Source organism: Sminthopsis crassicaudata, chromosome 2, assembly GCF_048593235.1.
Source record: "Sminthopsis crassicaudata isolate SCR6 chromosome 2, ASM4859323v1, whole genome shotgun sequence".
Classification (NCBI taxonomy): Eukaryota; Metazoa; Chordata; class Mammalia; order Dasyuromorphia; family Dasyuridae; genus Sminthopsis; species Sminthopsis crassicaudata.
In genome coordinates this window covers 567482088-567545438 of record NC_133618.1, presented here as the reverse complement: position 1 = coordinate 567545438, position 63351 = coordinate 567482088, and the positions used below count along the sequence as shown (strand labels likewise).

At 34.1% G+C, this 63351-nt stretch overlaps 1 protein-coding gene across 4 annotated transcripts; it reads left to right on the top strand.

Annotated features, from left to right (window-relative positions):
* The first annotated feature begins 3558 nt into the window (after nucleotides 1-3558).
* Nucleotides 3559-62190, top strand: BLM (BLM RecQ like helicase). 4 transcript variants are annotated; one of them, XM_074295208.1, is made up of 22 exons: nucleotides 3559-3629; nucleotides 14392-14493; nucleotides 16786-17486; nucleotides 21678-21831; nucleotides 23056-23180; nucleotides 25493-25625; nucleotides 27163-27932; nucleotides 32983-33174; nucleotides 39889-40007; nucleotides 41200-41313; nucleotides 41955-42053; nucleotides 42329-42477; nucleotides 45247-45353; nucleotides 46074-46234; nucleotides 48763-48958; nucleotides 50407-50597; nucleotides 51640-51784; nucleotides 52721-52920; nucleotides 53235-53427; nucleotides 54465-54587; nucleotides 57853-58039; nucleotides 61728-62015. In XM_074295208.1, the coding sequence occupies exons 2-22, from the start codon at nucleotides 14396-14398 to the stop codon at nucleotides 61903-61905; spliced, it is 4335 nt and encodes a 1444-aa protein (XP_074151309.1). In that variant the 5' UTR covers nucleotides 3559-3629; nucleotides 14392-14395; the 3' UTR covers nucleotides 61906-62015. The 4 variants fall into 4 exon arrangements, with proteins under 4 accessions (XP_074151309.1, XP_074151307.1, XP_074151308.1 ...); XM_074295206.1 differs by lacking the exon at nucleotides 3559-3629 and adding an exon at nucleotides 3969-4072 and having other exon boundaries at nucleotides 61728-62190; XM_074295207.1 differs by lacking the exon at nucleotides 3559-3629 and adding an exon at nucleotides 6813-6865.
* The last annotated feature ends 1161 nt before the right edge of the window (nucleotides 62191-63351 follow it).

Below are 63351 nucleotides of genomic sequence, written 5' to 3'. Positions count from 1 at the left end.
AAAGCTTTAATAATAATAAAAAAAACAACAAATAAGCACTTGGAAACTAAAGGGGTTTATTCCTATTGAAAAATGGCTAAACAAAATGTGGCATGGAATTGCAATGGAATATTATTTTTCTATAAGAAATGATAAAATAGACAACTTTATAAGAAACAGTGAAGATCCATATGAAGAGATGCATAGCAAAATGAATAAGAAAGAACAATTTATCTAATGACATTTTAGAGAAAAATAACTTTTAAAAACTTTAGAACTCTGTCAATGTAATGATAAAGCATAAGTATAGCAGACTGAAAAACAAACATACTATAACTCTATTTTTTTAGTTCTGGCTTAAAGGAATAGGGTGTGGGAAAAATAGATTATATGTATATGATAAAATATACTTTTTTTTTAAAGTTCATAATCAAACAAAATAAATTTCTTCATTGTCCATGTCTTAAAAAGCATGTCTCTTTCATTATCAGGAGCCCATCATCTATCTTTCTAACAGGAGGTGAGGAACATGCTTCATTATCAACCCACTGGAATTGTGGTTGATCTTTGCATTGTTAAGCCTTAAATCTTTCAAATTTGGGTTTATGATGTTCTTGTTATTGTATCATTTGTTCTCTAGGCAACATTTCTTTTTGCACAAACCCCTTTGGAGCTTCCCATTTTCTCTTTGAACAAGTTTAGCAAAAGAGAGAAAAGAAAATTTATTTGTGATAAAGAGAGCCATCTACATGGAGAGAGAGGGCTGTGGGACATGCTGTGGACCATAACATAGAATTTTCTTTTATTATTATAATAGCTTTTTACTGACAAAACATATGCATGGGTAATTTTTCAACACTGACACTTTTTAACATGTTAAAATATATGTTAAATATATGTATACATATTTATAGTTATCTTGTTGCACAAGAAAAATTGAATTTACAAAGGTAAAAATAACCTAGGAAGAAAAACAAAAATGCAAGCAACAACAAAAAGAATGCAAATGACAACATAGCATTTTCACTCTTTGTGCTATTGTTTGCTTGCATTTTGTTTTGTTTCTCAGGTTTTTTTTTCCTTCTTGATCCGATTTTTCTTGTGCAGCAAGATAACTATATAACTATGTATACATATATTGGATTTAACATATATTTTAACATATTTAACATGTATTGGACTACCAATAGGAGAGGGGGTGGAGGGAAGGAGGAGAAAATTTGGAACAGAAGGTTTAGTAAGAGTCAATGCTGAAAATTCCCCTTGCATATGTTTTGTAAATAAAAAGCTTTAATAAAAAAAAAGAAGGAAGGAAGGGAGGAAAGGAGGAAGGGAGGGAAGGAGAAAGGAAAGAAGGAAGGAAGGAAGGAAGGAAGGGAGGGAAGGAGGAAGGAAGGAAGGAAGGAAGGAAGGAAGGAAGGAAGGAAGGAAGGAAGGAAGGAAGGAAGGAAGGAAGGAAGGAAGGAAGGAAGGAAGGAAGGAAGGAAGGAAGGAAGGAAGGAAGGAAGGAAGGAAGGGAGGGAGGGAGGGAGGGAGGGAGGGAGGGAGGGAGGGAGGGAGGGAGGGAGGGAGGGAGGGAGGGAGGGAGGGCTAAATGATCATTATCTGCCTGGGGTCACATAGCCATTATGGTGGAACCTGAATTCAGGTCTTCTTAACTCTAAGGTCAGTCCAATATACACTATGCCATGCTTCATCTCATTTCCTTAAAAAGAATACTAGTGTAAATGCTAAGAAGGAGATTAATTTGGAAGGGAAAAAATAAAAGCAAAATAACATGACTCTAGCAAGAAATAAAAGAAGTCTTAAAAAAAACTTATTTAATATCATTAAGATCATTGATTTAGAGCTGAAAGGGATCTTAAAGATGTGCAACTGATGAATTGGGACAACTAAATGAAATTAGGGTTTAATTGAGATCTAGTGGCAGATTTGGGGGCACAAGGAGTCAAATGGAGCTCCCCTGCAACCCCTTTGGATTCGGCATTACAGATACAGAGTAAATGAGGTCTAGCAGTGGTGCAAGAGTCCCATGTAAAGGAATTTACAGCCCTGAAAACCTAGATTGATAAAAGAGGTTTATTTTGGGGTTAGAATAAAGTTAAAGTCTAGTTAGTAAAGTTGAAGGTAGAAATAAAAGAGCACCAGAACCAGGGTTCCAGTGGGCAAAGACCCTTGGCATTCCAGGCGTAACAGTGCCATGTTTCCACCCTCTGCAAAGAGAGAGCTCCAGCTTGGCTCTTTTATAATGAGACATTTAGCTAAAGGGGCCCCTGGGTGGAATCCCAAATTAGCTCAGAACCTATGGGGGCTGGGAGAGCCAGGATCTTCTATTGGAATTTGACCAGGATTTGTGAATAGGATTTGTCCTAGCTTCTTGAATGTTAATGCATCTGCTAGGAGGGGCTGGGAATCAGAAAGGAATAAATCCATCGATTTCTTAAAGGGACCACAACCCACGTCATAACTTCATTCTACCTATGAGAAGATTAAGTATCAGAGTTATTAAGTATAACTTCGCCAAGTAAAAGCAGTAGTAAAAAACAACTGGAGATTTGAACCTATTCTAGTATATTTCTACTGTCTGATTATGTATTTATCTACATACATGTTTTATATCTCCCAATAGAGGTCAGCATCTTAAAAGGTAGGCTTTCTTATTTATCTTTGTATCTAAACAATTTGCTTTCCACGTGGCAGACATTTAATGTTTGTCTAATGTGCATTAAACTAAACAGTCATACTCATTGTAATTGGAGTTCAGAGAAGGGATAGTTGGCAAAATCTTTTAAAGATTGAACACGAAGAAAAAAAATTAAAAATAAATTTTAAAAAAATTTTAATTAAAAAAATTAAAAAATTAAAAAATATTTTTAAAAAAAGATTGTAAACGAAGATATGATCTGAAATTCTTTATTTCACTTTTTTTTCTGCAAAGAATATTCTGGAAATAGATGTCAACATTTTTGTAAGAAGAAAGTAAAAGTGGGAAGAAATTCCTGAAATTCTGGCTGAGCCCCTTATAATCAAGTCTCATGAAACTTTAACCCTGAGTTCATGTAAATCAGTTAAAGGTGCAGTAAAAGTCAGGCCTATATACATTCAAATACAGCTCTCAAAACCTTCTCGAATCTGGGCAAATCACCACTGTCTGCCTCAACTTTTCCAACGTTGTTTTAGGCTCAAAAGATAAAATTTGTAACGGGTTTTGCAAATCTTAAAAAGTTCCAGATAAATGTTATCTTTGCAGTTCAAGAATGACCTCGAAGGTTTGCGTTTTCTAGAACGTAGAACCTACAAACATATTTTCTTGGAAGGAAAACAATCCCTAACTTGCAAACTTCATAACGGCGCGATTTTGCCCAATTTCTGAATTGCGGTTCCAGTCAACTCACTAACAAACTAGGAAAAGCGCCGCAGCAGGAGTCCGGAGGGTCCAGATGTTAAATCCATAATATCCCAGTGACGTCATTTCCGTTTTCTAAATCTCGATTTCCTCTTTTATAAAATGGGGATTATACTACCTTCTTCACATGGTTTGCGGACATAAAAGGAGATCAGTCCTTTGCAAACTACAAAGGGCAATACTGAGATTACCTCATTTGGGAGGCCAAAAGCCAGAATCCAGAGGTGATAAAATAGAGATTAAAGTAAGACAACTTTTTTCTTAATCCTAAAGTTTGTTTTTAGGTGTTTCAGGAAAATCTGGGACCTCGAAAATAAGGAACAACCCCCAAATTAGACAGGATAAGAAAAGGGGAGGAACTTAAAACCGTAGCTCTCGCTATGCTCCCGGACGCGATGATACGCAATTTCCGGCGTCCACAGGTCGTCCCCCATCCACCCGTTCGTCAATTCTGAGTCACATGATGCACAGACCTCCTCTTCGCTCTTCCTAGTGGCCTCCCAATGGCTTCCGCCCCGGAGAAGGCGTGGCCAAACCCCACGGAGTAATACTATTGGTCGGTTTCCGTGCGAGGGTAAACCAATTGGGATACGACCTCTCGACGCGCGAAACTGCGCGCATTTGTCCGGGGAGCCCTTCTGGATGTTAATTTCGTCGTGAGCCTCTGGGTTGGGGGGATCCCCCTAGGTGAGTACGGAGATACAATGTGGGGGAAGGGGAGTTAGTTTACACCGCTCAGGCCCGCACCTCCGCTAGGGCCTTTTGCAGCGGGCTCGAGGCAGTTGTCTGGGGCTTGGAGCGAGGTCGGGGGGGGTGGAGCCGGAGGGGGCCCCGGTGTCATCCAAGTCGGGCTAGGATACTTGGAGGCCGACCTCTTATTTTGAAAGTTCAGCCTTTGACTCCTAAGGCTGGTGCGACTCTGCTGTATTCCTCCGCCTTTGCAGCCCTCAGGGAAAGAAGAGAGGGGAAAAAAAGGCTTGTCCCAGGCCCTTCTTGTAGTGTTCCTGAGACATCTTCCAGGTTCATTAACACCGCTGTTACGAAGAACCACCAGTAGGTTAGGGAGCGTTATTACAAGTCTGGTGGGAGAAAAATTATGGTCTTTTACTTGACTTTGAAGGACTCACCATTAAGCTGGGAGTAGTGTCCCCGTTCCAGTGTTGCATCATGTAGGGAGGGGACTGGACTCCTGGTTTCCACTGGCGGGGAGGACTTCCTCCATCACCTTCTCTACTCCGTCACTGCCAGAGTCGGGGGCGGTGAAGTAACTTACCTGTGATCACAGCCGGCGTATCGGACCGCACTGGGAGCCAGCGCGGCCTGGCACCGAGGCGGACTCGGGAATGCAGCCTGATATACTCGGAGAAAATGGGTTGTTCACCAGGAATCTATTCCCATTGTCGGGAGATGTGGGGTTTGAGTCATTTTCAGCTCCTTCCAAGCCCCTTTTTGGGATTTTCTTGGCAAAGATGCTGGAGTGGCTTGTCCTTTTTTTTTGCCTGTTTTATTTTATAAATGAGGAAACTGAGGCTGGGGTTAAGTGACTTGCCCAGGGTCACACAGCTAGGAGGTGTTAAGTGTCAGGCCAGATTTGAACTCGGGTCCTCCTGACTTCAGGGCCACTATTCTATTCACTGTGCCATCTAGCGGAGCCCATAATCTAATTGGAAAGAAAACATACAAACAGTTACGGATGTTTACACAGGATAAGTAGGAACCCACAGAGGAAAGGGATTCAAATTGAGGCATTGGGAAAGGCTTCACTGGAGAGGGTGGGATTTTAATTCACAACTTGAAGAAAACCAGGGAAGTGAGAAGGTAGAAATAGGTGAGAGAGCATTCCAATCATGAGGGACAGCCAGGAAAAGTGCCCAAAACTCAAAAATGTAATGTCTTGTTTGAGGAACATAAAGAGGCCATTGTCACTGGGTCTAGGAGTGGATGGGAAAGGCATGCGATGAGGTGTAAAAGCCTGGGAGTGGAGGGGGAAGGGGTCAAGGTTGGGAAGGGCTTTGAATCTGATTGTGGACATCCCAAGATGCCCCTGGAGTTAAGAAGCATGCAGGCGGCGGGATACAACCTGCTTTTTAGGTAAATCATTTTGGCGGCTTAATGGAAGATGGACTAGAATGGGGAAAGGCTTGTTTTAGGCAGGTAGCATAAGTGACTTTGGCAATCTTTGCTTTTCCAGTTTAGATCAAAAGGAGACTCCTGGAATTCCTTCTACTACTTCCTTCATGTTTAAACAGTTTTTAATCTCATGCACCCTTTTTATATAAAGTCATAATTTCCTTCCCATTCTTCTTTTTCTTCCCAGTTTATTCCCCTAACTCTTACATTTTCTTCCCGGAAAGATTACTAACGCAGAGAAGCAACACCCCAGGCCCTCTGCCTTTTCTAACTTTCTTTGTGATTCTTAAAGAATTAGGTTTCCAAGAAGATACTTTTTGTACCCCTGATTAAAATATAAACAGTTCATCATACAGTCAGTCATCTCTATCAAGCTATTATGTTTGCTTTTCTGTTTCTCTTGATTTCCAAGTTTACATTCAATTTCATAGACTCTGCTCACTTTTGGCAGGGAAATGTCATTAGGAATGCTTGTAAGCACTATATTTTATTAAAAGTCTTTAAAAAAAAAACAACTCTTTAGAAGTATGTTAAGTTTTGTCTTGCAGATTTTTTTGGCTTTTAAGAAAGCAAATCCAATTCCAATCTCTCTTCTTCATCATAGGAACAATTGCTAACTTTGTACAGTCTTGATTGTGACTTCTTAGAAATTGAACTCTTTTTAGTTCCTTGCAATATTTTTTGTTTTGGAAGCTCTGAATTTTGTTCATGATATTCCTGGGAGTTTTCATTTTAGAGGTTCATTTTGGAAGTGATCAATACCTTTTTTTTTCAATATCCATTAGTGCTAATAGATCTAAAAGATGTTTTTATAAGGTGGTTTTTATAATTTAAAAAAAAAAATTAGATGATTCTGATATCTCCCCTTGACCTGTTTTCTGGATTATTCTTATTATTATTATTAAAGCTTTTTATTTGCAAAACATATGCATGGGTAATTTTTCAACATTGATCCTTGCAAAACTTTCTGTTCCAAATTTTTCCCTTCTCCCTACCTCCTTCCCTACATGGCAGGTAGTCCAATATTTATTAAATATGTTAAAATATCTTAAATCCAATATAGGTATACATATTTATACGGTTATCCTGCTGCACAAGAAAAATTGGATCTGGAAAGAAGGAAAACAAAATGCAAGCAAATATCAACAGAAAGCGTGAAAATGCTGTTGTGGTCCACACCCAGTTCCCACAGGCCTTTCTCTGGGTGATATGACTTCAACACTGAACAATTGGAACTGGTTTGAGTCATCTCATTGTTAAAGAGAGCAATGTCCATCAGAATTGATCTTCTTATTGCTACTGTGTACAAAGATGTCTTGGTTTTGCTCATTTCACTTAGCATCAGTGCATGTAAGTCTCTCCAAGCCTCTCCGAAATGATCCTGCTGGTCGTTTCTTACAGAGCAATAATATTCCATAACATTCATATACCATAATTTACCCAACCATTCTCCAATTGATGAACATTCATTCAGTTTCCAGTTTCTAGCTACTGCAAAAAGGGCTGCCACAAACATTTTTGTACAGATGGGTTCCTTTCCCTCATTTAAGATCTCTTTGAGAAATAAGCCCAGTAGAAACACTGCTGGATCAAAGGATATGCACAGTTTGATATCGTTTTGAGCATAGTTCCAAATTGCAGAATGGTTGGATCCGTTCACAGTTCCATCAGCAATGTATTAGTGTCCCAGTTTTCCCACATCCCCTCCAATATTTGTCATTATCTTTTCCTGTCATTGTAGCCAATCTGACAGGTGTGGTATCTCAGAGTTATCTTAATTTGAATTTCTCTAATCAATTGTGATTTGGAGCACTTTTTCATATAACTAAAAATAGTTTTAATTTCTTCATCTGAAAATTGTTCATATGCTTTGACCATTTATCAACTTGAATTCTTATAAATTTGAGTTAATTTTCTATATATTTTAGAAATGAGGCCTTTAATATCAGAACCTTTGAATGTAAAAATGTTTTCCCAGTTTATTGCTTCCCTTCTAATCTTGTCTACATTAGATTTGTTTATACAAAAGACTTTTTAACTTAATATAATCAAAATTATCTATTTTGTGATCAATAAAGATCTCTAGTTCTACTTTGGTCACAAATTCCTTCCTCCACAGATCTGAGAGGTAAATGATCCTATGTTCATCTAATTTGTTTATATCATTCTTTATGTCTAGATCATAAACCCATTTCAAACTTATCTTGGTATACAGTGTTAGGTGTGGGTCAATGCCTAGTTTCTGGCATACTAGTTTCTATTTTTCCCAACAGTTTTTGTCAAATAGTGAGTTCTTATCTATAATTTTTGGGCTAGCTCCCTGGAGGGCCTCAGGATCAGTCAGGATAAATCAAAGTCTTTGGTCTTTAGGAGTAGTAAAGAAGGCAGGCAAGCTGCCATGCACCTTGCCAAAAACGTATCCTGGCTTCTGAAGTCCAGAGTCTCCAGCCTCTGTCCTCCTAGTCCTGCCACCAAGTGACTCTGACTTCTCTCCCCCAGCCCTCCAATCCTAGCCTAAGATTATCTTACTACTAAATATTTAGCAAGTACCAATGGTGAGGAGAATCATCACATTACCATCACATCTAAATATATGTATGTAGAGCCATTATCTCACATCAAATAGGTAATTAACCTTAAGTGTTCTGCTGATTCAAGCATACTTTTTTAGAGTTTCAGCCCTCTACACTTATCCCAAAAGCTGGGGTCTTTAGATTTGTCTAACACTAGATTACTATAATCATTGACTGTTTTGTCCTGTGAACCTAACCTATTTCACTGATCAACTACTCTGTTTTTTAGCCAGTACCAAATGGTTTTGGTGACAGCTGCTTTATAATACAGTTTTAGATCTGGTTTAGCTAGGGATTTTTTTTTTTTTTTTCATTAGTTCCCTTGACCTTCTGTTCTTCCAGATGAATTTTGTTGTCAGTAAAATAGTTTCTTGGGAATCTGATTGCTATAGCACTAAATAAATAGATTAGTTTAGGTAGTATTGTCATCTTTATTATATTTGCTCGACCTATCCAAAAGCACTTGATATTTTTCAAGTTGTTTATATCTGACTTTATTTGTGTGGAAACTATTTTGTAATTTTGCTCATATAAATTCCTAACTTTCCCTTTGGAGATAGATTCCCAATATTTTATACTATCGACAGTTATTTTAAATAGAATTTCTCTTTGTATCTCTTACTTCTGTCCCAGTTTCATTATCAATATCCTCAAGCATTTTGTTAAATTCCTTTTTTGTTCCAGATACTGTGTTAGACAGTAGAAATATAAATTCACCTTATAAAATAATACTTTCAAGGAGCTACAGAAGTCTGATTTAATATGTGAGAGATGGCCAATGGTATTTCCTCAGGTTTAGGTTTCATTTTTACCAGAAGGAAGATCTCTGTGTTAAGATTTCCATTTCCCTGATAAGTTTCTATCTCTCCAACTCCACAACAGCCTAAAAAGACACGCATACTTTAGACTCCTCACTGGATATTTCTAAATATGGTATGAGAATATGCAAAATGAAGGATTAAGAATTTTCCACCTCATTATTGGGTGGGGGCATTATAAATAATTATGATAATGAAGGATTGGGATTGTTTTGCTCCAGTTAGCTTCTCATAGAAGATAATGAATAGATCTGGTCAACAAATGATAAGATGGACAGGGGATTGGGGACTGAGTTAGGAAATAGAATAAAAAGAAGCCTGGCAGCTTCTGCACTTCATACTCCCTGGCTGCCACTGCTTGAGCAAGGGGCAATACCCTTTCTCATGAGAAAGAATAAAAGAGCTTTTCTGTTCTCTGATTTAAATTCTGGGTTTTCTGCTCTGGTGATCATATCACATAAATATGGGGACTCATCCAGGATTTTTTAAAGAGGAGGGGGTCTCCCTAGCTCCAACTGACTGGCAGGACGTTCACCTGAAGCCTTGTCAGACGTCCTCTGCCAAGAATGGGAGTGATTCCTATGACAAGAAAAGGCTGGAAGGGAGGCTGAAGCTGAGAAAAGAAAGTGACCGTGGGAACAATTGGGAACAAAATCTGAGAATAAGTCTGTGCACAGACCCAGCCTTAGTGACTGAATGGACAAGTCCTGTTGAGTCTGGCAGATTGAGGAGTTCAGGAAACCTAGCATATAGGCTTAGAAAATTCTGTTGAAAATGAGATAAGAATTTTCAAGTATTTAGCATAGTACCTGACATAAAATAAGCACTATATTAATGTTAGTTGTTTAATATTATTATTATTATATTGTTTGTTTTCACCATGGGCTCCTTGAGCTTTTCTGTTGATTTGTACGTTGTTAAATTTCTCAATGATCTTTCAGTCTGGTTAAAAGTTTTGCTGGAGTAGGTTATGTGGGAGCAAGACTGCCTGTTCAAGCAGTGGCAGCAAGTCTTCTAAACCTTTCTAAACTTGCTTTGCTCATCTCTAGAAAAAGGATAATGTCTATCCTAAGGGAAAAAAAAAAAAAAAGAAAACTCTAATGAAAGTGTTCCTAACAGGGGTTTCTATCCATCTTGAGTCTTGGCACCAAAATATCTGGGACAAGATACAAGGAAATTGGCATAAACTTTGTTGAGTTGGTACATAAAGGATTTGGGCTAATGAGACTGAATTCCATACCAGCAAGAAACAAAGAAGAAATAAATTAACTCTTCACCTATGAGCAGGATTAGGAGAAACCTGGGAAAATCTCAGCCTTAAATCGAGTGGCAGGAGTCCCCTCATGAATGTACTAGAAGATAGTCCATTAGGGAATAGATTGAGTAATTGGGATGAATTGCCAAAATATAAAAGGAAAGATAAAAAGAAAATGATTGTTTGGGCAGACGCTCAACTTGAAGGGAGGTCTTCTGGTCAAAGTACAGGTCCTCTAAGAACAGGGCTTGCCAAAATATAAACAAGAAGCTACAAAAATTAGAGGGGTGGCAGGGAAAATTATTAGATGAACTATTTGAAGCTGCCCAAAAGGTTTACGTGACTCGTGGGGGAAAGGAAAAAAGAGAAAGATAAGCAAGCCAAGGTTATACTACAAACCCAGAAAGAACAGACAAAGATTATGTTATAAACTGTGCAACTAAGTCAGTCATGGACCCAGAAGGGAAGGGAAGAGGGAGTTTGCCCCAAGCTCCATTAACTTGCTTTATCTATGGCTAACAGGGGCATGTGAAAAGAGATTGCCCCCAAAGAAAAAGGAACCAGAAAATGTTCTCCCTCATAGTAATGTAGACTAGAGATGCTGGGTTTTTATAGAGCAAGCCCATCCCGAGCCCTTGATAAATAAGGGTGGGAAGCAGGAAGGAAGAATATATATTTTTGATGGATAACAGAACTACTCAGTCATCTAACACAACTACTTATTGGAGCCAAAGTAAGGAGAAAAACCCTCATGATTTCAGGAGTGAAAGGGGAGAATTTTCTAGTTCCCATACTGAAGTCCTAGAATTGGAATACTTGAGTTCAAAATTCTAGAGGAGATTCTTGTTTGTGCCTGAGGCAGACATAAATTTGTTGGGGAGGGATATGATTACCTAGATGTCCTTCTGGCTTCTAAATAGTTCCCAAAGAATACCATTATTGAGAGAAGAAGAGAAAAACCAGATAGAACTGTAATGTTCTTTTTCTCTGAATTGTGATCATTCTCTGTGAGCAGATTTCTTGGGGAGCTTCTGGAGGCAACTTTAGTTTCAGTTCAGTTCAATCACCCCAAATGCAGCCAGGGATTAAAATCCAGATCTTTTATTTTTCTCCTTTGTATCTTGTCTCCTTCAAGGCCTATCTTTCTTCTTGGTTCCCCGAGAGCTGTTGTCCAAATGTCTCCAGCCAGCACAAAAGTTGAAGTGGGAATGAATCTGACTCTGCCTCACAATCCCTGTTTGTGAGTTTCTGCCTTGTGAATCTCTGGGAAGTCAATCCTAGTTCTAAATCTCCTTCCAGTGGGCTTGTCCTTTTATATGCTCTCTAAAGGTGTGAAGTCTAATGTGTGAACCAATGAGTGAACTTCTTTAAAGGTGTAAACTAAATACATTACCTTGTCTCAAGTTCTGGTCCATAACATCTCCTTGTAGGATCAGATCAATCATACTGCATTAGATAATTATTGTCTCTATTCATTCCAGTGATTTAGCACCTTGTAAGAATCTTAATATAGAACCACAAGTTTGGGTGGGGCCTTGTAATCAAGGAAAAGTGAACATTGCCTCCATCAAGGTTAAGTTAGAGGTACCTGGAACTCTGATTAGGATCGGGCAGTATTCCATTTTTTTTTTAACAGGGAAACAGGGACTTAAACCTGTGATTTAAGGTTTACTGGAGAATGGGTTACTAGAATTCTTTAAGTCACCTTATAATTCTATATTTTCTATATAATTCTATATTCTATAATTCAGTAAAAAAGGGAGATGGATCTTACCAGTTAGTTCAGGACCTTAGGGAGATTAATAAGATTGTCGTTCTGTCCCATCCTGTAGTCCCTGATCCTTATACTACTGCTGAAAGTAAATGTACACTTAAAAGATTCTTTCTGGGCATGTCTTCTAGACATAGAAAGCAGAGAGTTGTTTGCTTTTGAATGGGAACATCTGATTACCGGAAGGAAGTAACAGTTGAGGTGATATGTCCTTTTCTAGGGATTCATCAAATCCCTAAATCTATTTGGTCAAGTCCTAGAAACTATTTTTGAGAACTTCCAGCCACCCTCTAGGAGGACTATAATCTTATGTTGCTAATTTGTTAACAGCCAGCCCCAAAGGGAAGTTTAAGTAAAACTACAATTAGACTCTTGGACTTAAGTAAAATATTTGGACCATATCATTAGTGAAGGGAGTAAGAAATTAGACCCAGCTTGATTATCAGGAATTCTGTAAATCAAGGAAATTGCCAAAGTTACTGGGATTAGTAGGCTACTGTTGGTTATGGATAGATTCCTATACAACCCTGACTAAGCCTCTGTATAAATATCTGCTGAAAGAAGAGCCAGACACCATTTACTGGAACAAGAAAGATGAAGAACTTTTGAGTGTTGGCTTTGCCCTCTTTAGAAAAACCATTTCATCTGTTTGTCAGTGTGGACAGGCCCCAGGGGTCCTGGCTCAGCAATGAGGAGGGCAGAAAAGACCAGTAGCATTCGTCTTCAAAATTTTAGACCCAGTCACTTGAGGCTGGCCAACATTTGTCCAGGCAGTAGCTGCCACTGCTGTCCTAGTGGAAGAAAGTAGGAAATTGATCTTTAGATTTAGTGGTTAGTGTCCTTATCAGGTTAAATTCACACTGAATTAAAGAGCTGGGTGGTAGTTTACCAGTTCTAGAATATTTAAATATGAAGACATCTTAATGGAAAAGGATGATTTGATCTTAACCATGACACCAATCAGAATCCCTCAACTTTCCTATCAGGGAAATATAATCTGAAATTAAACAAGGAAGGACCTGGAACTGATAGACTTACAGACAAAAACCCATGAGGATTTACAAAAATCACTCATCCCTGGGAGAGTAAATCTGTTTATAGAAGGAAAAAAGAAGGATGGTTATACAATCATTTGTGAGGACGAGACTGCTGTAGTGGAACTGGAGAGACTTCTGTGCAGACTTGTGAGTTTCCTGTGTTCAACCAGGCCTTGAAGTTATTGGAGAATCAAGAAGAGAATACAGATTCAAAGCATGCCGGGGGAATGATCCATGTGTTTGGAAAAATATGGGGGGAGAAGAAAGGGTATGGTGAATAGTAAAGGCAAAAAAAGTTGGCTCACAACACTGTATTAATACAGGTAATGGAAAACTTGCGTCTGCCTAAGTCTATGGTTTTGGTACATATTAATGGGCATCAGAAGGGGAATTTTTCTGAGGCCCAAGGCAATAGATTAGCCAATTCCGAGGTCAAGAGTTGGAGAACTGGAGCAGCAAATGACTTAAACAATATTGATCCTAATTCCTACTTTCACCCCTGTCCCAAAGCCCTCCCCTCTAATGGAAAAGGAAGTAAAGAGAACTTAAGTTCAAATCTGACCTCAGTCACTTAACACTTCCTAGCTATGTGACTCTGGGCAAGTCACTTAGCCCCAATTGCCCCAGCAAAAAAGAAAAGAAAAGAAAAGGAAGTAAAACAGGTCCAGGAACTGGGAAGCCAGCAGGACTAGTGAGGGAGGTGATTTCTCCCAGATAAGAGAGAGTTCTTAAACAAGGCCACTATAAGAAAGATCCTACAGACCTACATCAGGATACTTATTGCAATGTGCAGAATCTATATGACACAGTTTTAGCCAAGTGTATATCTCCTGGCAGGTAATTGATAGCTGTATTATTTGTCAAAGGCTGAATAAAAGCAGCCAGAGACACTATCCCAAGGGAGGCTGGCCTGGAGTATACAGTTAGATTTCACTGAGGTGCCACCAGTAGGGAGATTGAGGTATCTGGTAGTGGTGCTCTATCACCTTACCATTTGGGTGGAAGCCTTTCCCCTGGCACAGACCACTGTGTCCATGGTGAGGAAAATCTTGCTAGAACAGATAGTTCCCCAAAATGGATTGATTGAATAGTTTGATTCTGTTCCAGAGCATAGAGTGCCATTCTGTTGGCATAAACTAGAACCCAGGTTCTAGTCTTGCTGTATACCATAATGAGGTATCAGAATAGGACATTAGTAAATGAGTAATGTCATGCATCTTAAAATTTACAATGTGTTTTATGTACAAACATTACCGTATTTTAATTCCATAACACACACATATGCCAAAAAAACATATATCCTGGACACTTTCGAAACATTGGATTTGGGGGGTCAGTAGTTCTTATGTGTGTTCTTTCCTTCCTTACAAATATTGTGAGAAAAATCGAATAACTGGATATCACTCTTTTCTCTCCACATAGAATTATGGCTATTATTCCTCAGAATAATCTTCAACAGCAGCTAGAACGTCATTCAGCCAAAGAAATTCAAAATAAATTAAATGTTCTGAAACCCAAATCTACGTAAGTATTTTGATCTGTTATACCATTGCAATGAGAGACAGTGCAATAAAGTAAACAGTTCTAAAACTAGCCTTGGAGCCAAAAGGGTCCATGTGACACTGGGCAAGTCACTTAACTTTTCAATGCTATAGACAATTCCCTAAGACTAAGTTGCAGAGAAGATACTAACCCATTCTCATAGAGCGAGCTTTGCTCATCTGGGCATTGCTTTTATGAATGAGATCACAAGTATAATCCCTATTCCTGTATGATATGCAAAATGATACAAATGTGTAAAAACATAGAATTTTAAAACTCATTCACTATAACCCCACATTTTATACATGAGGAAATGAAGGTCCAGAGAAGTCAAGTGATTTATTTACCCAATATCACATCATTTGCTCGGTTTAGATCTAGAAGCCTGTTATTCTTTATGCTACATCTTAGTCTTTTTTAGTCTTCTAAAATGTGGGTAAAGACCAGAATTTTAACCCTGACAATGCTTTTAGCTGATCAGCACAGAACTATTTGCAGCAAATTAAACAATACTGAGACTTGTAAGGACTAGTTTAGGGTCATTGTCAAGAGACTTTCTCATTGAGAATTGTATTCTGAGGCTTTTAATCATTTTTGGGAACCTTTCTCCTGAATTCAGTAATGTCCCTGCCTTAGTCCTCCATTTTTTCCCTAATTTCTATTCATTTGAAGGAGAGTAAGGTTTATGCTAATAACTCAAATGCAGAAGCTTTATGAACTCCAACCTCTGAAATATTGGCAAACCAAACTTATAATTGGCTGGCAGATGTTTTGCCTATACTTATTTTCATCTGTCAATTCAGATTTAGAACGTTGAATTTTTGAAAAGATTAAAGCAAAGATTTTTTTTTCATATTGTGACATTTCATACTATGGCCATTGATAAGACAAATTATTTGTTGACATTACTTTTTTTCATAAATACCCTGAGTTATTCTTCAGTGATATAATGAAAACAACCCTAATTTTGGAATCAGAAGGTCTACTACCTAATATCTCCATCATCTTTAACACATTTGACTTTTCTGTACCTCAATTTTTTTCTCTAAAAAAGTTAAAAAGATTAGACTAATTGATCTTGAAGAACTCTTAGATCCAAGACATAGATATTTAACTATCCAGTTTTTTCATTTTCATTTTTCATTTCTTTGGTAGTTAAGTATGACTTCACAATAATGTCTATTCCCTAGGATTCTTGCATAAAACAAGTCTAGAATATTTTAGTGGAGTTTATTTTTAATTACTAAAATTTTGTAAAAACAAGAGTAAAAGTAGACTATCAGAATAGCACTATTAATTGAAATCCAAGGATAATCCAACAGTCTCATTTTAGCCAGTAGTTTCAGACTCCTTTACAAAACCCATAGATGGGCTGTTTACAACTAGCAAAAAATGGCTTATTTAATGGTTTTGGGTTTTTTTAGTTTGTCCTGCCAACCTTCCGAAGGTGTTAATGAATACAAAATAACCAAGACAGGCAATTTGAAAAAGAAAAATGGACTCAAAAGATTTGGATAATTAAATTATCAACTCCTAAACAGTCACAGAGTTCAGTATGACATAGTGGATAGAACAAGATTTCTTAAACCGTGGGTTGCATAACTGAATGTGGGGGTCTCAAAATTTTAATTTACTATTAGTAAATGTTTGATTTATATTAGCTATTTTATATACCTATTATTATAAATATTTCTCAAGTGAAAAGGGGATGCAAATGGAAAAAATTTAAGAAGCCTTGCAAAATACAGTTTTTTCCAGTATCCTGGGTAGCTAGCTCCTCTAAGACTCTAAGTTAGAGATTAATTATTTGGGTTGTATTTCCTGCCCAGATACCAGAGGTTCGCTACACATGTGGAATTATAGATTCAGAAAAATATTTTTTTTAACTCAGAATTTAGATATCTGATATATTCTCCAAGTCATTAAACAAGTCTTAAAGAAAATACAAATCAGAGAGAATGAAAGTAAATTGGTTTAAAAAAAAAATTTATAATACACAGAAGCTTAACCCAAAAATAAATTAGCTTAAGGAAGAAAGTCTTATTTTTTCTTTTAAAAATGAAATGTATTGGGGCAGCTAGGTGGCGCAGTGGATAGAGCACCAGCCCTGAATTAAGGAGGACCTGAGTTCAAATGTGATCTCAGACACTTAACACTTCCTAGCTGTGTGACCCTGGGCAAGTCACTTAACCCCAGCCTCAGGGGGAAAAAAAATGAAATGTATTGTCTTTTATGGAGATTTTAAAATAATATGTCAGTCTCATATCTTTTCAGAGGCTTCACTTTTAAAAAGAAAATACCTTCTAGCAGCAGTGTAACTCAAGCTCTCGTGTTAAGTGATAAAGATGTTAATATTACTGAGACCTTTCCTCTCAGTAAGCCTCTCCTCAATACCAAGAACCAGCAGGCAAGTATCAGTGCCTTGTCAGAGAAGTCTTCAAAAGGACAACAAATCTACAAGTTTTGTTCAAATCAGATATTGTCAGATTCTTCAAAAAACACCCATGAAACTTCGTGTAATTTACAACCTTCTACAAATGAAAACTCTGTCAAAAAGGTGTTGTGTAAAGATTCTAAGAAATTAGAATTAAATTTTTCATTTGATTCTACCAGCCTTGTCAGTGATTGGGACGACATAGATGACTTTGATACTTCTGGGAATTCAAAAACTTTTACTGCACCCTCTAGAAGTAATTTTGCAAAATTAAATAATACTCAGAGATCAAAAGGGGATAAAAATAACTTATCTAAAACACGGGCATGTAAAGCAAATGGGAAAAAGGTTGACCCAGAGCTTTTGGCTTTTCCATCTGGTAAAAACAAGCAAGCAGAATTAACTAAAAAAGAGTTGCCTGAATCAGAAGAGTTAAGCAGTCCTGTGATTTGTCTTGATGATGATTCCATTTCTGAAGAGTTTAAAAATGAAGATATTCAAGAAAAACAAGCTTTGAAAACTCACTTGGATGATAAAAGAGGTAATGATTGTTATAGAACTCTTTCTTTCAGTATATTAGTTAAATTTTAGAATGATAGAATGTTAAAACTGGAAGGAACCTTAATATATCTAGGTCAACTTGAAATTAATTCTCAGAGCCCTACTTTTGCCTTAGCTATTGTTTCCATTAATTTTTGAAAGTCTAATAGTTGTATAATCAACAAGCACTTACAGGTGAGCTTGAGGGAAGAGTACATGTGAAACATGATTCCAGCATTTGAGGAACCATCAGCAAATGGAAGGTGTTATAAATTACTATAATATACAATAGTACATTCTACAAGTTACAAAATAAAATATTATATGAGGCCTGAGGGAAAAAGGTAATTAGGAGGGAGAAGCTTCCTAGAGGAAGATTCATTTGAATTACACCTTTGAATTTGGAGAAATAAAAGAATTCCAGGACTATAGTATGGACAACATTGGGAGAATCTATTGATCTGAGTTGATAAGTCTTTCAAAGTTCTTTTAATTTATAGTGTTGCTATCCTTATAAAAATTGACCTGGTTCTGCTCATTCTTTGCTGTGTTAGTTAATACCACCTAATATTCTCTGAATTTATCTCCCTCTCTTTTCTTATGGTAGAGAGAGTCTATTATACGGTAAGACATAGTTTTTTTTGGCCAATCCTCAATTGTCTAATAGATAATATAAAGTACCCTTTTAGATTCTAGTTTTTTCTCTTTTTTTCTCTCTCTTTTACTGTTCTCTTCAGAATTAGAAAATTTGTTTTGATTTATCTGTTACCTTACTCTTTAATCTGCCCTCTCTTCAATCATCATTCCCACTTATTTCTCTGTAATTTAATATATTTCTACAACAAATTGTGTGAACATGGTGTCAACACTTGTCCATAGATACCCCTTCATCCATGTTTTCTATACTTTTCTTATATACTCCACTTATGGGAAGTGGCAAGTTCTTTTGATTTTGTTTTTTTAATTTTACAAAAAAATTTAATTTTACATAATGAAAACTGAACCTCTCTCTCACTTCTCTAAAATGGATGGATCAGTTCAGAACTGTCTGGATTTAATGTGGATTTAATGTGTTTGTCTTTTCAGAGCCCTTCTAACATTCATTATTTCTTCCTCTTCCTTCTTCCCCCTCTCCCTCCCTCTTTTCCTTTCCTTTTTTCCCCCTTCTCTCTCCCTCAGAGCTGTTTGTTATTAATGATAAAACTTTTTTTTTTTTTATTCATTTTTCCAAATTATCCCCTCCCTCCCTCCACTCCCTCCCCCCGATGGCAGGTAATCCCATACATTTTACATGTGTTACAATATAACCTAGATACAATATATGTGTGTAAATACCATTTTCTTGTTGCACATTAATTATTAGCTTCCAAAGGTATAAGTAACCTGGGTAGATAGACAGTAGTGCTAACAATTTACATTCGCTTCCCAGTGTTCCTTCTCTGGGTATAGTTATTTCTGTCCATCATTGATCAACTGGAAGTGAGTTGGATCTTCTTTATGTTGAAGATTTTCACTTCCATCAGAATACATCCTCATACAGTATTGTTGTTGAAGTGTATAGTGATCTTCTGGTTCTGCTCATCTCACTCAGCAACAGTTGATTTAAGTCTCTCCAAGCCTCTCTGTATTCCTCCTGCTGGTCATTTCTTACAGAGCAATAATATTCCATAACCTTCATATACCACAATTTACCCAACCATTCTCCAATTGATGGACATCCATTCAACTTCCAGTTTCTAGCTACAACAAAAAGAGCTGCCACAAACATTTTGGCACATACAGGTCCCTTTCCACTCTTTAGTATTTCTTTGGGATATTATAACACTTTTTCTTACAGTTTTTTGGAAAACCATTCATATCCTTTTGACTGCTTATCTCTTAAAGAATTGTTCGTTACAACTCAGTAGATTTTGTGGCTATCATATGTTTGATACAAACATTTTTTCCTAATTGATGCTTTCCTTATACATTGCATTGATTTTATTTATGCAAAAACTTTTCAGATTCATATAGGTAGTCAAAAGTCCAGTATCTTTTTAACTGTTAGATCCAATAGTCTTTTTTTTCAAGCCTGCTTCTCCTTGACTCTTCTTTTGACATTTGTACTAACTTCTAGATCTCTCTTCCCTGGGCATCTGTGATACCATTCTGTCCCCTTCTTTTTCCTAGCGATTGAATGTTCCTTTTCAATGTTCTTGGCTAGATCATCATTCATACCCAACCTACCAAATATGAGTGTTCCCTAATACTGTGTCCTAATACTCTACTCTTTCTCTCAGGAAGAGCATCTCCTATTCTCCCCAAAACTTCAACTAATTACCTCAGTATTATCCTAAATATTTTCTCTCCTTTATGCCCACCTCATATACACTCAGCTACCAAGTCTTATGGATGCTACCTCTATGATATTTCTCACTTCTATCCCTGACACTTCATTTACCCTGACCTTAGTTAAATCTTCACTGTGCCTCACCTGGACTAATAACTGCCTAATAGGTCTCCTTGCTTCCCATTTCTCCCCATTTATATAATTTCCAAAAAAGATCTTCCTAAGGCAAAAGTTTCATAATGCCATTTCTCTACTCGGAAATCTTTAGTGGCCCTGATAGGATAAAATACCAGCTCATTAGCCTGGCATTCAGCCTGATTCCAGCCTACCTTTTCAACTTCATTTCATAAGACTTCCTTTCATGCAGTATACCTTTCAGGGAAACTAGACTATTAACTATTTCCCAGACTCAACTTCTCTGTTTCCATTCATTTACACAAGCTGCCCCTTATACCTACAATGCATTTCATCATTATGGTCTTTCAAAACTCCTGCTTAGCTCATATCATTTCTATGAAACCTTCCCAGATCCTTATAATTGATATTCTCTTCACATTACCTTGTACTTCCCTACTTGTAGGAAAGCTTTAGCACTCTACTAAAATCCAATAAGGGATAGCTCTTTTTATGCCTAGAGTTGTGAAAAATACGCCTTGAGTTTGAGAATCTTCAGTGTCAGTATCCTAAAAGGCCACAGGATGGGGATATTATTCCATGAAAGTTTGTAGCTCTGGTAACTTGGGGTAGGGAAAAAGGGGAGTGTAAGAGAGATGGTGGTATGTGTACATGCTTATCTTATGTGTTATTTTACAACACATTCTATATAGATTTCTATCTAGCTTTTCTTTATCTGCATGTCTATTTTGTACCTTTAGGTTTTCCCTTTCTTACTCCTTTAGAGATATATGAGGTAAAGATGCTTTAAAACAAAAAACCATCATTTTTGTGATCATACATTATACATTATAATTAGTCATATTTTATAAATATGTTAGAAATTATATCTACACAAATGTCCCCTTCAAACTAGTCACTTTAGGAGGCTGTGTATGTTTTGTAATAATACCACCATTGCTCAAATTGTCTTTAGAATTCCTCTTTTAGAATTATCCTCACAATTTCTTTAGTAAGAAGTAAGGGATATTCTCTTAAATGTCTTAAGCAATGCAAGTCCTAATGCTTTAAAGGTGAATTTGACTTAATTGGGGGGCGGGGAGTGTGGGGAACAAAAATTATTTGGAACTAGTAAAGTGGGTGGGCCCACTGGGTAATATGTTCTTGGTCAAAGAACAGAGTGTGACTATAAAGTAAGGAAACCAATGTTCTTTTATAGCTTGTTAACTGTCTCTGAATGTAAAAACAGAACTGTTTTTTGTAATGGCAGCATTGTTATAATAAGCTTGCCAAAAATGATTGCTTTGAAGGACATTGATTTAGTCATTAAAATTCTGGTATGTTTGTTTTTTTAGATCAGTTTAGTTATTATATTTTTTACACATTTTTTATTATTTGTTATTGAGTATAGTTTTCTGTTTTCTTTCAAAAGTTAAAAAAGCAGACAGGAAGGTAGACATTTTTTTTAAACTAAATTGTTTTTCAAATTATATGACCTTCTATTCCTCTATCCCAGGAGGGTCAGTAGCCTTTAATAGAAAAAGAGTTCCCTGCCCTCTAGTTTAAAGGATATCATGAGAACTAAATAGGTTCTGGTTTGTTTGTTTTTTTTTATTATTAAACACAAAGCATTTGTACATTTGTGTTATTTGTGGTTTTTCTTTTTAAAGATTCTTTTAAGCACTTACTATTTGTGTTTCTTCTATTAATGATGGAAATGATTTATATTCATTAACTGTTTTATTTTAGATTACAGTGAAAAGAAGAAATCTCCTGAAAAAGTTGAACAACATACAATAAATGAATCATTAGGTGCTAACTGTGAGGAATTTAATGAAGATGATTTTGATGTAGATTTTATTCCACCTTCTCCAGAAGAAGGAGTGTTTTCTTCCTCTTTGAGGTACCTTTGGTAAAAATAGCCATCTGATAAACAAATGTTTCTATTTATTATTCAGGTGTTTTAAATAATTTGACTTGGTTAAGTCATGTTACTTTTCCTAGGCTTGTACATTAGTGTGTGTTTTGCTTTCTTATTTGTTCATTCTACAAAGAAAAAAACTCAACTTATGCATTTAAAATCTTCACCAGTCTCCCAGTTGTTTAGCATGATTAGATTTTACAATAAGGAATATACTACAAAAAAATCATTCCTGGGTTTCTGAGCCTAGATGAAGCATTACCGAGACTTCTACTATTATGAGTAGTAAAAAAGAAGTACTTTGTATCCAGCGAGGTAGTGTTGCCCCCTACTCTTGTTATTTTAAACATGATACATCACTTATGTATTTGAAGTGAGTTGATATTCCAGAGAGAAATGTATGAAGTTCTTCTGATGTCTGAAGTTGCTAGTCCTTGTCATCCTCATTCTCCAAACCAGAGCATCACCAGCTAAATGGTCTTTCCTTTTCCATCTGACATCCTCCCTTGAGTGATGATGAATATGCTGTGCTCTTTCCCCAAAATTCAGATATAGCAAAAAACCATTATGTTCCATAGCAAGAGAAGCAAAATGTCATGTGTAACATATACATATGTTACACCATTCCTCTTCTATTCATGCATTTTTTAGAAAATATTTGATTAGAATTTAGAGGTTATAAGCAGTCAAGTCATAATTGTTATTTGGTAGGACAGGGGATCTATAAAAAGTTCCTCCCTCTGCCACTCCCTAGCCCCCTTCCCAAAGCACTTGGAACTTTATATAATTAAAGTTTCAGTTATAGATTATTTATTGATGATTTTTTTGGTTTTTTATTATCACCAAATATCTTCCTCTCTCCTCCTAGAATTATCCCATATAAAAGATAATAAGAAAAAAGTGTTCAACAAAACTAATCATATCAATCATGAAAGTAGCTACAATGCTCCATGTGCAGCCTCCCCTTGTACAAAGGAGGTAGAGAGAGGCTCATGTTTATACTAAAGAGAAACTCCTATATAAACAGCTACAGCTTTGTCATGTAGGGAACTTTTTTGTAATGGTACGCCTATAATTGAATTTTATCTATACATTATTGTCAAACCTGTCACAAAGGAATATCAGAGACAAAAATGAAGTATCATAGATAGAAATATATTTTTGGTTAGTCCAGGTTATAATTATTTTCTGTTTTGTTATTTGCAGTACTCTAAAGGAACCTTCCATTTGTGATGAGGGAAAAAATGCTAAGCTATCAAATTACTTTTCATCAGAATCTGAGAAAACAACTAGCCCACAAGTTGTACAGGAGACCAGTATAAAATATGATGGTATGCTAAAACGTCTTAAATACAGAAAATATTTGTTGTTCCTATTGGAGGAAGAGGAAGCAACCAAATTTATACAAAAGTTTATTTTCCATCTTTGGTCATGTTGTATAAAGTAAGATGCATTTTCCATTTCTTTTATCATTATCTTCCCCAGTTTTTTTTACCGGCTATCATCCCCTCCTCCATCTTCACTTTCTTCTCTTCGAAGTCTCAACCCTTTAGTTAATCAGTTCAACTCAGTGTTATCCTCTATTCTTCAGTTCCTTGTACTATTGTTGTAAAGGCCTTGGCAATCCCCAACCCTGAATTGCTACTATCATCCTTTACCTTGTCTGTAGTAACTGGAGAAAGTCATGTAATCCTACTGACTAATCCACTATAAATTTATGTTATCCTGTCTCAATTAGGCCCTCATTTTGGCAAGATAATCCTTTGTTTTTCCCTGATTCTATTCAAGTTCCTTCACTGGTTATTCTTTCTTCTTTCCTTTCTTTAAAACGCCCCGACCTGGAGTCAGAAATATTGAGACATGGAGTTAAGAAGATCTGACTTCAAATCCAGCCTCTAATACTTCCTAGCTGTGTGGCCCAGTTACTTAACCTCCTTTTGCCATAATTTTCTTAGCTGTAAAGTGGAGATAATAGCACCTGCCTCCTAGGATCATTGTGAGAATCAAATATTTGTAAAGTGCTCATCACAGTGCCTAGCACAGAGTAGGCACTTAATAAATGCTTCTTCTTCCCTCTTCCCCCAGTCTTACAGCTAAAGGAAGACTTACTTCCTTCTCATTCAGCTGCCCTTATTTCCATTCTCTAATGTTCAGTCTGTTCTTTTCCTGCTGCACAAGACAAATTCAAACCTCTTCTAGACCTTGCAATCTCCTCAGGAAATTATCATCCATTAGCACTCTTCTTTCTCTCTCAGTTTCTAAGACATTGTATAATATTAAATTTTTTAAAAATATTCTCTTTTGTCTGGACCAAATAGATACTTTTTTCACCATGGCTAGTAATTGGTCCTGTTCTCCCAAAAGATAGTATCCTAATTTTCCTGTTCTGTTTGGATCCTGTAACAATATATAAATCAGAGAACCAATACATTTCTTTACATTGTGTCCTCCAGTAGGAGTGACTGTAACACATAAGTAGAATATTTTTACCTTTTGATTATGCTCCCCTAAGCATAGGGAGAATAGAGCACTATTAGTAAATTAATTTTTTAAATCCTTTGTAAGGAAAAAAAACTTTCATGGCATTTGTAACTTATGCCACTTTGAACACAGTAAAATAACATGAAGTCAAACAATAATAACTCACATTTATTGTGTGCATAGCCTTTTTCTCACAGAAACTTTGTAAAGTAGATAGTGCCAGGGTGTTGTTTCCATTTTATTTTACACTATTGGCTTGTAAGGTAAAGGTGGTAAGTTAGCAGCTAGTAAGTAATGTAACTGAAATTTCATTCAATATCTATTGACTATGAATCCAGGATTCCTTCTTCAATATAGCTCAATGTTTCACTTGAAAACAATTTTTTTTTTTTTGTAGAATACATTTTTTTAATAATAGCTTTTTAAATTTTCCAAATACATGCAAAAATAGTTTTCAGCATTCACCTTTGCAAAACCTGAACACACAAAGGTTTCTCAAAGAATATTGTATTATACTTATTGTTTTGTTTAATTGGTTCTCCTGACAATTTGTGGTTTCAGAAGGTTCCATGACCTTTAGCTTTCTTGATCTTTCTGAGCCTTTGTTTGAACATCTATAAAATCTGTAAAATGATTGAGGTGATCCCAAAAGTAACTTCAAGCTCTGCTCTGTCATTTTTTATTCCTCTTTTTCATTTTATCAAAAAGCTGGGCCAATACAAGCTAAGAAATGAGAACAAATTTAAAAGATCCCATCAGTTGTTCATTTAAGTTATGAAAATAACATATATGATAGCATATATCAGGTACCTGTTTTCATTAGTGTGGCTACCCTTTACCAATGTCGATTGTGTAGTCCCTTTCAACTTTTTAGATCAACATCTTTGGGAAGAAACCAGTTATGAGCCTTTCCAGACTTAGCTTGGCTGGGTCATCAAACCACAGAGTCCATATTCTTTGTAGCTGGAGAGCATCTCTAAGACTTTCTTGACATAGCCTTTAAGGTATCATCATCACAGGTATCAACAGAGTAGAACTTTAGTGTAATATGATAATAATATTCACAATTTTTTTTAATGTTATTGTTCCTAATCACCTAAATAAAAAGAATGATCTTAAAATGTTGCTTATTAAGAAACTTAAATATAATATTATTTTGCAGGTAAACTGTTAACTTTACAACAACAACTTTTTCATGTGATGGAGGACATATGTTCATTAGTTGATACTATTCCTACTTATCAACTTGAAGGCTTGGATTGTGGAAAGAAACTTCTCCAGCATCGAGATCTTAGGTGTTTGAGTTTTTCTTATTTGGTATATATCTTCTATGTACAATATATTTGTGAGATGGTGTAGCTACTCAAGATTTTTTTACTCTTTCAAAATACTTAATAACAGGATAAATAAACACATACACCCATATATACACATATACATGCGTGTGTGTACATGTGCTAGACGTCCCTGTGAATGTACTGTTCTAGTAGTAGATTTTTAGGGGCAAGAGGCTTGGGGAGCATTAGTCATTGAAAATTACGGGAAATGATTTTAATAGCTATAAAAGAGAATAACAGGCAACTTAATATTAGTTTATATGAGGTGGGGAAATGGAAAAGGGCTATGCAGTTTGAGATCCTTCTAAGCCAAAGCCATGCATTTAATCTCTTCAAGGAGCAGAACAGGGAGAGAAGTTTGAGGTAGTGAAAAAGAGAGAATAGGACAGAACAGATACATTGTCCTAAACCCTCCCTCCCCCTAATTTTTGTTTTAAAGACAATAGTCTTAATATAATTAATATGATTTTCAGTCCTTTTTAATACTACAAAACTGCTTAGAACAAGTAGCTGAAGTTAAAAGCTGAAGTTACCAAGAGTAAGAGAAAAATTATGATTTTCAGTCCTTTTTAATACTACAAAACTGCTTAGAACAAGTAGCTGATGTTAAGGGTATAAAAACAGTAATAATTTGAGTACAGTATAACAATGTAATAATGCAATATATACTGGATTGTAATATAAAATTATCTAAAAAGTAAAAAAAATCTATCATCTTCATGGAAAGGGAACACTTTACAGAAATAATTGAAATTATAACTCTACAGTTGCCGAAAGTACATTTTACCTCATGTAAACTTTTTTATCTTGATGTATAAAAGATCCATTTTAATTTATAAAGTTGAAATATTGCTATCTAAGTAAAAATTCATTTAATTGGAAAGTTGAAAAATCTAAAAATTTATTTAATTGGAAAGTTGAAAACTCTAAAAAGTTAAAGTTTATCATCCTATCTCTGAACTAGTGATCTTCAACATTTTTTTTATTATTGAACCTATGAGCATGCTCTTAACTAAATATATAATCTTAATTGAATTGAATTGCCCAAATAAGAACTTCCAGCATCCAGATATCTACCAATTTTACCCTTTTCTGTCATCCCCAAACCCAGTCATGTGAGTAGATAGATGTTTATGAGACCCAGTTTATGGGTTTATGAAACTCTGTCTACTGTGATAAGATGGCCCCACCTTCCCATCAAATTTTGCTTCACTTCTACCTTCCTGAAAATAAGCAAAGTTAATTGCATACCCTCATACCAAAATGTTCAGAGACATTGACTGGCTAGGAATTGTGTCTGGATGATTTTAAAAAAGCCAAAGTCTATATAGTTACTACTTTTAAATCATTGCCTTTTTAAAAATATCCCTTTAGTTCAAATTTTTGAAGAAATAATTATTTCTTAAAACACTTTGAGAAGTGAGGTGAATAAGAACAGAAAGTATATTATTATAGCCATTAGATTTTGACCTGATATTACTTTTTCTTTCTTTAGAAGAAAACTTTTAGCTGATGCAGATCCCAACAAAAGTGATGCGAGTTCTTCACCCTTGAATTGGACATACCAGCCTAATTCACATGATCATTCTGTAAATGGCAAGACAGTTTTTCCCTCTCTGCATTCACTTCAAATGAGTAAATCTTTCTTCACAGGAAATTTAGCAAAAGAATTTAAATCTCTACACCTTCCTTCTAATTCTGTCTCTACTACTGATTGTCAAGGAAATTTTTTTGATAAAACTGCAAGGACATTTCCAAATCTGGATGTTTCAGCAGAGATGCATGGCATACAAAGAACTACTCCAGAAAAGTCAAAGCTGTCATCTGCCAAAAGGAATGTCTCTGAAAGAATATTACTCAGCTCCCAATCACCAGAACCTTTTGTTAGTAATGATTCTGCAGAAATATCAAGGACAGGAGAAAAATGTAAAAGGTCTCATCTCCTAGGCAATTTTCTTACAAGCACTGCTATAAAAGACCAGAATAAACACATTAATTCAGTTAATGACCTAAAAAGAAGCAATTTTTCTGAAACCCAAGATATTGATGTTTTTGATATAGATGATTTTGATGATTTTGATGATTATGACTGGGAAACCCCAAGTTATAATTCAATAGAGGAAAAATCCAAAAACATGTATCTGCCTATTCGGGAAGGTCAGCCAATTAAATCATTTTCAGAAAGAACTCCTTTGACCAAGACCAATTGTCTTTCAGTGGTATCTGCTAACCAGAATAGCAGCCTCTCAGTCCAGAATTGCTCAGGTAAGTTAAAATGTTAAATATCTGTATACTGAACTCCAAGTTTGCTCCAAGCCCAGGGCTCTATGATTCTAAGACACAGTTGTCCAGAACAAGAATTTCATGGGGTAAAATCACATCATACTTTCAAGTTTTTGTTATCAAGTTTCACATTATTTATATGTAAGTTTGTAAATAAATAATAAATCCATTCTCCCCCCAAAACCCTTATTTTGTGACATATATAATTACTGTAATTTTACAAAATATGAAATTATAATCAAGTCTTTTGTATTAAGAAAATTCTAAATTCATTGTTTTTCTTTTAAATGATTTTTTATTGTCCCCCTAAAACAATTAGGCTAATTATTCTTTGGATAGGGAGAATGCAAAAAAAATTAATTGTGCATATTTTTGGATTACTAAATTGAAGTTGAAATTTTACATATAAGAAATGTAGCATACATTGTACCCCCAGTGAGTTTCATAAACATAAATAAAATTATCTATTAGAGTATTAGAATCCTTTTACAAAAAACTTGGAAATATTAAGTTAGCCACTGAAAAGAGGAGTTACTTTAAAAAAGTAGCAAGTGAAAGCCAAAACATAATGAAACCTTACATCAGCTCCATAAAAGTTTACAAGAAATTTTTTTAGCTGAAATAACTTTGTGTGCAAAATTTCATAAAAATATAATCCTGTTTTTAATTCATCAGTATCATGAAAATTCTGGTTTGTTTTTTTAACCTTTAAAATTGCACATTAATTGATTTATTTTTGTAATATGATGAAATAATGTGTCATAATTGATGTACAAATATCTTTATAAGACAGTTGAGTTGCAGTTAGAATGAGTGCCAGAACTAAGATTAATGTATTTTTGTTCTCTATACTGAACTAGATTAGATTGGTGGCAGTAGGAATCAGAAAAGTCATTGTGAAGGAAGAATCAACAGGACTTAGTGACTAATTCAGTGTGGGAGGTGAGGAAAAGGAAGGATGAGATGGCTGCAATTGGTCATTGAAGGAATGGTTTTGCCTTTAACAGAAATGGGGAAATCAGCAGGTGGGAATCCTGTAGGTGGATCTGGCTTTGGGGGAGGAAAAATTTTATTCTCAACATCTTGAGTTTAATGTAATACAACACTAATACAAATGAATATGGGAGAAAAGACTTATCAGTTACAGGGGTCGCACATTTCCTCCCAGTCTGTTGCTTTTCTTTGGAAATTTTATTATTGCAGTTAATCGTTCAAGAGGTTTTTGCATTTCTAAACACACTCTCTGCTGCTTCCCTAGCCACAAATTTGTCTTCTTTCTATGGCTAGGATAAGTATACTGTTATATTTTATCATAATATGTTTTGTGAAGTATGTAAACTTAATTTTTCCTTTTTAAACATCTACTGTCCTAATCAGCTTTTGTGAAAAGTGATTCTTTTTACTAATAGTATTATTTCCCAGTTATCTGTTACTAAATCCTATTGTGATACATAATTATGGTATGTATAAGATCTTAGGTTTTTAGTTCTGCTAGTAGTAGCTGCTAGTAGCACGAGTTCTAGTAGCCTCTTCTATGCTAGAACGATGTAACTTCCCAATACCTTTAGGGCCATCCTGTATTTGCAAAAGACCACTGTGGAAAGAACTGTGATTTGTGCATCAGAATCTATTGTAGTGGGGCATCTAGGTGGCACAGTGGATAGAGCACCAGCCCTGAATTCAGGAAGACCCAAGTCCAAATCTGGTCTCAGACACTTAACATTTCCTAGCTGTGTGACTCTGGGCAAGTCACTTAACCCCAGCCTCAAGGGGGAGGGGGGGGAAGAATCTGTTGTAGAAAATGAATAATATAAAAAATCTAAATGTATATTGATATATAGTGACAAATAAGAAGGTGGTCATAGATCAGAATAATGAAAAATTGGAAAGTAGTTCATGATTAAGAAATTAGAGGCCAAAGGTTTGTAGATCATATGGAAGCCTGATGTTTATATATCTGAAGGCTTGAGTAAAATAATTGGAAGAGACTAGACATGGCAAACAGAAAAAAAAAAAAAATCATCAAAAATGAAACAATCTATAATATGTAGGAAACAATTCATATTGATAGGGAAGTTTCTGAAGTCAGTTTGTCAGACAACCAAGTTTGTTATAATCAAAATTAAAAGTTAAGAGAAAAAATAAAAATGAGAATATATAGCCTGCAATTGAGGCAACTCTAACTTGACAAATCTAAGAATGCTGTAGACATCAAAAAAAAAAAAAAGTATAAACTATTATAATTCTCTAAGGAAATTTAACTTCTATAAATTAGTTGTCATAATGAGAAAACCATTAAATTCTAGCCACTGCCTCAGCTGGTAAACATCTGTTCTCCTTGCGAGACAGAAAGAGATAATGTGACATAAAATTTAGTCGGATATAACTCATTTGATAAAAATCTTTTTTAGGAGGATAGCAAAAGGTTGTAAGTGGTGCTTCAAAACAAGAAATAGGAGAGAAAGGCAAATGTGAATAATATTTGATAAGCAATTCAACTAAACACACTAAAATAAGATCGACCTGTAAACATTTTTACAATAAGCTTTACTATTAAAGATGGCAGAGTTACCACGTTTCGTTTCTAACAGTGCCTTCCCAGTCATGGGAAAGAGGAAATGACACTGAAATAAAAGATAGGGGAAAAACACCTAGATCAGATCAAGTACGTACTTTATGCTTCATACTGTAGATAAACAATAAAAATAAGAAGGTATTAGGGGATAGATTCCCAGGATATGTGAGAGGAATGGTACCTAAGATTCTCAAGAAAATCTTAGACCTTGTTATCAAAAAAGGAGAAGAATGAGAAAGCTAAGGGCATGCTCATAGATTTAGAACTGAAAGGGACTTTGTAGTAATATATGTTATGAGATAAGTCTCTCTTGAGATCAGTCTTGATGAAGGTATAAGAATGGAACAGATACAATTTATTGTGGAATATTGTTCACAAAAGCCTATCCTTATCGTCACACAGTTTACTGAAAGTATAAAGACAAAATCCCATTGTATTTGTTTCTTGACAATTAAAAAATTAGTTGATACAGTAAAGCAAGATACTACCTTAAAAGCTGTTCTCCAACAAGCTGTCTTCTGTAAGTGTTAAGAATATTGAAAGAATTAACAGCAGAGATAACCATGTTTAACCTCTAATTATTAATATCAAGAAAAATATAAAACAGTGAGGTATATTCTTACAAAAGGTGTTTGCCAAAATTACAATGTCCAACACAGAGTTCAAGTAGAAGACAGGTTCCTCTAAATGGTGAAGTCTTCCAGATGTTTCTGTTTGTTAATGACATTATGTTGATTGCATAAAGCCCTAGAATATCATGTCCTCATAATTAAAATCTACAATCACTCAAGAGTTTGGCTTAACTTTTCACTTGAGAAAACCTGAATGGATGAAGAATACCTGTTATTCAAACCAGTGAACTAAAGGTGGATACACAAAGTGATCCAGGAAGTGTATTTAAAAAAAGAGAGAGAGAGCTTTTCCATGTGTAAGCAAGCAGCTGCTGTCTGATTCTTCTATTTTCTTTCCCCTTGCTTGTACCCATCATGGGTTTCAGTGGTTAGTCAGCCAAACAAATGAATTTCTTAGGCAAGTATTGATTTCCCAGCTGACTACAACCTCTGTCTTCTGACCCTTACATCCCTCTATTCTCTCTCCTCTGCCTCGTCTCCTGGCCCAAGCTGTAAGAAGGACCGATATACCCTCATTTCCCAGATGCAAGGAGCCTTCAGGACCTTAAGGGAAGGTGGATAGAATGTATGCTTTCTGAGTACTTTGCTTCATTGCTAAGCATGTAATTGGCACACCATTCAAAATCCCCTTTAAGCTAAGGCCTCAATCAGAAATAAGTAAGCCCTGCTTCCCAGGACTCAGAATCTTTCCAAGATCTCCGACTGAATGGAAGCTCAATGAAATGGGTACTGCCTGTGTACTATCTTGACCCCAGTACACTGCTTAGGCCCTCAGCAGTTCTAGTCTGCAATCATAACCTATCAGGCTCTGATTTCTCAATCTACAAAGAGCCTCACCTTCCAGGGAAATGGGATGGAGCATATACTCCACAACACATGAGAGACCAGGGCCCACTAAATTAAATGGTGTCTCAGATTAAAAGGGAAGATAAGGCAGACATCTATGTTGATCAAGCATGGAGAAGATTCATCCTGAAAGTGGACTTTCTATCTGTACATCTGGGTTCTACAGCAAGGAGAACACAAAGAAGTCCTAGTAGTACCAAATGCAAGCAGCAATAGGAGCAGCATGACCATAGAACTCTAATATCTCAATGGTTTTGTTCCCAAGACCTCTCCAAACCCAAGGGATAGTTTGGAAGAAAATCAAAGCCAATCATCACCAGGAAAACAGTCTACGTTGACATCTGTCTGCCCTGATCTGCCTCTCTTGTCTATACAGATGGAACCTGATCTCTGGAGACTATGATCCACAAGGAAAGGTGGAAATTTACTAAACAGATTTCAACAATAAAAATAAAATTTACATAATTGGTGGATGATATTGAAAAAAATTAGTGTCATTATTTAATAAGCACAACCAACAGTGACTTCTTTTATCTTTAACTACACAGCTTTGTAAGGTATCTTTTTCATCTGTGACAGCCATTAAAACCAAATATCACTAAAAGAGAAGGGGAGTCAAAGTAGTTGGAGGAAAACAAAAGGACTAATAAGAAAGTGAAAGGAGAATAGTTTCAGAGAGAGAATCATATTCTTCAGAGAAATCCAAGCAAATTAGGATTAGATTTCTTGATAAGGAGGTCATTGATAGCTTTTTTGAGAAACCCAGTCTCTCCTGTGGGACCAAAAACTAGATTACAGGGAGCTTACAGAGGTTAAGTAGTTTTGAGGAAATGGAGGCAGAAAAGTATAGCTCATTCTGTCGTCTTCAATACTAAACATTTATACATTTAGGACTTAGTGTATAACAAGTGAATAAAAATTACATCTTTTTGCTGCAGATGTTCACTAATTTTCATAATATTGATTCTTTTCTTACAAGACAAGTTGGTACAAAATAAACCATCCAGAAATCCAGAACAGGAACGTTTCAAAAGTCTTGATTTTCCGCATTCAAAAGAAATGATGAAGATTTTTCACAAAAAATTTGGCCTGCATCATTTCCGTACAAATCAGCTAGAGGCAATCAATGCTGTTCTGCTTGGTGAAGACTGTTTCGTCCTAATGCCCACTGGTATGTATTTATAGATATGATTTGGAGGGAGTTCATTGGCAGATGTTAAATGAAAACACATCTAAAATGTTTAACAAAAAAATAAAAAGTATATCTAGATAGTCTCAATAACTAGAGACCTATAAAATTTTTCTACTATGCTGGTATTATACATTAGATTTGTCCCCACATTTTCTATTTTTTTTTTTTTTTAAATGTGGAAAAGCTGCCCTCCCACCCTGAACTAACTTGGTATATTGACAATGAATCTTATGAAATCTTTCCCTTTTTTTAAACAATCTAGATACAGAAACTTGCAATGTTATTTTCAGATTCAGTAGCTTTTTCTGTGTTAACTTTGGTTTTTAAAAGAGTTTCACAACTTATAGGAAGATTGTGGCGAATAAATTTACTATAAATCACCTTCGTCCTTTTATTTATATAGGATTTATACACTTAATATCTCCAGAAAAGATTCTAGGCATCTTCTCACACACCTACTCAAAACCTTCTTAATAATGTGCAGTCATTCATTTTTAACTATTACCTACATTTCAGTTTTGGAAATATTTAAAATTGCCCAACCATACTAATCTTCACTTACAAGCTCTAATCCATTGATGTCCAAAATAAGAATTCATCAATAAGTATCTAGCTAATGGTTTTCTTCAAGCCATTCATACTGTTCAATATAAAATTAATATTTAATAAATATTGAATATTGGCAAAGCTGAAAAGTTTTGCAAGCTAATTTTATAGTTCATGCTGTATTTTAATCATTAGCATTTCAAGTTTCATAAGCTTGCTAGTCATTTTCTGCCTTGCACTTAGTTGTGTAGCATAAAGCATTTCTTATTTAAAAATACAATAAAGAATATACATTACAATATATAATAAATGTAAATATATAATTAAAATTAGTAAAAAAAAAAAATGTAATTTTAAACTTGAAAACCTGAAAATAAGCTGAGGGTCAATTTGTCCTCAGGCAATCCTTGTGGTTTTTTCCTCTGGTCACTTTCTATGAAAGGTACATGATTTAGAAACATGTATTACTGCTTTCCCTTCACCGCTTGCCCAATACAGAGAATACCTCTATTCTTCTTACTTTTAGAAGACATTGGAAATATAACATTAATAAGCATGGTCCTTTCCTCTGTCAGGAGGAATTTTTATTATCAGCATTCTATTAACTAGAACTCTAAATTAGCATTTCTATATTCAGTACATACATTGCAGTGGTAATTGAGGCAGGTGTATATAGTACATTGGACAAATGCAGGCCAGGTCAGGATCAAAACCTTAAGTTCAAAAACTGCCTAAGAAATATATTGGCTTTGGGGCCCTGGGAAACTCAAAGCTTTCTTCCTTATCTTTAAAATGATCTCTAAAGTCCCTTCCAACTCTAAATTTATGAACCTGTGATGTTCTGAATGATAGCACTAAAAGACTGCACAAAGGTTTTAACAGTTATCTTAAATTTTTTTCAGTTGTCAAAAATTGTTTTTTCATCCTATCTCCCTTACCATCACTCCCCACACTTTGTAAAATGAGAATTAAAACCTTTGTGATGAATATGCATAGTCAAGCAAAACAATTACCCACATTGACCGTGTCCTAAAAAATATGTCTCATTCTGCATACTTAACAATCTCTTAACTTCCTCTGAGGTGATGGATAGCATTCTTCTCCATATTTCTTGAATCATCATTGATTATTGCACTGATCAGAATTCTTCAGTCTTTCAAAACTGTTCATTTTTAAAAGTTATTTTAGTATAAATTGTTATTCTAGTCCTATTCATTTCACTCCACAATTAGCACATGCAGGTCTTCTTAAGTTTTTCTGCTCTTGTTTTGTTTTTTTCATAGCCCATTAATATTTTATTATCTTTTTATCAGTCCCCAATTGTTGGACATGCCCTTAGTTTTCAGTTCTTTACATGACAAAAGGGACTGCAAAAAAAACTTTTTTTGTACATAAATGACTTCCTTTGATTTCTTTAGGCTATAAGCATAGTACTGGATACTTTTTTTTTTTTTTTTTTTAAGAAAAAAATAGTTTTTTTCCAATTACATATAAAGATTGTTTCCTAACATTCATTTTTGTAAGATTTTCAATTCCAAATTTTTCTCCCTATTTCTTTCCACCAAGCTAGCAAGTTATTTGATAAAGGTTATGTTAAACATGTTTCCACATTAGTTATGTTGTGAAAGAAGAATCAAGATGTTAGGATTACTAGGTGAGAACTCAGGTTGTCTGGATAGTGACAAGGTGAGACTTCAGGTTGGACAATTACAAGGTGAGAACTCAGGTTGATTTGATAGAAGGAGCAAGCCCTAAGCTACCTATATGTATATTTTACATACCACGGGCATACCCTTTAATCCTCAAGGGCAGGCAATAGTAGAGAGAAGAAACAGAGATATTAAGACACTCCTCCAAAAACAAAAGAAAGGGGGAGCCACAGGTAGCCCTAGGGCTTGCTCCTTCTATCAAATCAACCTGAGTTCTCACCTTGTAATTGTCCAACCTGAATTCTCACCTTGTCACTATCCAGACAACCTGAGTTCTCACCTAGTAATCCTAACATCAAAACAAAAGGAGAAAACTAATAAGAAAGAAAAAACAAAAAAGATGAAAATGGTGTGCTTAAATCTGTATTCAAACTCCATACATAGTTCTTTCCCTGAATATAGATAGCATTTTCAATCATGAGTCTTTTGGAACTGTCTTGAATCATTGAATTACTGAGAAGAGCTAAATTTCTCATAATTGAACATCACACAAAGTTGTTGTTACTTTGTATAATGTTCTAATTCTGCTTCCTTCACTCAGCATCAGTTCATATAAGGCTTTCCAGGTTTTTCTGAAATTTACCTGCTCATCATTTCTTACAACACAATAGCATTCCATCCCATTCATATACATCATTTTCAGCCATTTCCAGTTGATGGATATCCTCTCAATATCCAATTCCTTGCCACTACAAAAAAAAAAGCTGCTATACTTTTGTATTTCCCCTTTTTATAATCTCTTTGGAATATAGATCATAGTGGTATTGATGAATCAAAGGGTATACATTTTTCTAGCCCTTTGGACATAGTTCTAAATTGGTCTCCAAAATGGTTGTAGTAGTTCATAATTCTACCAACAATGCTTTAATATTTTAATTTTCCCACATCATTTCCAACATTTTTTCTTTTCTGTCATAGCCAGTTAACCTGAGTTGTTTTAATTTGTATTTCTCTAACAAATAGTGATTTAGAGCATTTTTTCATATGACTAGAGATAGCTTTAATGCCTGTTCATATCCTTTGACCATTTATTAACTGGGGAATGATTTGTATTATAAATTTGACTCAGTTCTCTATCAATTTGAGAAATGATACCTTTATCGGAAATACTGGCTGCAAAGATATTTCCCAGCTTTCTGCTTTTCTTCTAATCTTGGTTGCATTGATTTTGTTTGTGTAAAAATCTTTTTAATTTAATGTAATCAAAATTATCCATTTTGCTTTTCATAATATACTCTCTTATGAGAATAATAAATTCTTCCCTTGTCCATAGATTTGACAAGTAAACTATTCCTTGCTCTTCTTATTTGCTCATGCTATCACTCTTTATATCTAAATCATATATCCATTTTGAGCTTATCTTGGTATATGATGTGAGATGTTGGTCTATGCCTAGTTTCTGCCATACTATTTTTCAGTTTTTTCAGTAATTTTTGTCAGTTAGTGAGTTCTAATTGCAAAAGCTGGAATCTTTGGGCATATCAGATAATAGATTATTATAGTCATTTACTTCTATGTCTTGTGTAATTAACTTATTTCACTGATACATCTCTCTAATTCTTAGTACCAAAATATATAATATATAATATAAAATATAGTGACTAAACCACCCTTCTTTAGATTGTTTTTTCCTTGTTAATTTCCTGACCTTTTGTTCTTCTGGGTGAATATTACTAATTTTTCTAGCTCTAAAAATAATTTTTGATCATTTGATTGGTATGGCATTGAGTAAGTAAATTAATTTAGATAGAATTGTCATTTTTATTCTATTAACTCTATCTTTTTCCAATTGTTTAGATCTGACTTTATGTGAAAAATGTTTTTGTAATTGTGTTCATGTAGTTGCTGGCTTTACATTGGCAAATAGACTCCCAAGTATTTTGCATTTTCTAGTTATTTTAAATGGAATTGCTCATTCTTACTTTTGCTGCTGGACTTAGTTGGTAATATATAGAAATGCCTATGATTTATGTGGGCTTATTTTATATCCTACAATTTTGCTAATGTTGTTAATTGTTTCAGCAAGTCTTTTAATTGGTTCTGTAGGAGTCTCTAAGTATAGCATCATATTATCTGCAAATAGTTTTGTTTCCTCATTGCCTATTCTAATTCCTTCAATTTCTTTTTCTTTCCTTATTGCTAAAGCTAACATTTCAAATACAATGTTGGATAATAGTGGGGGGCAACTAAATGATGCAGTAGATAAGAGTACAGGCCTTGAAATCAGAAGGACTTGAATTCAAATCCAACCTCACACACTTAACACATTTCCTAGCAATGTGATCCTGAGCAAGTCATTTATTCCCGGGAACAATAGTGGCAATAATAGGCACCCTTGTTTTCACTCTTGATTTTATTGGAAATGCTTCCAGCCCCCTATTCCCATTATACAAGTAGATAGGTATTGCTTTTCATTTAAAGGATAACTTCTGTTTAACATTCCTGTATTCCCTAGTGTTTTTCTTCTACCTCCCTAATTTGATTTTAATTTGAAGAATTTAAAATTCTTTTTGAGCTCTCTTACAAGGTCTTTTGGACTTGAGACCAATTCATATTCCCCTTTGAGGCTTTGCATGTAGGCATTTTGACTATATTGTCCTCTTCTGAGTTTGGGGTTCATCTCACCACAGTAGCTTTCTATGGTCAGAGTTCTTTTCTGTTTTTTGCTCATTTTTAGCCTATTTAAAGTTGTGTTCTCCTGGGGCACAAAGGACTTGTTTTGATGAGAGTCAGGGGCATGGTCACAGGTCTTCTGCTCTGGACCCTTCAAGGTTCTCCACTTGCCCATGTGCTAGGCCCTGCCTACTCCTGTCGTCTGGGGACATGTCTGGGACTGGCTGTTTGCCTTCTGTGCTGGAGTTGGAGGCCTCACAGCTGGATTTCTGTGCCACTTGCCTGCCAAGGCAGGACCAAGGAGCTTCAATTGTTGATCTGGGCTGGGCAGTACACTCTCCTTTTACCCAAGTGAATCAGACCTTTCTTGAAATTCTTCTGAAGTTATCTTATATTGGAAATTGTTGGAAAAAATGTTTCACAATTGTTTTTTTTTGGTTTTTTGTTGTTTTTTGTTTTTGTGGGTTCTGTCATTCCAGAATCCATTTAGAGGCTTGATTTAATGTTCTGTATGAGGGAAACTGGGGAGAGCTCAAGCAATTTCCTGGCTTCTCTTCACCATGTTGGCTATTTCCTCCTATTACCATCATTATCTTGATGTCTTTTTAAAAAAAAATTCTGTGGTCTAAAAAAAGCGTAAGGAACCCACATGTGCAAAAATGTTGTAGCAGCCCTTTTTGTAATGGCAAGGAACTGGAAACTGAATGGATGCCCATCAATTAAGAGAATGGCTGAATAAGTTATGTTATATGACTGTTATAGAATATTATTGTTCCATTAGAAATGATCAGCAGAATGGTTTCAGAGAAGCCTGGAAAGACTTACATGAACTGATGCTAAGTGAAGTGACATGGATGTGTCACTTTTCAAAAACGAAATGATTCAGACCAGTAGCAATAATCTTGTAATGAAGAGATCATTTGCATCCAGAGTGAGGACTGTGGGTATTAATTGTGGATCACAACATATTTTCATTTTTTTTTGTTGTTGTTTGCTTGCATTTTGGTTTCTTTCTCACTTTTTCCTTTTTGATCTGATTCTTCTTGTAGCATGATAAATGTGGAAATAGGTTTGGAAGAATTGTACATCTTTAACTTACATTGAATTACTTGCTGACTAGGGGCAGGAGGTAAGGGAGAGAGAGAGAGAAAATTTTGGAACACAAGATTTTGCAAGAATGGGTGTTGAAAACTATCTTTGCATGTATTTTGAAAATAAAAATCTATTTTTAAAAATTCTATAGTCACTTTTCCCTTTCTCACCACCACAACCATTAAAATCTCCCTTGAAGCAAATAAGTATATTAAAGCAAAAAAAAAAAAAAAAAAAAAAGCACCTCTTAAGATCCCTACTTCACTGTCACCGTTCTGATAATTGGGTCACTGCTTTGATCAAAATTCTGAAGTCTTTTGATGTTGTTTCCATTTACTTTTTTTCGTGGTCATCATGTAAATTGCTTTCCTGATTCTGATAATTCACTATATCAATTCATACAAATCATATAGTTTCTCTGAATTCTTTTATATTTGACATTTCTTACAATACAATAATATCACATTACATTCATAATCAAACAATTTGTTCAGCCATTCTACAAACATATATGACCTTTCCCACTTTTGCTTTTTTGGAATATATACCTTGTAATGATATTACTGGTGTCACAAAGTATATACAATTTAGCCATTTGTGTAGTACAATTCCAAAATCCCGGCACTGTTGGAAAATAACTGACTATACTGTTAGATCACTATATTGTCACTTTCAGATGTTGATTTATATGTTCCATAGCTTGATAGGCTTTTCACTTAATTGTTTTTTTTAGGAGGGGGTAAAAGTCTGTGTTACCAGCTACCAGCTTGTGTTTCTCCTGGAGTTACTATTGTGATCTCTCCACTGAGATCATTAATAATAGACCAAGTGCAAAAGCTAACTTCACTGGATGTAAGTACAAATTCAAACCATTAAAACTTTTTAAGAGAAAAATAGCAAAATGATGCTATTAAATAAAATCTGGTAATTTGTTATTCAGTACTGTTGTTGAAATGTATATATAAAGCAAAAAGGTTGTTTTGGCTTGCACAGTTAAACAAATATTTTGTATCAATCTAACTTTATTTGGACAAAATTTATTATAGAAAAATAAAAGAATCCTTTTTCTTGCTAATCTAAATTTTTTATTTATATTAGGGTTATTCTTTAGAGTTTTTATATGATGCCAAGCCAGTGTGAGTCTCATTCATTTTAAACACTTGAAAGGAATGTGTATTTTTATTTTCTCATCCTGAATGTGGACTCAAATTATGCACATTTTGGGTCACCATCAGTATCATCACCAGCAATCTCATAGCAAATTCATTATCGCAGTTTTTCTTCCAGAGAAAAGGAGAGGGGGAGTATGACCTAATGTTAGAACACTAATGTAAGATGGTAGATCACTCCAAACACCATAATGGCAGCAGTTTTCATTGTATTTCTGCAGAATTCTCCATAGGATCATAAGACATATGGATTAAAGGATATAAAATACCTTACTGATCATTTGATCCAACCCTCCCATTTTGCAGATGGCAAAGCTTTCAGAAAGGTTCAGAAAGATTATGGGACTGTAAGGAGAATGTACTCTTCTCCCAGTGGTTAAATCTGCTGGAAGTATTTTTCACTCTGATCTGGCTATATCTGCTTGTTCCTCCTATATTCTATGTTTCCTTTTCCCAGCTTTTTCCTCTTCAGGCTCCTGGCTCCTTTGCTAGAAATGTACTTTTTCTGGTGTTCTATTTCCTTTTTTCCTTCTCAAAAGGTCAGAATACCTATTCTTCATAAATGTATTTGAGATCTTCTATCTTGTAAAAGAGATTTGGGTTTCTTGTTAGTCTCCCAAGTATCAATTCTCCCAGGAGAAAAAAAGGGTTTATAAAATATCTTCATTTCTTTTAGATGTAGAATTTTATCCAGAGTATCTTCCTTAGTTACCTAGCACCATTTGACCTTCAAAATCTCTCTCTTTTGATAGTTAAATAGCTAACACTTTAGTGTCAGAATGTATCAATTGTATAAATTGAACTTAATGTAAATAAATATGTTTTAAAATGTTTTAAAATATTTTTTAAATTTACTGTTAAATATTTTTCTCTAGATTCCAGCTACTTATCTGACAGGTGATAAGACAGATTCTGAAGCTGCAAATATTTATCTCCAATTGTCAAAAAAAGATCCAATTATAAAACTTCTATATGTTACTCCAGAAAAGGTTTGTATTATATTGTCATTTTAAATCGTGGTATTAAAATATGCTTTTTGAAAGCTTATTACATCTGTTTTTCTAGATGTCATATTGTCTCACATATATTAATTTTAGAAGATCTTCCTCGGCATTTATTTACCTAAATGCTAAAAGTCATATTTGCTGGCATAGAAACAGCTCCCTAAAAGAAAAATTCCAGAAATACCCAGTTTAAAGTAACTTTGTTTCTTATAGCATTACTGCCTGAAGTAAGAAACTATTTTAAGTTTATAAAGTACCTTTTTATTGATAACTTTTATTTTTATATCACTTTACAAATCTCATTTTAGCTTTTTTCCACTCTGCCCCCCAGAGAGTCATCCTTCATAACAAAGAATAAAAAAGTTTTAAAAAAACTTAGCAGCAAATTGAAAAAAAAAAATCTGCCATCTAAACTCCACAACCATAATCTTTCCCCATCTCCATCCTCTCTTTTTTGGGCCAAGTTTAATAATTAAAATTTCATAGCATTTAGCTAACTTGTTTTGTTTCTGTTCTTTGAATTTGTTTTAGTTGTTGTGTATATTATTTTCCTTGTTCTGCTTATTTTGGATCTGAAATGGTGTGAGTTTTTAGAAGAACTTTATCATGATAAATTTTTTGTTTAGGTCTGTGCAAGTAACAGGCTGATTTCTACTCTGGAAAATCTGTATGAGAGAAAATTATTATCACGTTTTGTCATTGATGAAGCACACTGTGTCAGTCAGGTAAATGTTAACTTTTTATGTTTGAAATATTTTAAAATTGCACTTTGAAAAGAAAATTTATTCTTTAGTAAATCACCAATAAAAACTCATATTGAGTGATTTTAAAACCATTTTCTAAAGAATTAAATCAGTTTAGCTCTTTATGACCTCTTTTAGTAGTTTTGTAATTTTTATTAAGATGAAATATTGGCTGAATTTTGTTTTGTGGCTGTCTTTTTCAAATGAAAAGCTAAATGATTAGGGGGAAAAAACACTATTCTTTATTTTTCAACTAGTGGGGACACGATTTTCGTCAAGACTACAAAAGATTGAATATGCTTCGACAAAAATTTCCTTCTGTTTCAATGATGGCTCTCACAGCTACTGCTAACCCCAGGGTGCAGAAGGATATCCTAACTCAATTGAAGATTGTCAACCCTCAAGTGTAAGTTGTTGGAAAAATTAATATTAACATTCCCTAAGACTATTCTTTTCTTAATGAAATACGTGACAGTGTCCCATCATTCTTAAAAAGGAGAAATTATATGTTGTATTTTATGGATGTATAACCTTTGACATTTATTTAGCTTTTTAAAGATGAGGAAAAATGCAGACCATTTTTACCTGTTGTTTTCTCATTTGATCCTTAAAACAACTCTATAAGGTAAATACTACAGGTATTATTCCCACTTCTAGATGAGAAAACTAAAGCCAATGGTGTAACCCAAAGCCACAGAGCTGATAAGTAGCAAAACCAAAGGTTGAATCCAGTTTGGGTCTTCTGAGTCCTAAATTCATATCCTAGAATGTAGTTCACCAACTAATTCCAAATTACTTCACATTTTACTATTCTGTTGCTTCTTTTTTTTTTTTTTTTTTGATCATGGAAATTTTGATCTCAAAGCACATAAAACATTTTTTTAGCTTGTTCACATCATGACAGTAAGCTCTTCCTTAGTTTTACCTATATAATAGTCATCCAAAAATTAAAAAGATGATAGTATCCCTACATAAATTGGTTTTAATTGACTCTAATTCCATACTTAAGTTTGTAAAGTAAATGCATATGATTTAACATGTATTTGAAATAAAATCTAACTTATTTTTAAATTTTTGACCCATTCATTTTCTGAATTGCTAATAAAATCAATGAATTAAAATGTAAGGAAAAAAATTAGGTAAGGCATATCCATCAAAGATGATCCCTACTGTCAGAGAGGAAGCCTAGTACAGATTCCTAGTTGAAGATAGGACTCCCTATATATGATGAGTTACAGAAAAGGCTGGAAAGACTTACACAAATTGATACTAAGTGAAGTGAGCATCAAGTTAGATAACAATCAAGACCTTGTAAAATATGACAGCTATTAAACTATACAATGTGAAATAGGAAATTTCAGTAATTTAAGGTTTCTTCCAGTCTTAATGCTAATAGTATTTTTCTTTTTTTTTTAAATAATAGATTTTAATGTTTAAAATGCACACAAAGATAGTTTTCAGCATTCACCCTCGCAAAACCTTATGTAACAAATTTTCCTCTTTCCCTTTCCCTCATCCCCTGCCTCTAGAAAGTAAGCAATCCAATATAGTTTAAACATGTGCAATTCTTCTAAACCTATTTCCACATTTGTCATGCTGCACAAGAAAAAATAAACAGATCAAAAGGGGGGGGGAAGCAAGCAAACAACAATAAAAAAAGGTGAATTTGGCCCAAATTACCTCATTGTTGAATAGAGCCAAGTCCATCACAGTTGATCATCGTATAATCTTGCTGTTGCTCTGTACAATGTTCTCCTGGTTCTGCTCACTTCACTTAGTATCAATTTGTGTAAGTCTTTCCAGCCTTTTCTGAAATCATCCTGCTGATAATTTCTTACAGACCAATAATATTCCATTACATTCATATACCATAACTTATTCAACCATTCCCTAACTGATGGGCATCCACTCAATTTCCAATTCTTTGCCACCACAAAAAGGGCTGCTACCGAAAATATTTTCCATAGAATTAAGACATGATACTTTAATACAGAAATTTGATGAGTTTTAGAATTTCATCAATGCAGTATTCAGGATATAAAATTAAATGTTTTAGTATACTATGTGAATAAATATATAAGTTGCTATCTATATGAAGTTACAATAATATTTTTCTGGAGCCTTTATTGTTTGACAAAATTAGTGGTCTTTATGAGATGTATAAAATATTATACTTCAGATTCTAGTATGTATGCCATACACAAAAGTCATTTCTAAAGGTTTTGCATTAGTATGTGAAAACTTAGGAGAAAAACTAGAATTCAATTTTCAGCATGTTTCTCCATCAACCTTATGTTATGGTGACTGCCAGTTGGCATATTCTTACATCATCTTTGCTAATTGGCATATACCCTGAGTTGAGGGGAGAGAGTTCGGAATTCTCTGAATAACTTGCATGAAATTTTTTAAGGAAAATTTGTATTGTTAGTGAATACTGCTATAGCCAGACACCTGTGTTTTCTTATCATAATAATGTATCTCATCATAATGCATGTTATTACTGGATTTACATATGAAAGCATCTTTAAAGATTATTTAGTGCAATCCTTTGCTTTTAAAGATAAAGAAACCAAGGCCTAAGAAGGCCACTTGTATAATGTTATATGTAGGTAACAGTCAAAATTGTGCAAAATCTTTGTAAAAATTTTTACAAAAGAATAGATAGAATATTAATAAGTTTCTCCTATATTCTCTCTCATCAATTCTTTTTGTTAATATTTGGCATTTTGGAGACAGTGAAGCTACTACAGTTAATGACTTCCTTTGTAGATTCTGTGATCTTAGAGGGTTTTTGTTTTTGTTTTTGTTTTGCTTTCTATTTATTTTTGCCATCTTTGATTTTAATAAAAGTTTTTTTTTTCTTCTGATATGGCATACTTTCTGAATTTCTCACTTTAGTTATCTCACTCTGCTTTTTTCTTCTATTCTGCATTTTTTTTAATCTAAATCCATTTTTCTCATTATCTTTTACTCCCTATCACCACTTCCTTGCCTTCTTCATCTTTAGCTTGCTTCCATTTCATTATTGTGTATCATTCCAAAACCTCCAACCAGATTATCAAGACAAGTCAATATTTATGTTCCCTGTTTGGATGTTTACTGTTTTGAACTTTTGGAGATCATGAAAAATCAGGTTGCCTATGAAGACTAAATTTTGTGTTCTGATCTTTTCTAGGTTTAGCATGAGTTTTAACAGACATAATTTGAAATATAGTGTATTGCCCAAAAAACCGAAAAAGGTGGCTTTTGATTGCTTAGAGTGGATCAGAAAACATCATCCACGTGAGTAGAGACTTGTGAATTATGTTTGAGAATGTTAAATAAATGTCTCTTTAATACCACATGGAATATAGAAAACTGCATATTAAACAATTCTTTTCTCATTATGAGAGCTCTAAGCAGTTATTTATAGTACAAACTATTTCAATTTTGATTCCTGGAGTTGGTAAAATCCCATTTGGCTTGACAACAGTAATCAGTAACACAAAATATATGCCACCTGCATCTGTATTGTTGTTAACTCTCAATTGTGATTTTTTTTTTTCTTTTGAGTTGATAATTACTTTCTCTGACTTAGCGTCAGTGTTTACATTTTCCAGATTTTTTTATTTCTATGTCCTTTCCTACCCATTTCCTGCTTTTTTAATTGATTATATGAAAATGAGACCTGAGATTAATTTCATTTATCTATATAACCCTTTTCTTCCATCACAATAGAAAATTGATACTATCTACATATTGTTTATGCAAGAAAGAAAAAGAACATCAATTATTATTCCCATTTTATTTAATAAGAACCTATAAGTGGAAAAATAATTTACTCAAAGTCATCTAGCCTGTTAGTTGCAGAACCAGGATTAGCTCTAAGTATCCTGACTTCTGGTTCATGGAGTTTACCTATTTGAATTATATTTTCAACGTGAACTTTCTCCAATTTTTTTTAATATATTGAGTTTAAATTGGCCGTTTTTCTCAGTATAAACTATTTTGGTTTGTTTGCAGATGACTCAGGGATAATTTACTGCCTTTCTAGGCGTGAATGTGACACGATGGCTGACACCTTGCAGAAGGATGGTCTTGCTGCCCTTGCTTATCATGCTGGTCTCAGTGATTCAGCTAGAGATGAAGTACAGCACAAGTGGATTAATCAAGATGGCTGCCAGGTAACATTGAAAGCATTAGACAAGAAGGCTTATAGGAGATGAGTTTATATAACATCTAGAAATATTTGGCAAGTTAAAGGTAGTCAACATCAGAACAAGATTGTAATTCAGATGGAAAATGAATAAACCTTGAATATTGTTGAAACTTGGTAATTCTGAATTGAGCCAATTATAATGTTAACATAATATCCAACTTTGACCTGCTAGCTTTCTTAATGTCATATCACATTTGACCAAAAAAAGTAAAAACTATTCACATGAAATGGTCATGTTTAGTGCTACTTGATTAGATGTTCCGTACAATCAAGGTGAATTCTTATCCTGTACTTGTTAGGAAGTCTTGAGCTTGCTAGACTCACAAGTTAGAGTCAAACTTATCTCTCTTCTCCGCCTTTTACTCCCACATATACATATACTTTTTTCTCTCCTACCAATTAAAGTGACAACCCTGATTTTGTGCCATTTTATAAACTGCCTATTTTTCCTGTCAGTCCTCACCTTAAGCAAGGAAATTATCTGAATTTGTAGTGAGTGGATTTTAAACACAAATATATTTTGAAGAAAAATTTCAAAAGACACTGGTAACTAAGCAAGATCTTCCAATTGAAAAATGTCAGATCTTTTAGCTCTTTAGATATTTCTGATTTTGTAGAGTATCTTATAACCTGGAGGGCAGCAGTTACCCTCTACTTTAATAAAGGTACATATTTGCTTGGTAAACATTAAATAACCTGCAGCTCCCTTTTCTGATAATTAGTCACAGATGTAGAATAAACCACAGCCCTTCCTCCCTCATTCTCAGTTGCTTCTGAAATTTCCTTTTTGCAGTAGCAACCCATTTTTTGGAAAAAGGTATGAGTAAAAACAATTTATTTGTTTATAAATATGAGATTAATTTGTTGAACTTCATCGGAACAGTTTGGGGGTTTATGTATGATGTAGTACAGCCAGAATCTTTGTAGCTTTATTTTTTTTTTCTAAACAAATTAATATATTGATATATCTTCTCACTTACAGATCATTTTCAGTACATGATAGATACTACAATCATTAAGTGCAAACTTTGTCAGACATCATGCTAATCACTGGTGATACAAGAACTAGAAATTAAGATGGTTTCCTACCCTTGTGGAGCTCATATTCTAATTTGTAAAAATAGCACATAAAGCAGAAATGGGAAGAAGGAGGAGGGAGGAGATTCACGATGGGTCAAAGCAGTGTAGACATGGAGCAGACCAGAAAGCAAACCAATACAGAAGTGAGACTTCAAATGAATTGGTGGCTGCAGGCAAACTCACCAGTCATCAATTGGTAATTAATTCTTCTTGATTTTAAATCATCTTGTGCTTTCTGGAGAAAATTTTTTTCAGTGTGATCTATTTTAAATTTTTACACAAGATTGATTCTTCCAGTCAACAGATATAGTATATTTAGCATGTACCTTATGCTGTTAGAATTTCCCTTAAACTTTGATATGTCTTGAATTTGAAAATTGGCCTAACATTAATGCAAACCTGGGGTTGGTATATGGCAAGATAGTTCGGCTATGAGAAAGGGAAGCTTGTAAGCTGGTAATGAGAGGAGTAGTTGATAGCAAAATTCATGATTGAGTTTGGAAGAAGATGATCGTTATTATTTGATTAAATCTAAAAGTGTACAACAGCTGGAAAAACTGCCCATAACATCTGTACTCTTCCCCCTGTAACATTAAAACATGTAAAACATTAGAAAAAGAACAATGTGTCATAGGGCTTCAAGATTGACTGTCATTGATGATGATCTTAGCTATCTCATAGTACTCAGGAATATTCAGTATAATGATACCTTACTGAAATGCCAAGCTTTTTTTGCTTTGGATATGCTTCTGAAGATTGCATGATACCAATGTGATAGTTATTCATGTTAATTGAGGTGACTAAACTGAAATATTAACCTAATGTGAATATTTCATTAGAATAAAATACAGTGATATAATTCTTAGAAGTGTATTATTCGATTTTTTTTTAACTGCTTTAAACTTTTAGGATACATTTTATATATATATATATATATATATTTTTTTTTTTTTTTTTTTTTTTTTGAGTCAAGAAAGTTTAATTATTTTTTCACAATAGTATTTTTTTTCCCCAATTATGTATTAAGGTAGTTTTCAACATTCATTTCTTCAAGATTTATGGGTCCCAATTTTTTCTTCCTTCCTTCATGGGATCCCCCTTCCCCAAGCAAGCAATCTAAGATAGGCTATACATGTACAGTCGTTCTGAACAAATTTCCACATTTGTCATGTTGGGGACACCTTATATTTTGAATAAAATGCAATCCTAGCTTTGCCTTCATAAGGAAAACATTTTTGAGAGGTTTTTAATTTTGCAATAAAAATTCTTTCACAAAAAAAATTCAGAAAGCTATTGAAATTTTTAATAGCCTTATTTTCCTTAAAAATTTAATTATGCTTAAATATTATTATTCACTGCTGTAAACTGAGATTTTGTGAATTTTCTGGATAATATTTTCTGATTTTATTTCAGGTTATCTGTGCAACAATTGCTTTTGGCATGGGGATTGACAAACCAGATGTACGCTATGTTATCCATTCATCTCTCCCTAAATCAGTAGAAGGATATTACCAGGAATCTGGCAGAGCTGGAAGAGATGGTGAAATGTCTCACTGTCTGCTTTTCTACAACTACCATGATGTAACCAGACTTAAGAGACTTATTCTTAGTAAGCTGAAATTTTCTATGGAATGTTATGAAGTCTTTAGTCTGTATTCCCTTTGGTCATATTACCCTTAGATTAACACATAGTCATAGAACAACCAAAATATTTATACAGGGCGTCCCAAAAGCCTTAGTTACAGATTTAAGCTTTATTAGCTTAAATTTGTTAACTAAGACTTTTAGAACACTCTATATAGATTTACGAAGTGATTTTGCAATGACTTTAAAAAAACTGTAAGTAGTACTAAAATGTAATGAAGAGTACATTTAAAATTATATTTTTAAATACTTATAATAACTTTCATATCAGACTTTGAAGGGTAAGATGGTATAGTTGATACTGCATTTGCTATGTTGATTTGTTTTGCTTAATAAAGAGATTAGATAAGTTTGGGGCAAGTATTAACAGTATAAAGAAATGAGGGGGCAGCTAGGTGACATAGTGGATAGAGCACCAGCCCTGAATTCAGGAGGACCCGAGTTCAAATCTGGTCTCAGACACTTAACACTTCCTAGCTGTGTGACCCTGGGCAAGTCACTTAACCCCAGCGGGGGGGGCGGGGGGGGAGGCGCCTGGGGGGGAAACAGTATAAAGAAATGGTGGAGCAGTATCAGTAAGAGATATGGATTCAAGTCCTTGACCTGATACTTTTTAGCTCTATTTTTATGGACATATTGGATAGGAAAAAAAATACATCAATAATATCTACAGAAACCTAGCATTCCTTTCAATTATGAATGTAGAAAAAAATATATACTAAGAAGAGATTCATAGCTTCATCAGTTGCCAGAGGGATCCTTAACACAAAGAAAGTTAAGACCTATAACTTGTCTTAACTCTTAAGGTAAAATAGGAATTGCCACAACAAAATTATACATTGAATGTTGCAAGGAAGGCACTTTATAAGATACAAAATGTCATATAAATTTGAATTGCCATTATTTTAATAGCCCTAGATTTTCCACTGGATAAATGAAATGATCACGGTTACTAGAAATTATAATGCAATCTACCTTTAACCATTTTTTAAAGTTCAGTGTTTTGGGGAAATGCAAAATTTCTATTCCATGTATAAAAAGGAAGTTTGCTAAATACTTTGTTCAAGTACTTGAAAACAGGGACTTTTGGTTTTTATCTACATGGTGCCTGACATATAATAAATACTTATTAGTTGATTCAGTAATAGTTAATAGGTCAACTCCTTTTATTGAAAGTTCTCTAACAAAAATGATTTCCAAGACTTATCTTATCCAGTACTTATCCCAAGAAAAGATCAAATCATTGACATTTATACAAAATATAAGATTATAGCTCACTCTATTCAGTTCTTTGTAACAGGATTTCACTTGTAATAATATCAATAATTTTCTGATTTCATTAAATTACCTTGCTTTCACTATATTTAGTAATATTCATCTGTTTTTGTTCATAATATGCCATACATTTTTCAGTGGAGAAGGATGGAAACAGCCATACACGACAGACTCACTTCAATAATCTGTATAGCATGGTGCATTACTGTGAAAACATAATAGAATGCCGAAGAATTCAGCTTTTGTCATACTTTGGAGAAAATGGGTTTAATCCTAATTTTTGTAAAGAATACCCAGATGTGACTTGTGATAACTGCTGTAAAAAGAAGGTAAAATGAGGAGAATTGTATTTATTTTGTGGCTGATTTTTGTTTGTGTGTTTTTGTTTGTTTGTTTGTTTGTTTTTTTTTTTTTTTTTTTAAAGTCAGAATAGGCATGGTAACTAATTGATTTTGAAATGGAGTATAAGTTAGATTTAAAAGATGAACTGTCAAGGATGAACAAAAAGAAAAAACATTGATTCTATAAAATTAAGTATTGATAAGTAATTTTTATATTATTTCCTTTCCTAAAGGTTTGCAAAAGGATATTGGATACCTAATCTTCCAAAATAGTTCAATCTTTTGTGTATTTATTAGTTATTAAGATGAATTTTTAGACTTTTCCAGTGGCAGAAGAGAAGAAGGAGGAATTAAAAGCACTCAAATATATGAAGTATTCAAAATGATACAAAATGTATTTATGGCATAGGGCAAAAGCTATTGTTTTTCAATGGAGTTAGGTTAATGATTATCCTCAACTAGGAAAATACATAGATTTACAATTCTGTGTGTATATTAGACCAACTATGTTATTTTGCAAAATTAGTAAAAATTTATAAAATGCCAGCAAATGCTTTTATCCAATTTACATCTTGGCAATAGTTTGGTAGTCTCATAGGACCTAACCCCTTTTGTGTTATTATGTTTACCTAATTATTCTTTCTGTATTTAGGAAGTTTGGTTAATTCAAACAAATATTCCATCAAACTCCTGCTGTATGACTCATTGTGCTAGGTGCTCTGGCGTCTCACACAAAGAAAGTAAAAGCTACAATTTATCCACACATATTTTATAATCTAATTGAGGAAATAAGACAAACATCTGTCAGACAATTAGAGAACAAAACTGTATGATTTCTAGGGAAGACCAACAAATTCAGCCAAAAGTAGAGGGGAAAGAGAATCTGGAATTCCTATAATTTGTTATCTTGTATAAATGGTCTGTTATGGGCAATGTAAAGTATAATCTGAAGGAAGTACATTTTAAATCCTAGCAGTTTGGAAACCAGTTGCTCTTTTAGTTTTAATAAACAATTATTTTATGCTCATAGGAATATAAGACAAGGGACGTGACAGAAGATGTGAAAAACATCATAAAGTTTGTTCAAGAGCACGATTCATTGAATGGAGAAAGAAATAAAAATATGGGCTCTTATGGAAGATTTACTATGAACATGTTGACTGATATTTTCCTGGGTAAGTTGTTTCATTGTTAGAGTTGATTCTTATGTAAACAAAATCCAAGGAATTTGTTATAGATACAGAGAAGAAAGCAGTTCTGTATTTATTAATTTTTTAGCGGAAAGCTATATTAAAAGGCAATTATCCAATTTCATCATAGGTTCTCACAATAAAAATTTTAGAGCATCGAAATATATCCTTCCCATGAAGTTGTATTCATAGCAAGGACGTTGTTAGGAATCCCTTTGAAATGAATGTGAAGCCTTCTAGGAAATAATAAACAAATACTAAAAGTACATTGCTTTTTCTTCCATATTACTTTGGATATATTTAGATATTAATTCTTTGGTACATGAGTTAGAAATTACCTGTTTTTTTTGTTTGGGGGGCATTTTTTAATGGTATTTCTTTAGCATATTTTGATAGTTGGAATCTATGTTCACTTATTGCTTAATGGCAAATCAAAACTCTCCTTTTCCTGAATAAAAAGAACAGAATGGTATATAATTCACAGAAGTCAATTTTGTTTTTAATTTAAAGAAATAATTTATATGGACAACAATCAGCAAAATACTATTGCTAAGGTTATGGAAATAACTTTGTTATATAGAACATTTCTTTGAATACTTATATGCTTTGACAAAATTTTATCTCCAGAAGTATATTTGTAAGATGTCACATTTTTTTTTTTATTTTAAAGGAGGAATGGCAGGTATTTTTACACAAATAATTTAAAAGAAAACAGACCTAAAGATATAAAAGACATCCATTAATCTATCCATATCTCTCCATGGATTTTCTATGAAATAGTATATTCAAACTTAACCCATGTTTTGTTTAGTTAAGACTTAGCTGTCAATTAGTTGTCAACCTATGGAAATCAGTAGGGAGTGTAATATTTATTGGCATTATTTACAAATGCTAAAGAAACTTCTTATATTTTCTCATCAGGGAGTAAATGTGCTAAAATTCAAACAGGCATATTTGGGAAGGGAGCTGCTTATTCACGTCATAATGCTGAAAGACTTTTGAAAAAGCTGATACTTGACAAAATTTTGGATGAAGATTTGTATATCAACGCTAATGACCAAGCAATTGCCTATGTGATGCTGGGCGAGAAAGCCCAGGCGGTCCTGAATGGGTGTTTACAGGTAGATCATTTGACGTCTAAATTTATCTTTACTTTCTATCTGCATCTTTCAAGTAAGTAAGGAGAAATAGTTTTATATTAGGAAAACCATAAACATTTGTATGTTTGAATATGTAAGTGTGTGGGTGTATGTTTATTAAAATACATATTTTATAAAAGGTAGTCCTATAAATTTGTGTTCATTCTGTCCTTATGAATTTCTAATCATTTCTCTAGAAATTTAAATCAAAATAGTCATCCTGAGAACATCAAAATTTAATAGAATTTTTTTTGTCCATATCAGTGGCATCTAAGTTATTTTTCTTTTCCCAAAAGGTGGACTTTCTGGAAACTGAGAATTTCAGTGGTATAAGAAAGCAAAAGGCATTAGTAGCAAAAATATCCCAGAGAGAAGAATTGGTTAAGAAATGCCTGGGAGAACTTACAGAGGTCTGCAAAGGTCTCGGGAAGGTTTTTGGTGTCCATTATTTCAATATATTTAATACTGTTACTCTAAAAAAGCTTGCAGGTATGTATGGACTGTCAGTTACTTGAATTATAAGAATGTAGATTGAATAATTAATTTTACTAATGAATTCTCTTTATCATAAATATGCCTTTAATTGCCTAAGATCCATGATCCCTAGTACTGAAAGCTTAAAAAATATAGTTTCATTTCAGTCAGGATAAAATAGCGTTTTTGGTAAGCATATATCCTGTATTACATTGTTTTCATATTGTTTTCTAATGGTGTGTCTTAATCTTATTAGCTTCAACATTAAACTATGTAAAAGAGTTAAACACTCATAATTAATTGAGAATATTTGTTTTCTACATTTTTTCCTTTGTTCATAATCACCCCTTCCTTTTCCATTCTTTCCATCACTATCCTAGCTCAATTCGTTTTCACCTGATCCTAGGATAATTATAATGATCACATTGCCCTTCATGTCTTCAGTCTTTTTGCTCGACCATTCTAAACTAAATACTACTTCAATAGATGAAAATATTGCTCTCCACATCACTATGTATTCTTTAATTTAAAAACTTGTAAACTTGTGGCCTACAGAATAAAGACTCCTTAAGCTGACATTGAAGTTCCCCTATAGTCTGGCTGCTACCTAGTACTCCAGTCAACAAATCTTTTAATTGTGTTCCTAATCAAATCATGTCCTTTCTCACTTGTATGTTTTTATTTACATTCTCCCTCTTCCCATAAATGTTGTCTTTTCAACCCTACTACCTCAAATCCTAGTTTTAATACTCTTTTTACTCACAAAACTCCAGCCATCTCAGCTTTTCATGATTATTCCCTCTTCTGATTTATCATTCATTTGACCCTTAACAAGTACCAGGATTGTTGATATTGATTTCTACCTTTCATATTCTGTGCCTCCCAAGAGCAAATTGTAAACTCCCCAAGAGCAATAACTTTTGTGTATATTTATATATATATATATATATGTTTTTTTAAGTCCCCATTGCTTATTTGTACTGTTTATTTTATAACTGTTTGATAAGAATAATGTTTATAACTTGTGATTTCTGTTTTATGTCTATGCATAGAATCTTTATCTTCTGATCCTGAGGTTTTACTTCAGATCGATGGTGTTACAGAAGACAAACTGGAAAAATACGGTGCTGAAGTGATTTCAGTACTTCAGAAATACTCTGAGTGGACATTGCCAGGTGCAGTATCTCTTCAATATAACAATATTTCATTTTGTTTATTACTTTTTTTTTTTTTTACTTTTTTACTTTCTGTTAAGTGTTTATGCTTTGTCATAGAGAGCCAAACCCAACAATATCAAAAGTATATTATTCAGTAGGATAGGCATCTTTAAAAGTTACATTCATTATTAAAATCCATCAGCTTACCTAGTGTACCAGAATATAACTTAATTAAACTTAATTATCACCTTAGAGAACTGAAGATAGAACTATGGAATAGTATTATCTTGTTTTAAAAAAAAAAAAAATTACAAAAGTGAATTGACCTCTTTAAGCTCCTACAGTGTTCTGGGTGACTACAAAAATCCCTACTCCCATTAAGCCTACATTTTAATCGTAAGGACAAGTATGCGTGTGTGTGTGTGTGTGTGTGTGTGTGTGTGTGTGTGTGTGTGTGTGTGTGTGTGCAGAATAAACATGAATTAAATAAATAAAAGTGTATTCAAGATAATTTGGGAAGGAGAATATAAGTAGCTAAGAAAATCAGTGAAGATCATGAAAAAGGTTGTGCTTGAATTGTTTCTTTGAAGGAAGGGAAACATTGTTTGAGGCGTAGCTGAGGAGAGAATATATTCCAGAAACGTGGACAGGGCACTGAAATGACACAGATGGGAGGAAATGGCATTGTCTTTTGAGGAGGAGAGAAGGCCATTTTGGCTGGATCAGTAAGTATCAGAGGGAGAGCAATATCCAATGGCACTGAAAACTAGGTTGGACCAGAACCAGATTGTGAACGTCTTATACATTATCATAGAGGCAGTAGGAACTATTAGAGTTGATTGAGTAGGACAGTAACATGGATAGATCTGTGCTTAATAGAAATTACTTGGGCAGCAGTATATAAGAAGGTCAGGAGTGGCAAGAGACAAGGCAGGACATCAAGTAAGAAACTTGTAATACTTTTGGCAAGAGGGTCTTAACTAGGTAATAGTTCTGTGAGCAAAAAAGAGTCAGATGTAAAAGATGTTGCAGAGATAAGATTTGTCTATTAATTAGATATGCAAGGAAAGGAAGAATGAAGAATATAAAATAATGCCAAGATTAGTAACCAGGGAGACTAGAAAGATGATCATAACTTCTATTATAAAAAAGGAAGTTTGGAAAAGGAGGCAGTTTAGGGAGAAGGATAATGAGTTCCGTCTTGGCCATGTTGAGTTCAGTATGTCTCTGAGTTGTCTGATTTGAAGTATCCTATAGGCAATTAATGATAGGAAACTGAAGCTCAGGGAAGAAACTGGGACTGGCTAAATAGACCTGGGAGCTCAACCAAGAGAAAATAAAGAGGGAAAAGAGAGACAAGCAATTTAGAACAGAACTTGAAGGAACCCCAGTAAGGGTGTGATGTGAGTGTGATTGAGAAGTTGTAGTCAGACAAGTAGGAGGAGAAGCAGGGGAGAGTTGGGTCATGAAAACCACAAGGATAAGAAATAGTGACCAGTACTGTTGAATGCGGCTAATGAATAAAGAAAGATGAAAACTGAGAAAAAAAAATATAAGATTTGGAAAATAAGATACAGTTGGTAACTTTAGGAAGAGCCATTGCAGTTGAATGAAGCTAGAAATCGAGTTTGAGGAGTGAATGAGAGAGGAAGTAAGAATAAACAGTTTCTTCAAAAAAGTCTGGCTAAAAAAGGTAGGAAAATTGTAGAACAATAGTTTGAAGCTATGAAACTCAGGTATGTTTGACTTATATAAGGAACCAATAGGAAAAGGTTGAAAATTTCCCAGTAATATGCCCAAAGACATACCATTGGGATGATAGAACTGGCTTTAGACCCTGATTTCCTGACTCTCAGTTAAGATTTTTTTTCATTACACCACACTGTCTCTCTGGCCCAGTTGAAGAGGAATCATCTTTAGTACGACAAATATTTGAAAGCTGCTCTGGTGTAAGTGAAATAGAACCATAATATATAATGGAACCCTGCTGTCTATGCTAGTGATAACATGAATATTCGTCCACATAAGTAGAATAGACAGGAACACAAATCTTCCTCGAGATTTCTTTCCTACCCCCTGCCCTGGCTTACCAACCAAATAGCAAATGATTTTCCTTATAAATTAGAAATAAAGTCCAGTTGTGTTCTGAAACAAATTCTGTGACTGCAAAATACTCTAAAATGCAAATCATTATGTAAATTATCATTGTTGCAGGAGTATACATTCATAGACACCATTTGACAACATAATTAGTGAAATGTTCACAGCTGCTATGTGAAGATGTGTTTGTACATATAAAAAGAAAAGTTAATCTTGAATTTTTTTGTTACTTAATTGTTAAATAAGCTTTTATACATTGTACTGAAGTACTTGCCTCTATTAGATACGGTTATAGTTAGTTATAGTGAACCATGAAATGCTAAGAACTGAGGAATTGTTTAGTATTTATAAATAAGGAAACTGAGACCCAGAGATGAAGTTGTGGCAGCACCAGGAATTGACCTCCCTCCTGACTTAGTGCAGTGCACCATGTAGCATGCCATGCTGACTAGTCAAATATAGATCTAGTTTAAGATAGTTCGAATCCAATGGGCCTTTTTTCCTATTATAATTAAATTAATGCTAGCTTTAATAGCGTAAAGTTGTACTTACACTTCTAGGGCACTACATAGAACTTTATATATTTCAAAGTACTTTCATATTTGAATATTATTGTCAAGCCAATTAAAATCCAATTTCTCATTCTGCCCTAAATGTTATTGAAAAATTTGTCAAGTACCATAGGTGTCCTGGCAAGTACTATGTAATATGAACTGTTAAGAAAATGCTTCACAGTACTGGTTACATAACCTCCCAGATTGCATCTATTTTTCTCATCAATAGTTAAATATTATAATACAACTGTTATGTCTTTTCATATATATATCATTACTTGTATGTGCATTGCTACTGAGTATTTGGGATATGAGTGGGAAAAGGACATTATGAAAATGAATAAATCACCAAGTGTCATAACACCCAAAATGCTGGAAGTTGTTTCTTGACTTGTGGTTTACATTATCAGTGAACTGCTTTTTATAAGACTCAGTGAAAAAAAAGTTTTAATTCCAAGATTGAAATCCAATAATTTCTCTCTTGTTATAACTAAATTCCCAAACTCATAGGATTACCAAGATAACCAAAAAGTAGTGTATCCAAAAGTTTTATTTCCCTCAATTATAAAAATATTGGTTTGAAACCAAAACAACATTGCCTAAGAATATGCATTATTGTCCATTTGTAGATGATGGTAATGATTCCCAAAGGCTAAATTCTCATAATGATGAAAGTAATGAAGAAGAAACACAAGTGTCTTCTCACTATTTTTCAAATAAAACTAAAAATGAGAAGAAGAGGAGAAGGTTGCCAACCTTTCAAAGGTCCAAAAGAAAAAAAACAAGTCATGGGAGCCAGCAATCAAATTCAAGGAGGTATGTTTCTTTTACTTCAGGTTATATTTTCAATCCATAGTAGCAAGGGGGGGAAGGGGAGTAGAAAGCATATATATACATGCAGGGGAGGCTAGATGGGATAGTGGATAGAACACTGTCCCTTAAGTCAGAAGGATTTGAGTTCAGGTGCAGCCTCAGACACTTAACACTTCCTAGCTGTGTGATCCTGGGCAAGTCACTTAACCCCCAATTGCCTTACACACACACACACGACACACACACACACACACACACACCAAAAAAGTAAGCAGTGTGTGTGTGTGTGTGTGTGTGTGTGTGTTGTTTAATAATACCTTCTTATTTTTCATTTGACAGAATACTTTATATATACATTAGTTCATTTGATCCTGACAATACTCCAGGCAGGTATTATTATCCTGTTTTACAAGCAGGAAGAAACCAGGACTTAGAGTGATAAAGTAAATAATGCGTTACATTTCCCATTATCAAACTGCTAGCTCAGATTTGAGCAAAAAAAAATTCTATTTCAGAATCTTGAATTAATTGTTCTGGACTACAGTGATTCACATTAGATTATTTTCAAACTAGCTGATTTTCTTGAGTTGATATACTAGTTTCATAATAGCTCTACATAAATACCAAATAATTAACTCATCACTGTAGAATCATCTATCTAATATTTGCTGTTTCTTATATTAAAATTTTCAAAATCATGATTCGGAATTTCTGCAAATTGGTGGATGTTAGGAATGTGATGGGGGAAAAAGCAACTCTGCGTGTTTTTATGGAAGAATAAGATTTCATTTTCCTACCCTTGCAGCAGAATCTAAGAGAGAGCTTTAAAATTACTATGACTCCAAGTTCCATTATAACATCATCAACCTTTGATTTTAGGAGTCAATTAAAAACTTGAAATAGGGTTAGTTGGTGAATTCAGCGTGAAAGAAAATGTAGACCATGTTTGTTTGTTTGTTTGTAGGGGGAAAAAAATAGCATGTGTTTGATTTGTTTTGTCTGTACAGAGTAGTATAATTCAAAGATCTTGGGGTTATTTTTCATTTCTTAATACCTTGTTGCCTCTCTGTAAGCCTTCCTGCTATAGCCATAAAAAAAGAGTTCTGGATTGTTGGCTGTTTAGTTAAGGGATGAATAGGGTTGTGGCTGTTACTTAAATCTAAAGAATGTGAAACTAAAAATAACAACATTTTCAAAAAGATGTTTTTAGATAATGGGAAAAATCTGTAGTAAACTTTGCAAACTGTTGTACTCTCTTATTTCCTCCTAGAGAGTAAAATTGAAAATTAGGTTGGGATTAGGATGGAGGTCATGTTTTTCTTAGTTATCAGTTTTTAGGTAGAATCACTACATTTTGTATGCTCGTTTTTCTGCGAGTCCCCAGAAATTTAAGCTCGTTATTAAGAATGTGTTTTTAATTTTATGGTGTTCAGCGCACCAGAGACCTAGCAATTATTCCATTGGGATTTTAATGTTCTTATTTTTCTTCCTTTGCTCTGCTGCTTTGGGAAATGTTTTATTTCCCTAATAGAGTATGGCCAAAATATAATTGTTTCCTAAACAGGTGAATGATCTTTCAAATAATTTTAATTTTGGTTTAATCTTAAACCAGGGGCTTTTTTGTTTACTTATGAAAGAAACATTTCCTCCATATAATCTGGCCTCGAATATTGTCAGTCTAAATGAAACTCAGCTTTATCCAAACTGCTTCACAGATTTTGATGACAACTTTTAATGTTTTCTAGCATAATTATTATTCCAGTCATTCTAAGCATCTTATTTTTCTAATATATACTTCTATTGGTATTGATTTTTTTTTCACACCCCATCCTCTCAGAAATGAAAAGCCAGTTTATGATTATCATTCCATTTTCATTCATTAAGCTGCTGTAGAAAAGAATTTCTTCATTACATTGTGCCTGCTCACTTAGATGACTGTCTTTCAGAATCCTTAACCTGGGCCCTTTTGTCTCCATGGTTGCCTTTTCCTAACAGTGAACAATGAGCCAATTGTGTATTTGATACCCTGACTAGATAAAAAAAAATTGCCCAGGTGAAGTGAAAGTGGCTGTTTGCAAATTTAATATTCAGCAAATCTAGGAAAAATAGCAGGTATTCATTTGAAATTTTATTTCTGAGCAAAAAATTAGCTTATGGAAACTGGAAAAAAAAATTCTCTTCCAGTTGAGAACAGCCAAGACCTACCAATTCATCATCTAGCCCTTTGTCATGTATTACATTAAATTACTTAAGAAGAGAAAAGGTTAATTTAACAAAAGTCTTAACAATCTAAAGCACTAAAAGAAGAGCAGAATTGACCAACAGAATCCTAACAACATGCCTCAGAGAAATGTAGAAACACTAATGGCATGTCAAAATGCCATGGAATTAATGCTGGGCATAAATTCAGCACAGTTACAATACAGCAGGAAATAACTCTGTGGCAAAAAGCTTCTATAGATAACATTGCCATTATCTTTGCAAGCAGTCTGGCAGTATGGGGGTTTTTTGTTTTTGTTTTGGAAAAAGCCATTATCTTTAGGTCAGCAGGGGAAGTGACGGTGCTGGGGGGACTTGGGAATAAACCATTTTGGGGGAGTGAGTGCTGCAATTGGAGATTTTTCCTCACCTTCTTAGCCTATCATTCTACTCCCACTTTCTGAGTTAAAATGTAATTGAACATGGAGTTGGAAGCAGCAGTGGGATAAATGTCAGGGAAGCAGCTCTTCCCACACCAGGCCAGTGGATTGGGGCCAAAAGCAGCTCGTGTTACCTTTGCCCATTAAGCCCACCCAGAAACCAGCTCCACTTTCTCACTTCTCTGCTGTCATTTTAAAAGGGATCAGCAGGGTTTCACCTATCTTCTCTAGCAATTTCATCCATGCCAAGAATAGATTGTTTGGGAGGTGAGAAAAGGGCCCTCTCACCACTCCTTCCCAGAGATACATTTTCTTGGTATTATTATTATTTCCTGGTATATTTTATATATATATATATATATTTCCTGTGATTACATGGTACACATGGGCCAAGACTTTGAGGGTTTTAAGATGTTTTCATTTATTTAATTTGTCTGAAACAGCCTCAGTGGTGGGTGAATAACTATAACAAACTAGGACAAAGAGATATTAAATCAAAATCTATAAAATTGCAAAATAAAATTTATTATAGATTAATAGAATAAACTTGTTTAAATCCTTGATCTAGGGGATAAAAGTATACTTAGATAAATGATAAAGATTGCTTTATAGGCCAAAAAATAAATTCAAGGAACTTATTATCACCAAGAAGTTATACAGACTGTAAATAAAGATATACAAAAAATAATTAGAAAAATCCATAATAAATTATTAAGCAAAACAATATATTCAGCATATCCCCACTTTTTTTGAGATTCACATTGAAGGGCAACCATACCTACTCAAAACAATATTGGGCTGACCATCTATATGCCAATATGGCAATTCTTATATTAATGTAGGAAATAGTACTGGTGGCAGCACTGGACATACAGATATTTTACCTCATGTTACTATTCCATTTCAAGGGCATTTCATATTGTCTTTGTTTGGTTTGGTGGAGTTTTATTTAGACATTTGCTTAAAATAAGTCATGATAAGTATAATTTAATTTTACCAGTCAAAATGAAATCAACATGGTCTAATTTGGATTTCTTTGGTCATATTTCTAGGGCTTCTAAGACTTGCAGAAAGACATCTTCTAAAAGTAAATCCTCAAATGCATTTGGATCCAATTCAACATCTTATAATTCTCAAGTATCTTCAGGAGCCAGTAGAAAATTAGGGATTATGGCTCCACCAGTACCTAAAAATAGACCATTCCTTCAACCATCATACTCATTTTTGTAACAATCAAATACAAATGTGCATAGTTCTTATTTTTATATCTGTCATCATCTGACCTGCACTGACTATAATATAACTATAATTGTGCTATACTTCAACTTGTGAATTTTATTTTTGATAAAGTATGTTATTTAAACTTTAGAGATCTTTTCAGTTATTTGGATGTGATATGTCTTGTGGGATAGAAACAGACACTTCTTTCAGATAATCATAGTTTACTGTTATTATATGTACTATGGCCATTGTTCAAAATAATCTATAGCAAATAAATTTTTCTAAAGTCCTGTGGTTGCTCTGGTTTCCCTTTTCAGGAGTACTGCAAATACATGGGTTTCCCCAACAAGTTTCTAGCTTTGATCCTTTTCTGAAGCTCTAGTCCCACTGACTATTTACTGGGTGCCATCATTTCATCTTTTTAAATTCATGGTGTCTAAAAATTAATGTTCCCTGCTTCCCCAACTATAAAATACCTTTTCTCTTATCTATTTTTCCTGCATTTTTGTATGTAAAAGCCGTGTTTAATATATTTGCCTTCTTATATTTATTTGCAATTTCTCTGTACCCTAACACATGATCAGGTTTTTTTTTGTTTTTTTGTTTTTTTTTAGTTCTTTGTGATGCTTAAAAAATATTTAAATTCTTTAGTGGTTCTCATTCAGAAGCACTATACATCATTAAGTTTTAATTTCTCCAGCAATTTGTTCTATTCTATACATTTCCTTTCATTTATCTTTTAGTTTTGTCTAACTGAAAAAAAGAATGTTAAAGTCTCCTACTGTTTTTGTCTGTCTTTTTTTCAATTTAATTTTTACTTTTATGATTTTAGGTGCTACATCCTTTGTAACATGTTTTAAATTATTTTTGGTTCATTGTGTAGGGTTCATTTAAATATAATTCAATTTCCTTGTTCATTTCATTTGTATCATAAATTTTTATTTTTACATTGCCTGAAACCATACTTAGAACTCCTGCTTCTTTAAATTCACCTGGTTCATAGCAAGTTTTATTCCAGCCTCCATTTTCATTTTATGTATGTCTGCTTTTTAGTTGTTTTCCTTATAAAGCAACAGATTGTAATGATTTGTGTTCTTATCCATCTATTTTCTTACTTAATCCATTCACATTTAAAAGCAAAGATTTAAATTTGTGATTTTTTTTTTCCATTTCTATTTCTTATATTATTTTTAATTTGGATTTTTTGGGGGGGTTCCTCTTAAGTAAGGACTTTGTCCCTATAATATGTTTTGCTTTAACTACTTTAATGATACCCCATATTCCCATAGAGTCTCTTTTTTCCTTCACCTCTTCATCCCTCCTGTTTTGCCACATCTTTCTCCAATTGGGAATCTTTCTTATTTATTTTTATTAACTAATTCTTCCTTTTTCCTCCCTCAAAAATGGTTAATTCTAAATTCTTCCTTTCCCCTCTGCGTATGCTTTGTTGTTTCC

Bases quoted from the DNA above. Each gene is read 5' to 3' on its own strand.
- BLM (XM_074295205.1), top strand. From the start codon at position 11,337: ATGTCTCCAGCCAGCACAAAAGTTGAAGTGGGAATGAATCTGACTCTG. The intron at 50,598-51,639 runs GTAAAATGAGGA...TTATGCTCATAG, and splicing joins ATAACTGCTGTAAAAAGAAG to GAATATAAGACAAGGGACGT. The intron at 54,588-57,852 runs GTGCAGTATCTC...GTCCATTTGTAG, and splicing joins CTCTGAGTGGACATTGCCAG to ATGATGGTAATGATTCCCAA.